Source organism: Garra rufa, chromosome 5, assembly GCF_049309525.1.
Source record: "Garra rufa chromosome 5, GarRuf1.0, whole genome shotgun sequence".
Lineage (NCBI taxonomy): Eukaryota > Metazoa > Chordata > Actinopteri > Cypriniformes > Cyprinidae > Garra > Garra rufa.
Genome location: NC_133365.1, coordinates 21,695,567 through 21,767,655, shown reverse-complemented (window position 1 = coordinate 21,767,655; position 72,089 = coordinate 21,695,567). Strand labels below are relative to the sequence as shown.

Here is a 72,089-nt window from a genome sequence, read left to right as displayed (position 1 = left end):
TGTATTTTGATCAAATAAATGCAGAGTTGGTGAGCATAAGGGATTACTTTCAAATATATATATATATATATAAAAAATAATCTAGAATACCTCAAATGTGAAGACAGCTGTCCTGCAGGTCTCCTGTTTGACACAGTCACATCTCACAAATTCACTTGTCAACAAAACTGCCAGTAGTTGTCTGAACAACAAAGGCCCTTTTGTTTTTTCGACTCAGCTGATTGGCAAACTGGGATTTGCCTCAAGTACTAGAGTTAATCCATATTCGTGTGAACAGCTTTTTGAACTTTGTTTTAGTTATTCAGAAACAGAAAAGTATCAGCTAAATTAGTGACAGAAACCTGCTCAAGCAACTCCGAAAGGACCAAGCTGTATGTCAAAGGAATGCAGAGGGAATGAGAGGAAGCTTTATCACTCTTTTGCATCAGCGCTGCATGAATAGAGGTGGAGCAACCTATGCAGCCCAACACTATAAAACCATCAGAGCTGCGACTTTATGGATCTCTTTGCTTCTATAACTGGCCTCATATATGCCTGGAACACAACACACTAAGGTACATCTGCTCTTTTCTCTCTCAAAGTCTTAGTATCAGTCAAATTTATGGTGGTATCTAAACATGCCTAATTAAATGTAATATATAGTATTTAACTCTTTATTTGAAGGGTGTCCCACTGAATGTCATACATCTCTGCAGAACTTCGACTTCACAGTATCCCAGCGCTCAGAACACAAAGGTGAGATGTTTCCTGTTTTTGTCTTTGAAAAAAAAAAAAGGAAAATCCGGTCCTGATTTCTCCAGAGGGATGTAAACACCCCCTGCAAAGAACATCAATCCTAAGCCTGTTTTTGCTCACTACTGTTATTATACCAATGAAGCCTGTGAACATTTACAGGAGCTGCAACCACTCATGGCAAATCCAGTCGGTGAAACTACAGAGCAGAAGAAACAGCAGCCGCAGGGACCCGAGAGGCCAAATTCACATCAGAAGTTTAAAGAAAAGCTCCTGAAATGGGTCTCATACATCGCTGGAGACATGGCTGCTTTCGGAGAATGGATGAAAGGTACAGAAGTAAGCTAGATTAGACTGTAAAGAAGAGAATTTAGAAAAGTTAAAACAAGAGCATTGATTTAGCAGTGAATAGTTAGTAGGAGAGTATAAAATAAAAAATGAGGTAATCAAGTAGGGAAAAGCCTTGTTCTATAACCCAGCTGAACATTACTGTTTCTTTCACTACAAAAAAACAACAACAGACATCGACACTTGTGTCTTTCTAAAACTGTTCTTGTACTTGTAAACCAGTGGAAATCTGTTAGTTGCTCAGTTAGTTGATTTACTCACCACTTCTTTTAGTCTACATACTGATACTTAGTCTTTAGGAAGCTGGATAATGAGTGATCCACACCCAACTGAAAAAAACAATCTCTCTTACTAAAATTAATATATGCAGTCTGTTGAAATATACAGTTGAAGTCAAACTTTTACATGCACCTTGCAGAATCTGCAAAATGTTAATTATATTACCAAAATAAGAGGGCTCATACAAAATGCATGTTATTTTTTATTTAGTACTGACCTGAATAAGATATTTCACATAAAAGACATATTTTATAGATATAGTTGAATTTGTAAAAATGACCCTGTTCAAAAGTTTACATACAATTCTTAATACTGTGTTGTTACCTGAATGATCCACAGCTGTGTGTTTTTTTTAGGGCTGGGACTCGATTAAAAAAATTAATCTAATTAATTAGAGGCTTTGTAATTAATTAATCGAAATTAATCGCACTTTAATCGCATATAAATATTTGACCTGAGAACAATGAGAAGTAAGTTTTTTCATATGGATTTTTAGTATACCACTGAATAATGACTGAACACATAAACTTAAGCAACAAAATAATGTTTATTTTTGTTCAACCAAGTCCAACAGACCAGTGCAATATTGCCATTAAGTGTAGCAATAGGATACAGCGTTTCCCATAACGAAAACATTTATTTCAGTGAAAAAATAAATCCAAAACTCTCTATTTTAACATTTTGAACAATAGAGCTTTACAATCTTTTGCTATTTTTTTTTTTTTTTTTATATATAAATTCTTGTGTTTTAATTTTTCTCATAATCAAATGAAAGCATAAACATTTATTTTTAATCAAATGAAAAATAAACCTTTTTAATTTTTGGCAAACAAACAGAGGTTTGCTGTTAAAATCAATAAATAATAATAATCATAGTATTTTTTTCTACAATTAAGTGGTTAATCTTGTTGTTATATTTATTTTTTATCATATATATTGTTTTTTGTCAATTATTTAAATAGGAATATTGTTCTGTTTCATGTTAAACCGTACTTTTATTTTGACAGGTTGCCGTGAAGTTTCTGTGTGTAAAGTATGATATGATGCTAGTTTTCTCAAATGAAACGGTAAAGTGACACTGACAGTAGCTTTGGAGATTGAGTCTATCTGTTCATGTGAGATGCAAATGCCAAAAATTAACGGGAGCATCACGCGTGCAGTGTAAAAAAACGCGTCTCTGCCAGAGGCAAACGTACATGCAGGATTCATATTAAAACGGTCTTTTTGCATTTCAGTTTTCACAGACACTAGTCCATATTGCGATTTGAATTAAGTGACAGACCAACTTTTGATCTATTAATCCAAAAATCGACGAATTTACGTGGCATTCCGCGCTATAGTAAATTCGTTTTTTATGAATGGAGTCCGCGGTCCGTGTTTTCTTGGAGGAGACATTGTAAACGCGCCCCCCTAAGATAATGGTAGGGGAAACACTGGGATATTTAGAAATATACTAGCCTACATTTCAGAAATTCAGGTACCCTATAGGTAGGTAGACCTTCTGTAAAAGCATTGAGGTGATACATGAGGCTCGATGTGCTGCGGTGATATGCGCATTCCTTTGTCTAAACCCTAGTTGGTGCTTCAGTATAATCGGTCCGCCGCTGAAACTCATCTCGTGCGACTAAAATGCGTTAAAAAAAAATTAACGCGTTATTTTTGTGTAATTAATTAATCTAAATTAACGCGTTAAAGTCCCGGCCCTAGTTTTTTTGTATAGTGATAGTTGTTCATGAGTCCCTTGTTTGTCCTGAACAATTAAACTGCCTGCTGTTCTTCAGAAAAATCCTTTAGGTCCCACCAATTATTTGGTGTTTCTGCATTTTAGTGTATTTGAACCCTTTCCAACAATGGCTGTATGATTTTGAGATCCATCTTTTCACACTGAGGACAACCGAGGGACTCTTATACAACTATTACAGAAGGTTCAAATGCTCACTAATGCTTCAAAAGGAAACATAATGCATTAAGAGCCGGGGGTTCAGGGTAAGATCAGGGTAATTTAATTTTAACTCATTTTGTCTTCTGGGAAACATGTAAGCATCTTCTGTAGCTTCTGAAGGCCACTACTAAATGAAACAAAAATATGACATTTAAGCAAAATAAGAAAAATGTACACATCTTTATTCTGTTCAAAAGTTTTCACCCCCCAGTTCTTAATGCATTGTGCTGCCTTATGAAGCATCAGTGACCATTTGAACCTTCTGTAATGTGAGTCCCTCAGTTGTCCTCAGTGTGAAAAGATGGATCTCAAAATCATACTGTCATTGTTGGAAAGGGTTCAAATACACAAAAATGCTGAAAAACCAAAGACTCTGTGGGACCTGAAGTTTAGTTGTTCAGAACAAGCAAGGGACTCATGAACAACTATCACTAAACCAAAAAAAAAAACACAGCTGTGGATCATTCAGGTAACAACACAGTATTAAGAATCAAGTGTATGTAAACTTTTGAACAGGGTCATTTTTATAAATTCAACTTATTTTCTCTTGTGGACAATATGTAAAAATCTTTTATATGAAATATCTTATTCGGGTCAGTGTTGTTTTGCAGATTATTATGCAAACTTTTGACTTGTAGTGTGATCTTTTTTAATGACCTGTGATAATTACAAAACACACCAATAGATATTCAGATTAGCAGCAGTAGTGTAGTAGCAGCACCATTATTTCGTAATGTAAATACAGTTTTGTTTTCGAACGTCTGTGCAAACCTCTATGGAGATTTTCTTTGTACCGATCATGTTCTTTCACTTGTTTACCCGGTTCAGGGCAATTTATCCTGCTTCAGATTTTGGACTGGGTGCTGCGGGGAGCTGCTCAGGTGATGTTTGTGAACAATCCTCTCAGTGGCCTGATCATCTTTGCTGGGCTGATTCTGCAGAACCAATGGTGGGCACTCAATGGTTTTGTTGGGACTTTGTTTGCTACGATTTCGGCCCTCATCCTTGGTCAGAACAGGTATTTAGGTGGTGATCTATAGTGCATTTTCATTTGATGCTCTAAATGTTTGAGCAAAGTCTCAGTGTTGTACTGTATTTTTTCTCTCAGAGGTGCAATCACAAACGGCCTGTATGGATATAACGGCATCTTGGTTGGTCTCCTGATGGCGGTTTTCTCGAATGCAGGGGATTGGTATTGGTGGCTGCTTCTTCCCAACATTTTCATGTCAATGGCATGGTGAGTTCATCTCTTGGTTCTTCAGTTCATTTTCTTGGTTCATACTAATTTGGATTTGTTTCAATAAAGGAATTAACTAAAGGCTGAATCACACAATAAGATTTTTTCTCCCCAGTTTACACTAACTCCACCCACTAATGTGTGATAGGGCTAGAAAACACTACAAAAGAAGCCTGCTGAATAACAGCTCCAGTGGCGTAGATGGTAAATCATGTAGCAATGACTTCTAGCATCCACAAGAGAAAATAATAGTTGAATTTATAAAAAATTACCCCGTTCCAAAGTTTACATACATATGATTCTTAACACAGTGTTGTTACCTACAGCTGTTTTTTTGTTTTGTTTAGTGATAGTTGTTCATGAGTCCCTTGTTTGTCCTTAAACTGCCTGCTGTTCTTCAAAAAATCCTTAAGGTCCCACAAATTCTTAGGTTTTTCAGCATTTTTGTGTATTTGAACCCTTTCCAGCAATGACTGTATGATTTTGAGATAAATCTTTTCACACTGAGGACAACTGAGGGACTCAGTGTAACTATTATTATAGGTTCAAACACTCACACAATGCATCAAAACCAAAAAGGTGCCTGTAATCAGTAATTTCTGTAGTTTTAAGCTTTAACTTTAGAATTTAGTGTTTGATAACTTTATTAAATTAGGCTATATTTTCTTGCTGAAGGGCACGGGTAGCTGTATGACATTGATTATAATGGGTGTATGTTATGATTGTTTTAAGTTCACTTAAATTTAAGTAGTTATTTTTGAAAGTCTAATAAATGTTAAAATTGATAGCTCCTCTCAATTATTCTGTAATGTTGAATGGCTATAGTCAATGGTTAAATATTAGGGGGGAAAATCATAGAGACATCAGCTGGTATCAGTGATACTTGCCTTCAATCATAAAACAGATGGAATTAAACAAATATTAAAAATATACTTTCTTTATGTTGTTTCTACATTCATTTGAAGATTTGTGAAATTATTGCAATATAAAATTATAATTAAAAACTTTAATATTAGGTGGGATTAAGCACACAAAAAGTGTGATTCATTAGTTATTAATCAATTGACAGCACTAGTAAATGGCGTCACTCCCTGGTTGCACTTATGCAAATAGCTGCTGCCATTACAACATAGGAATTTTGATTCTTTAAAACTGCGACATGCTCGCATGGAATGTTCCATCAGTCAAAGACTGTCATATGATTGATTCACTTAAGTTCTGTCACATGAAAAGGAATGTGCAGCTTTTTTTCCTCGTGGGGTTATGTATGGACAAAATGATTTGAAGATCTGATTGTGTTTACAGAAATATTAGTTAGTCATGCTGGTTGGCATTTTACAGTAGGCATATTTCACAGTTCAGTGATGATTTTTTTTTTTGCTAGTCTAGGCCCGTTGTTCTCAATCGGTTTTGCTTTTTACTTTAGACTAACTTAAGTCTTTTGCATTCGATCTACTGGTGATCCAACACAGTATACCAAAATGGTTCATCATATGAAAGTAAACCAAAATGTCATTCAAAATTTTTTGCAATATATCTTTTACTTTGCATAGTTTGGTGTTATGCAAATGAGTCATCTGCCTAGCAGGCATGAATCTGATTGGACACACACCCTTTCACACCTCCAAAAAAAGCATTTGAAGCATTACATCCTCATTCCTCTACTCATATTTCCTATTAATTTAGCAATTTATTATTTAAATTATTTTTCCCTTTATGCACCACTAATTTACGCTCACTGCTGAATTATATAATCCTAATAGTGTTGTTTTCTCCAGTCCCATAGTGTCCAGTGCCTTGGCTTCCATCAACAGTCGGTGGGACCTGCCTGTTTTCACCCTGCCGTTTAACATATTAGTGTGTCTCCATATGGTGGCTACAGGCCACTACAATCACCACTTCCCTCAGGTTCTCTTCCAGCCAAGCAGATCCATGCATAACTTGACATGGTCTGACCTGGATTATTCTAAGGTAAGGGCTAGCAAGCTAAAATGTGACCCTTGACCACAAAACCAGTCATAAGTAGCAAAATGATCAATTTTTCTTTTATGCCAAAAATCATTGGGATATTAAATAAAGATCATGTTCCATGAAGATATTTTGTAAGTTTCATAACATAAATATATAAAAAACAAATTTTTGATAGTAATATGCATTGCTAAGAACTTCATTTGGACTACTTTAAAGGCAATTTTCTCAGTATTTAGATTTTTTTGCACCCTCAGATTCCAGAATTTCAAATAGTTGCATATCGGCAAATATTGCCCTTTCCTAACAACATACCATACATCAATTGAAAGCTTATTTAGCCAACTTTCAGATGATGCATACATCTCAATTTCAAAAAATTGACCCATATGACTGCTTTTGTGGCCCAGGGTTACAAATAAGGCCAAACTGAAACATTTTAGAAGGGAAAGCTGTTTGAAAATTTGCATCTTGATAAGCAGCCACTTCCCCTAAACAAGAAAATGCATTATGCAACAGTTCCGTTTAGGAATCTTCTAGATTGGCGTCAGGAGATACTGTAACTGACACTATGAAAATCAATCTAACAGGAAATTCAAAATGTTCTGCTCAAATTGAATGTCACCGAGTTTAAAGTCATATAAGGGGAGTTAAATCTCATAAAAGTTTATTATATTAAAGTTATTAAAAAAAGTCACTTATGCTTACCAAGTCTGCATTTATTTAATAAAAAAACAGTAAAAACAGTAACATTGTGAAATATTATTACAATTGTGTCTATTGAAATATAGATATTAATGTGATTTATTCCAAAGCTGAATTTTCAGCATCATTACTCCAGTTGTCAGCGTCACATGATCCTTCAGAAAACATTCTAATTTAGGGCTGTAATCATTATTATTTCAAACATTTGACCATTTTCTTTTTCTTTACAGCTCTTCTGCTCAATCCCTGTGGGTATTGGGCAGGTTTATGGGTGTGACAATCCTTGGACAGGAGGAATATTCATGATAGCATTGTTCATCTCCTCACCCATAACATTTGCACATGCAACTATTGGATCAGCAGTTGGTATGGTGTCAGGTAAGAGATCGCAAGTGTATTTAAATATGTAATTTTAAATATCTTCAGCCAAGAAGATCATCCAAGATGTTCATGTCTTTCTTTCTTTAGTCAAAAAGAAATACAATTTTTTGAGGAAAACATTCCAGGATTTTCTTTAATATAGTGGACTTCAATGGGGATCAATGGGTTGAAGGTTACAATTGCAGTTTCAATGTAGCTTCAAAGGGCTCTACACGATTCCATATGAGTAATAATGGTCTTATCCAGTAAAACAATCAACCATTTTCTAAAAATAAATAAATAAATAATCCACACAAAAAAAAAATTCTGTAGAGAAACTGCAATTTGGACCTCCAACTCGTTGTCTCCCATTGAAGTCCACTATATGGAGAAAAATCCTAGAATGTTTTCCTCAAAAAAAATTTATTTTCGACTGAAGACAGAAAGACATGAACATCTTGGATGACATGGGGGTGAGACTTTTCATTCTGGAAGTGAGCTAATCCTTTAAGTCACCTTTACTTTGATTTCTAGGTCTTGCTCTTGCTGCGCCTTTCCAGAACATCTACTTCGGTCTGTGGGGTTATAACTGTGTTTTGGCCTGCATTGCCATTGGTGGGATGTTCTACGCTCTCACATGGCAGACACATCTTCTGGCTGTGGCCTGTGGTAAGTGGAAACTATTCTGCATTTCCTGATTATGTAATAACAATTTCCTATATCATTACACTGTTATAATCAAATCACTTGTTTTCCCGTAGCATTCTTCTGTGCCTATCTCGGCTCGGCAATCGCAAATGTGATGTCCACTGTAGGTATCATAAACTCAGAACATGAAATACACAAAAATGTATGTGATTTTAAATGGTTTTTACATGGTATTTCAACAGTTTGGACTCCCATCATGCACCTGGCCCTTTTGTCTCTCTGCCCTCACTTTTCTTTTGATCACTACGGAGATAAAAAACATTCATAAACTGCCCCTCGCTAAAGTCACCTATCCTGAGAAAAACCTGATATACTTCTGGAAGATGAAGAAAGAGGAGAGGATCGACAGACAAAGGAAAAATCAAGAGAAAGATGTTGAAACGCAGCGGAAGAAAGAGGGAACAATGGCTGTGAGTGAAACAAAAGATCACGAGCATCTTGATGTTTGTGCTGTGGACGTTCCGCAAGAGGAAACCACACAAAATGGTCAAGATAGGAATGCAGAGGCAATTGAACTTAATTTAACTTAATTATAAATTTCCCTTAAATGGTTCACATGATGTTTATTTGCTGAAGGAAAACGCCACACAAAAATAGCTAAGCAAAATTGTTCTGTTTTTTAAACACCGCCCTCAGTGTACTAAGCATCATTTTGCAAATCCTTATTTATTTAAAAAATAATATATAACTTTTACATCAGACATGATGTCTGTAGAAATATCAAAATAACAAAAAGAACGCACGCAATAGGAATGCAAAAGGATTTTGTTTTAATATACAGCTGTCACCATTGCTTATTAACGTGTCACGTTTCAAGTATGTGAGTCGTTGTCACTTTTAGCTTCCAGGCAGGGATGCAGATACAAGTTATGATGTCCATTTAAAATGTCAAATACTTTTTGCTGTTGTTTTCCATCATGACATTGTTGTTTGATGGTGCAGTTTACGTTTCATTTTCTAGATGTAACTCATTTTCAGACAAATGAGATTATATTGTGTTGAACAGGTAGCCTGCACTATTTCAATGTTTTTTATGAACAAAGCTGTCTGTGTGTTTTATTTTTAGCTTTTATATATTCCAATAAATGTGTATTTTTTAACATAAACGTTGTATGTGTATCTCTTTAGAATATAAGCATTATACCAATCTTTATTAGGCTATAGATTCACTGAAATAGAAATGTAGTAACATTTTATAACAGGGTCAGAAGTTTCATTCTATTTTAATCGCGACAGCTGTAATACATTGTTTAATTGTACTTTAAACAATGTATTGTACTCTTGTACTTATGTGGCATTTTGTTCATTTGTGAACTTGGACCACAAAACCTTCTTAATTGCACAGGTATACTTGTAGCGATAGCCAAAATACATTGTATGAGTCAAATTATCGACTTTTCATCTATGCCAAACATCATTAGAATATTAAGTAAAGATCATATTCCATTAAGATATTTTGTATGTTTCCTATCATAATAATATCAAAACTAATTTTTGATTAGTAATATACATTGCTAAGAACTTCATTTGGACAACTTTAAAGGCTATTTTCTCAGTATTTAGATTTTTCAGATTTTCAAATAGCTGTATCTCAGCCATATATTGTCCTAACAAACCATACATCAATGGAATTATTATTCAAATAAATACTTATTTATTGACACTTATTACTGGTTTTGCAATCCTAGGTCACATTTTAGTGGCATTTTTGTAACAAACCTTTATTAATTTCCAGCCCTGCTTCATAATAACTTTATTACATAATGTGCAACAGATATTTAAGTAATGAATATTAAGAGTTAGAAATGTCAGGAAACCTTGATTGCTAGGCTATATTTGTATATTTAAATGAGTATGAATAAGTGACCAGGGTTTTTAAACATTTTTCATTTCAAAATTCCATACTTCTCTGTAGATTTTTCAGACCGCATTCCATAGTAAAAAATTATTTAGCATGTAATGATTAAACAGAACCAAAATTTCAGTAGTCTGTACCAATACCAGTAAAATTTCACGGTTCTCGGTATCATAGTAAAAACTACTGGAACTATTTGAAAATGTAACAAATAATAAATACATTAGTTATCAATTATCTAATTATTAGTCTGCATTTACACTCCAAGCTCAATTTTGCGTCACATTTTTTTGTCACATCTACAGTGGTGTGAAAAAGTGTTGGCCCCTTCCTGATTTTTTATTTTTTTTGCATGTTTGTCACACTTTAATGTTTCAGTCAGATCATTCAAACAAATTTAAATATTAATAAACAAGTAAACACAACATGCAGTTTTTGAATTAAGTTTTTTATTATGAAGAGAAACAAAATCCAAACCCACATGGCCCTGTGTGAACAAGTGTTTGCCCCCTAAACTTAATATCTGGTTGGGCCACCCTTAGCAGCAAGAACTGCAATCAAGTGTTTGCGATAACTTGCAATGAGTCTGCTACAGCGCTGTGCAGGAATTTTGGCCCATCTTGGCAGAATTGTTGTAATTCAGCCACACTAGAGGGTTTTTGAGCATGAACCGCCTTTTTAAGGTCACGCCACAGCATCTCAATAGGATTCAGGTCAAGACTTTGACTAGGCCACTCCAAAGTCTTCATTTTGTTTTTCTTCTGCCATTCAGAGATGGATTTGCTGGTGTGTTTTGGATCATTGTCCTGCTGCAGAACCCAAGTTCGCTTCAGTTTGAGGTCACGAACAGATGGCCGGACATTGTCCTTCAGGATTTTTTGGTAGACAGCAGAATTCATGGTTCCATTTATCACAGCAAGTCTTCCAGGTCCAGAAGCAGCAAAACAGCCCCAGACCATCACACTACTACAGTCCACAGAGTATTTTCCCAAAAGTTTTGGGGATCTTCAAGATGTGTTCTGGCAAAAAAACTGAGACGAGCCTTTATGTTCTTTTTGCTCAGCAGCGGTTTTCGTCTTGGAACTCATCTCTTTCTTATGGTGGAGTCATGAACACTGACCTTAACTGAGGCAAGAGAGGCCTGCAGTTCTTTGGATGTTGTTGTGGGGTCTTTTGTGACCTCTTGGATGAGTCATCGCTGCACTCTTGGGGTAATTTTGGTCGGCCGGCCACATGGGAAGGTTCACCACTGTTCCATGTTTTTGCCATTTGCCATTTGTTCTCTGGAGTCCCAAAGCTTTAGAAATGGATTTATAACCTTTTCCTTTTCCAGACTGATAGATTTCAATTACTTTCTTTCTCATTTGTTCCTGAATTTCTTTGGATCTCAACATGATGTGTAGCTATTGAGGATCTTTTGGTCTACTTCACTTTGTCAGGCAGGTCCTATTTAAGTGATTCCTTGATTGTGAACATGTGTGGCAGTAATCAGGCCTGGGTGTGGCTAGAGAAATTGATTAATATTTAAATTTGTTTGCAAACATACAAAAAAATAAAAAATCATTAAGGGGGCCAACACTTTTTCACACCACTGTATTGTTATGGTTACCACCGACAATGGACACAATTTTAAATTCAGTTACACATTTGGCAGCCTGGCAAAAACTCTCGTTATAATCAGTTCAGATGTCTACATTGCACGAATATCTTATTTAGATCATGTTTACCTTGAGCATGCAGAACTGGATAAAAGCGGCTGCAATTCGAATTGTATTTAGTGGATTCTCACTTAAACACATCTCGTCACCTTAGAATTATAAGGTTCTATCTGACATTTTTGTCCAAATTGAGTTATTCACATATTCTTATTATTTGACAACTTATTTACTTTATTTGATGTTTATTGCTGTGTACATTTTGGGCCTTTGTTTTAGAAAACAAAAATGGTTCTATCTACAGAAGTCTATGGAATGCAAAAACTTTGAAGCTCAATATCTTGAAAGTGCTCAGAATGCATATAGAACCTTATAATTCTAAGGTGACGATCTAACTGACTTGGTACTGTTACAATTTGACTTTTGACAACACTACACACTAAAAAAAAGATGCTTCACAATGCCATAGAAGAACCTTTTTTGTCTAAATTGGTCCATAAAGAACCTTTAACATCTAAAGAACCTTTCTGTTTTACAAAAGGGCTTGTGTGGCGAAAGAAGGTTCTTCAGATTAAAAAAAGGTAAGAAGGAGATGGTTCTTTGTGGAACCAAAAATGGTTCTTCTATATGGCATCACTGTGATGAACCTTTTAAAGCAACTTTTATTTTTAAGCGTGTATTAAAAAACAACCCTGAGTGAAGAAAAGTTTAATCTGAATGTTTGTTTTAATTATAAAACATCAAATTGTGTTGCTTTAATTATAAAAAGTACATTTCATAGCAGTGAAACTAAAATTTCGCCAAGCACAAAGCAATTGTGACACCTGGGGCCTCATTTATAAAACTTTCTTACGCACTGATTTGATCTTAGAGTGTTCGTACGATCAAATCCACGTCAAAGTACAGATTTATAAAAACCGTCTTTGACGTGGAAAAGTACTTATCTCCACGTCAGATTCCAGCTTGGCGTACGACCGTTTCCTTGTGGTAATGCCAGGGGCCTCATTTATAAAGACTTGCGTAGAAACCATCCTTGATTTTATCTAAGAACTTTTCTGATTTGATCGTAAGAGCGATTCAGAGAAACGAACGTACCACCAAATCCATGCGTCCGCCAGTCATTCGGTTATAAATCACAAATGATCGTGGAATTGTGTGCAGCTGAATGTTCCGCCGTCGAAACGCCCCTGCTTAATTAATTAACATATAAAATGAGCTCATTCCTAAAGCAAAAACTCTGTGACAATGGCAAGTAAAAAGAAGCGCAAGAAATCAAATTATAGTGAGGCTGAACTATCTGCAATACCAGGCATTACCACAAGGAAACGGTCGTACGCCAAGCTGGAATCTGACGTGGAGATAAGTACTTTTCCACGTCAAAGACGGTTTTTATAAATCTGTACTTTGACGTGGATTTGATCGTACGAACACTCTAAGATCAAATCAGTGCGTAAGAAAGTTTTATAAATGAGGCCCCTGGTATTGCAGATAGTTCAGCCTCACTATAATTTGATTTCTTGCGCTCCTTTTTTCTTGCCATTGTCACAGAGTTTTTGCTTTAGGAATGAGCTCATTTTATATGTTAATTAATTAAGCAGGGGCGTTTCGACGGCGGAACATTCAGCTGCACACAATTCCACGATCATTTGTGATTTATAACCGAATGACTGGCGTACGCATGGATTTCGTGGTACGTTCGTTTTCTCTGAATCGCTCTTACGATCAAATCAGAAAAGTTCTTAGATAAAATCAAGGATGGTTTCTACGCAAGTCTTTATAAATGAGGCCCCTGGAAAATACCAAATCAAATTCCATACGGTGTGGAAACCCTGAGTGACCTCTTAAAAAAACTAAAGTTGTCAGTGTTAACAAAGTTGTTTATATTAAAGTTGTGTGTATACTGTGCACAAAATATAGTAGAAACAAAATGTTTTCATGTACAGTACTTTTACATAACACACCATTACATTGTGTATAATTAATTCACGATCATTTTCTACAGATCATTATGATTTCTTTCATACATTACTTTAACCAGCATGCCTGGTTGTGTAATAAAATAGACCTCTAGCTGATCACATTACTGCAGATAATAAAAAGGATATTTGATTTAATTAGCCTTTCTAGGCTTTTTATTTCTATGTAAATGAGTCTTTCTAGTGTCCTTCAAAGTCCTCACCATAATCACAGTCGCCTGGAGCTCATGTCCTGATGCTGAACTCCCAGCCTGCATACCGCACAGTCCATCATGTGATGCTGATTGTGTGGCGTCAACAGCAGCACCAGGATCACATATTAAAAGAGCTTTACTTCATCAGATAACAGTACCCATCTGAAGATCGATATCTCTTGCATGAGCTACCAGATACGCTGCTCTTACGTAACAAGCACACCAATTAGATCCTAAATAAGGTTGTTGCATGGAACAGTGGTCCAAAACCTGTCATTTTCAAGATATATTAAAAATGAAAATGATCATGTGCATTGGTATTTTTCATATGTAATGCATACCTAATTTTTAAAAGTTAACTCCTGTACTCGAGGAAACGTGGCCATTGATTGTCATCAAGGTAATCTTGGCATTATCTTCGCTTGCCAGTTCTCACTTTTGACATGTGATGAACAATGAGACAATGTGTTCTGCATTCCAGATTCATAACTCAGATTAATGTACAACCTAGAAATTTCCATTATCAAGTTGGCTTTTTTCTAAACTGTAATGTAATACAGTAATACTATAGTACTGGAAATGCATGGCTTTGCAAATATTTTTGCAAAATGCAAAAACATTGCAGTTTCCAGATCGCAGTACTTAAACACCAATATTTTTTTTTTAATTACAGGTGGATATTATCGATTAACAAAGACTTTTTCACACAGTTCCTTGCAGAATACTTTATGCACAATACTTTTAGTACTTACCTGAATAAGATATTTTACATAAAAGATGTTTACATATAGTCCACGAGGAAATAATAGTTGAATTTATAAAAATAAGATATTTCACATAAAAGACATGAGTCTCTTGTTTGTCCTGAACAGTTAAACTGCTCGCTGTTCTTTAGAAAGGTCCCACAAATTCTTTGGTTTTCAGCATTTTTGTGTATTTGAACCCTTTCCAACAATGACTGTATAATTTTGAGATCCATCTCTTCACACTGAGGACAACTGAGGGACAACTGTTACAGAAGTTTCAAACACTCACTGACGCTTCAGAAGGAAAAACGATGCATTAAGAGCCGGGGGCGTAAACTTTTGAACAGAACGAAGATGTGTACATTTTTTCTCTTTTTTTTTGGGCCTAAATATAATACTTTTTTCATTTAGTACTGACTTTCAGAACCTACAGAAGATACTAACATGTTCCCCAGAAGAAATAAGTACAATTTAACCCCGGCTTTTAATGCAACATTTTTCCAGTTATTTTTTTCAACCTTCTGTAATAATTGCATATTAGTCCCTCAGTTGACCTGTGAAAAGATGGATCTCAAAATCACACAGTCATTGTCGGAAAGGGTTTAAATACACAAAAATGCTGAAAAACAAAATAATTGGTGGGATCTGAAGGACAGTTTAACTGTTCAGGACAAACAAGGGACTCGTGAACAATTATTACTAAACAACAACAACAACTAAATCAACACAGTATTAAGAATCAAGTGTATGTAAACCTTTAAACAGGGTCAACTATTATTTTTCTTGTGGACTATATGTTAAAGTCTTTCATGTGAAATATCTTTTTCAGGTCAGTACTAATTAAAAAATAACATGCATTTTCTATGATCCCTCTTATTTTGGTGAAATAATTAACATTTTGCAGATTCTGCAAGGTGTATGTAAACTTTTAATTTCAACTGTAAATGACTGGATTTCGCCTGTGAAAACTTGATGATGAACAGAAATGTGACCATACCTTAAGTGCCAATTTTAAATGTTTAAATGTGGGTGTGATCAGATTAGACATTGAGGTAGATGCAGGATGAGATGTAGGACAGTTAAAAGATCCAGTTGATGAGATCAAGTTGGTTGTCTGCATTGCATGCAGTTGTTAAAGGTCAACTGAGGCCAGGAGAGTAAGTCACTTGTGGTTTGCTAGTGGTTTCTAAAATCACTGAAAACCACAAACGGAGTGTCATCTTCAGGGGAAAGTGTACGCCTGGCTCGTTAATGAAGTTGCCTAGCTGAACTTGTGGCCAGTATATAAATATAAAGCGAAATTTAGCAGGATCCGTAACAGTAATTACGGCCCTGTTAGGCAAGCAGTGTAGAAAAAGGTGAAATTACAGAGATTTGACTGGCACTGCAAAAATGAATAGTAATTTTATATGGTTTCCAGCACAAATAAACATCTTACATCAAGATACATTTATTTCAGGAGCAAAATGAATCTACAATTTAATTTAGTAATTCAAAACAAGATTATTTTGTATTGACGACACACTCAAGCGTGTGGACTGTGTCAGAAAGCAAACGTGCATCTGTATACTGTATCCAGTGTAGACAAAATAGCGGCAGTCATTGTAATTAGTTAGGGGCCTATGCACCTATTGTATCTGTTGTCATTCTTCTTCTTCCATTTCTTCCACTCAAGGACAGTCTGAACATTAACCATAGTGAATCTGGAGTCTCTAACTCAAACTCTGTAGCGCCACCACTTGTTCAGAGTTTCACTCATGTTTATGCTAATACATTTTGAACAGTAAGGCACAGAATCAAAATTCTTTTTTCTCTGAATCCTTGGGTCATGCTGAGTTAAATGAAGCTCAAAATTCAAAAATCGTAAGGTTTAGTTTTTTCCTACTTTTAATAGTTCATAAAACCTACTTTTTCGAACTCGTCCTAGACAGTTTGTCTGATTTTCACCAAATTTGGCTCAGATCATCTTCAGACCATGCTGACAAAAAGTTATGGAATTTAAGTTGATTAGTCAAACTATTTTTGAATAACGTGCCAACGAATTCTACAAAAAGCACACAGAAATGGATGTGAGGCTACATCTCTGCAACTGTTTGTCGTATTGAGACCAAACATGGTGTGTTATAATAAGCATGACCTGAGTCTACCTGCATTGTTTTGGCGCAGTGCCAACTAGTGGTCAGCGGACACAAAAATGGTATATTTTATGAACACATCGGGATATTGCTACGAAACTTGGTATGTGTCTCAAAAAGTTTTGGGGCAGCACCACCTTTTGGTCAAAAGTTATACAGAATTTTCTAAAAATGCTAATAGCTTTTGTTTAAATTCGTCTATTGTAAGGAAACTAAGGTCTATTTCTTGGGTCATGCCACAAATATCAATATTATTTATGCCAAACTTGGCCAAACTTTCTGTTATTTTGATTCGATTAGAAAAAAAACTACTTTTTCGAACTCCTTCTAGACCATTGGTCCGATTTACACTAAATTTTACTGGGATCATCTTCAGACCATGCTGGCAAAAAGTTGGAAGTTCATGTCAATATACGAAATGGAGCGCATCAACGAATTTGTTGGAAAGATGCCAAAGTGCATCTGAGGCTGTATCTCTGCAAAGCTTTGACATATTTGCACCAAATTTTGCATGTGCCATTGTGACCTCACACTGATCACACCACATCAATTTGGTAACAGCGCCACCTATTGGTCAAGAGTAATAAACCATTCATCAACCATTAAATATGAAATTTTCAAAAATGCTAATAACTGTTGACTGCATTAGCCTATTGTAATGAAAGTGGTTTTCCTTGGGTCATGCTGACAACAAGTTGGCCAAACCTCCTGTCCGCCATTTTGATTTATGTGAAAAACTTATTTTTTGGAATTCGTCCGAGACCATTGGTCCGATTTTCACCAAAATTGAGTCAGATCATCTTCAGATTGTGCTGACAAAAAGTTATGGATTTCATGATAGATGAAACCGTTTTCGTGCAGCGCCAAAATGATTCTGACGCTTTATCTCTGCAAAGCTTTGACATAATGACACCAAACTTTGTGTGTACCTTTGTCACCTCACACTAAACACACCACATTGAAAAGTGCTAAGCCATTAAATCATATTACTAGCAGTTCGACATTATTTTTCTGTCATTTTGACTAAAATCATCTTAAAACGGCTTCCTTTTACTCATTGTTGCAGCTGGTCTGGTGCTCCATGCCACGCTTACCTCCTCATTTTCCCTTTAGTGTGCTTGGCCCCTTAATTGCTGCTTGCAGCTATATTTTATATATGCTTTTGACGCAATGTGACACTTGCATTAAGCATAATCAAATGTCAGCCGCTAAGCAACTGAATGACAGTGGGCAGGACCTGTGTTGAGTTGACGACTATTTGTCGATGCCTTGCTCTGGAGGCAGTGTTTATGCAAATGCTTGTGCCCGGCTGACGTCACCTTGCACCTCAGATCCAAACAAAATATCTTTGGAGGCAGGAGCTTGATTAAATAAATGCTTTGTTTATAATGAGGAGGATGTTTTAATGGTACAAAGACCTCTTATGTGCCAAAAGATCAAGGCAAATTTGATTTCTTATGTCACAACCCCTTTAAAAAGAAACTTGGAGACTCAGTTTTCCTGCTGTATTTAGTGAATGATTTATTACCAGGCAACCAAGTCTCACACAACAAGACTAAGCCAACAGCCTCACCAAAAATAGCTCTAATAAGCACAAATACACAACTGGATTCTGCAAGTAAGGCCCCTAAAATAGCATATTTATATGCAACCTGAAAAACAAACCCAAAGACTAATAATTAGCAACCCTGCCTTGAGTGATAAATTGCATCATATGAGCTCAGATGATTATTTATTTCCCATAAATACCATCTGAAACGCTTGATTTTGGCATGCCAAACTTTTAAGATACTCATCTGACTTTATTTATGATAATTTAGCTATTTGTGCTCTACTTCAAGACTTCAAGTCTTCAAAATAACACTTGCAAAGCATCCTGCAAGCACAAAAATAAAATCTGCATCCCGAAAGCTTTGACTGACCCAGTTGTTGTGTCACTATACAAACAAACACACTACCAGTCAAAAGCTTTTGAACTCTAAGATTTGTAATGTTTTAAAGAAGAAGAAATTAATACTTTTATTTAGCAAGGATGCTTTAAATTGATCAAACGTGATGATAAAGACATTTATAATGTTACAAAAGATTTCTATTTCAGATAAATGCTGTTCTGTTGAACTTTCTATTCATCAAAGAAACCTAAAAAAGACTAAAGACTGGAGTAATGATGCTAAAAATTTAGCTTTGAAATCACAATAATAAATTACATTTTAAAACACATTTAAATAGAAAACAGTTGTTTTAAATAGTAAAAATAATTCAAGATTTTTTGATTTTACATTTTTTGATCAAATAAATACAGGTTTGGTGAGCAATAGAGACTTCCTTTTTTAAAACATTAAAAATATTACTGTTCAATAATTTCTGAGTGGTAGTGTATATTTTATGGTGTATATGCATCCATATTTTTCTTTTTTCTATTAACAGTCCCAGTTGACTTTTTTCACATGATGTTGTTCTTAATGTTCTTTGCACCTAAAAATGTTCTTTAGGAAAAGACAGAACAAGTTAGAGAACAGTGCCATCTACTGAATGTCTAGAAGGGAAACTAGTGGAATTTGTGCACAAAGCGGTTTTATTTATTTTTTTCTTAAATAAAGATGGGTCAGTGGGTTTCCCATTGTTAAGCAACATCTTAAAACCCTAGAATCCAAACCCATAAGACAATTTCCCAACAACCTCTTCAAACAAATATATATCACTTTTTTCTTCAGGTGTGAATCGTTCTTCACAGAGCCATTTAAAATACCGCAAATTTTTCATAAGCAAGCAAATTTTTCCTTTAAACTTTCCTGTCAAGTTTAATTTACTGACTGGAGTTTGTGCCAAAAATAACTAGCATTTCTTAAATGCGTCCTCTTATAGGCACAAGGAACATTTCATAACATAACTAATAAATCATTACATAACTTTTGTGAATAGCAGCCAAAAACACAAAACATCAGGGACATGACAGAAATCAACAGGTTCAGCTGAAACAATGATATCTAAATAATTCCAGAAAACAGATTTAACAGATAGATACACTGTATTTTTAACTCCTCATTGTGTTTAATTAACCATATCCAGATGAATTCAGATACAAGGGAATTACAATCATAATGCTTGTGTCCAAACAGATCCATGGTAACAAACATGATTACATTCATCAATAACTGTAACGTTTCAACCTGACATTAGAAGAAGTGTCCTTTACAGTGTAACAATGCTGCCGTCATCCTTTTTCATTTCTATCACAAATAGATGAATAAAGCTTATGATCAAGCAAAACTACAACTGCTACATACAAAATAATTACAATGTACCAGTCATATTTGACATTTAAGAGGTCAAATCACTGAGTTATAATCGAAACCCTGGATTAACATTTGAGCTAAAGACAGTGAGCACAGATTCTCACAGGCCATTAACTTGGAGATAAAATAATAATAAAAAAAATCACTCTCATGATGATTTCTCAGTTTTTGTGCATTAAAGCAAATGCATGCCTTGTGGACTGTATTATGAGTTTACGTCTGTGCAAGGTTGTGACTCCATATTTTTGATCAACTAAAAGCATTTCAAATCTTCAAAAACAATTCCTGAAAATCTGTGATGAAAATATATGAGGAAAACATATACACACAATAACCTAAGAGTACAAATCAGTAGCAACCAGAGAAAAATGTAACAACTCTCAATCAGTGATGTGACTTTAGAGCCCCCTTTTTGTCTTGTGGCAATTTGACAATAGTGAATTACCTTAACTAAAGCTAACAAATATACAGAAGTCAAAAGTTTACATACACCTTGAAGAATCTGCAAAATGTTAATTATTTTACCAAAACAAGAGGGTTCATACAAAACGCATGTTATTTTTTATTTAGTACTGACCTAAATAAGACATTTCACATGAAAGACATTTACATATAGTCCACAAGAGAAAATAACAGTTAAATTGATAAAAAAATGACCCCCTTCAAAAGTTTACATACACTTGATTCTTAGTACCTAGTACAGCTTGAGGTTTTTTTTGTGACAGCTGTTCATGAGTCCCTTGTTTGTCCTGAACAGTTAAACTTCAGGTTCCACAAATTCTTTGGTTTTAGCATTTTTGTGTATTTGAACCCTTTTCAACAATGACTATGGTTTTGAGATACATCTTTTCATTCTGAGGACAACTGAGGGACTCATATGCAACTATTACAGCAGGTTCAAACGCTCACTGATGCTTCAGAAGAAAACAAGATGCATTAAGAGCTAGGGGGCGAAAACCTTTGAAGTTTCAAGATCAGCGTAAATGTAGCTTATTTTGTCTTTTGGAAAACATGTAAGCATTTTCTGTAGCTTCTGAAGGACAGTACTAAATAAAAAAAGAAGATATTTAGGAAAAATGGGAAAAATGTACACATCTTCATTCTTTTCAAAAGTTTTCACCCCCGGCTCTTAATGTATAATTTTTTCCTTCTGAAGAATCAGTGAGCATTTGAACCTTCTGCATTTGAACATTTGAACCTTGCATATGAGTCCCTCAGTTATCCTCAATGTGAAAAGATGGATCTCAATATCATAGAGTCATTGTTTGAAAGGGTTCAAATACACAAAAATGCTGAAAATCCAAAGAATTTGTGGGACTTTTTCAGTTCAGAACAAACAAGGGACAAAAACAAAAAAGCAGCTGTGGATCATTCAGGTAACAACACAGTATTGAGAATCAAGTGTATGCAAACTTTTGAACGGGGTTGTTTTTATAAATTCAACTATTATTTTCTCTTGTGGACTATATGTAAAACTTACGTGAAATATCTTATTCAGGTCAGTACTAAATAAAAAAAATACCATGCATTTTGTATGATCCCTTTTATTCTGGTAACATAATTAACATTTTGCAGATTCTGCAAGGCGTATGTAAACTTTTGACTTTAACTGTATTTCTATGTCAAATCAAATAGTTTTTTTCTCATTGCCTTTTATACATATATAACAACATAACTGTAAAATAGCTTAGCTTCATCAGAATGTGCATAGCAAAACCCAAAATAAAATCCACACCTAAATTCTAAAAAAAATGCTAACATAATATTTCCTATGACCAACTTTTACCTATATGCAATCCTGCACAAGAAACACATAATATACACACTCAACTCTAAATTGAACTGCAAAATACATCTTGTGCAAAGGCTGAAAGTTATGGAAAATTTCTAAGGCAAGAACATTTTACACAGTGCTGGATTCAAGCATTGCGGACTATGCAAATGATTAAAAATGCACCTCCACATACATAAATAAAACTTTAATATTTAGAAAAAACAGGGATTGTGAGAACACTAATGTAGCATAATTTCAGTACTTCAATTTTTGTTTTGGCAAATCATGATAAGGGTATATTTAAGAGATACTGATGGGAGGTTTTGGTCTGTAGCCACTGACATTAAGTAAAAGGGTTTAAACGCATCATGATTTTCAACAACAACCAGATTTGCCCTGAGCAAGCTGAATCTTTGAATAGTGCAAACAGTGCTTGAGGCCAGAGCCATACACATACTGAGTTGGGCCCCAAGTGAACCACAAAAAGACAACGCATCAGCCTTCCCCAAGCAGCTAACACTAAAGTTGTGACACAGGAAATCATATGCTGACTGTTTGTTTTCATTTCACTCAGAACTTAGAGAAACGATAACACATATGCTTTACAAAATAATATTCAGACTTGTTCATTTAGCTAGTATTAAAGGCTAAATGCTTTTAGGGCAAGCTTCTGACTAGTTCACAGCTCACTGGAGTGCTCAGGAAAATTCCCTATTAGATGCCCTGAAAAGAAATGTTTTTAGGCGGCCCTTTGCATCCATGTAAATCTGCCCTTCTGTCTTGAGTTTGACCTAACGTTGTACATTTATGGCTCTGGCTGTTGTGACGGTAATGTTGCTCAAACCTGCATGTGCCCAGTGACGTCACCTGAGGGACCGAGAGGCACAAGAGAGGAGCCGTCCCCTCCTTCTCACACTACAACCATCTCTGGAGTGTGTTCAAGTTATTGTCCATCCATCGCATGTTCAGCTTAATGGTCTCAATGGCCTCCTGGACTATCCTCATTTGAGAACCTTTTGTCCCCAGAGAAGAAAAGAAGTTCTGGGCCTGAATGAGAAAAAATAATGATGTAGTACAAATTCACAAAGGAAAACTTGACTGTTTTATACGTATTCAAATCTATGCTTTTTTAGGGATGAACAGACCTCTATTAGATGTGTTTTTGTGGAAAACTGACTGGTTGCGGACATGATGATGCTCTGAATGGCAAAGGATCCAACAGGAAACCTTGCAAGAAGAAATTGGAAAAGAAACAACATTACATTTTTTTAAATTATTTTCTCATTATGTCATTACTTTGTTATTCTGCACAGTATATACATTAAAGGGAACCTTGGGTATTAAGACTTGTATGGCTTAAAGTACCAAATGATGTCTCTTACTGAAATATGTAGTAGAAAACCTATGAAAGATTTACGTTATTTAAAAAAATCCACATTGTTTTATACGTATTTTGAACTACAGGGGCGCCATTATTTTGATGACGTGAAATGGTTTCTCTCATGAGCTTCTGGCACCACAACTTGGAAAATAAAATTCTGATACAATGCCACATTGTGCGGCTTTTGGTTGTAATTTTCAGTCAAAGGGCAACGAGAGAAGTGATGCAAGTCTTCCCTGCTTTTGTACTGATAAGAAGAGGAGAAAATAATGGGAAAATGCCTGTGGACAAATAAAACTTCTTAAAGACCTGTGTCTTTGTTCTCTCCATTTTAGCTCTGATGTCTTTGAGGCTTTTAGTAGACCACAGCTACTTAAAGAGCTTACAAATGGCAGAGACAAGAAACGCTAGATGCCATCCTGACAGCATGTAAACATGCCACCGTTTAAGACACTAGAGCCACTGAAGGAAAATTAATGGTAGGGCATTTGGTTTAAGCCTATGCTTATATCTATCACCACCTGTAAACTCTTTCAGTAGCTGTGGTCATCGTATCAGTATTTTATTTTCCGAGTTCACTGTGATAAAAATAGCAACAGGTAGCGCCAGTAGCTCACTAAGTACAACCATTTATCGTCATCAAAATAATATTTCCCCCGTAGTCCATAAAAACAAATATCTAAGTAACCCTCTTTCTACAGTTTTTTTCTTCCTTTTAATTTAAATTCATTGCTCACTTTTGAATGATTTTATCCCAGTTCTCCTTAACAAAATCCCAAGCGTAGAGGTAGCCAGCAAAGTTCTTGCAAATTGTGTTGATCACCAAAGGAAATTCTTGAGTTTGAATCACGCTCCCGTCAAGACTGTTCTGTAGAATCCTAAAAGGGAAAACCAAAATAAATAGTAAAAAGTATGGCTTGTGGCTTGTGTTGACAGCTTGAAAGAATTTTCCCTCCAGCAGAACGTGTCGTCCAGCCTTACCAAATGATTTTCCGTACATCCTGAGTGCTGGCCAAAGCTTGCAGTGTCTTGCGTTTTTCTGGGTCATTGATGGAGTGTTTATACGTTTCTAGAAGCTTACCCCATCCTTCATCTGTCTGAGCAGCAACTTTGAAGACAGTTCTCATGAGATCACTGGGAATCCTAAAACAACAAAGAAGATGATCCTCTGCTCTCAAGGAGTACAAAAGTCTAGCGCTTTAGACAACAGCTCTTTCCTTCTTATTTTTGCAAATCACAAGATTAGAAAACAAGTTGCTAGTTAATTAAAGGATTAGTTCACTTTCAGAGCAAAAAATTACAGATAATGTACTCATTCCCTTGTCATCCAAGATGTTCATGTCTTTTTTTCTTCAGTCGTAAAGAAATTATGTTTTTTGAGGATTTCTCTCCATATAGTGGACTTCAATGGTGCCCCAGAGTTTGAACTTCCAAAATGCAGTTTAAATGCAGCTTCAAAGGGCTCTAAACAATCTCAGCCGAGGAAGAAGGGTCTTATCTAGCAAAACGATCAGTTATTTTCTAAAAAAAAAAATGACAATTTATATTCTTTATAAGAAGGTCAAACACCCTTTACAAAAAGGGAAAAACAGCTATGTAGGACGATTTTAAAGTTGGAGAAGAAAATAAGATTTTTTCGACATACCCTAACTTTCTTGAACAGAGCTAGACCAGAGTAAAAAGTGTACAAGCTGTAATTTTTTTTAGAAAACAACCATTCATTTCAGAAGATAAGACCCTTATTTCTTGGCTGGGATCGTTTAGAGCCCTTGAAGCTGCATTTAAACTGCATTTTGAAAGTTCAAACTCGCAGGCACCGCTGAAGTCCACTATATGGAGAGAAATCCTGAAATGTTTTTCTCAAAAAACTATTTTTTACAACTGAAGAAAGAAAGATATGAGCATCTTGGATGACAAGGGGAGTAAATTATCTGTAAATTTTTGATCTGGAAGTGAACAAATTCCAAAGAAATGTAAAAAAATTCAGGCAAGGGCCAATCACCGCACAAACTTACTGAGTAGTCATGTTGGAAATCCACTGATCAAACAGACTTTTGGCCTGTGTTCGGCAGTCACCTATGTCAAGGGAACATGCCATCTCCAGCAGGGCAGACCGAAGCGTCATCTTTGACACAGAACTTTCCAGATTCCATGACTGATTCTTCATTAAACTTCCAAAATGTTCATCAATGTAACTCTGCAAAGATTTAATTCCAAGAAAATATTCAAACAGGCTTTGATACTAAATATATTTTCCTAAGATGAAACAAAGACAGACATTTGACTTCAACAAATAATTGCTGTACCTACCGTCATTCTAGAGGCCAAGTTCAACTCTGATCTTTTGTCCAGCAACCTGTAGATCTGACCAAGCTGGAAGAGAGCTTCAGTCAGCGGAGCTGTCGCTGTCTCATTCCTGATGTAGTCCGTTAGATTTAAAACTTGCCTGAAAGTCACCTTGTCTGATCTGGAGGAAAGGCGAAGCATGTATTATTTATTTTCACTTATTTACTGAATCTGAATTACTCTCTGATTTCATCAAAAATATCTTAATTTGTTTTCCGAAGATGAATGAAGGTCTTAAGGTTTGGAACGACATAAGGGTGAGTAATTAACAACAAAGTTTTCATTTTTGACTAATCTATCTCTTTAAAGTCATGTCTAATCATTTTAAACCTTCCTTTAAATGCAGATCTACCTGGAGAGAGCAAAGATGTTATTGATGAGAGCTGCTTTGTCTTTAGAGGAGAGGACATTCACATCTTCCTTCAAAGCACTAATCAAATCGCTCCATCCCTCCTCATCATACTGCACTATGTAGAAGCCATCACTCCTGAAGTTGAACTTCAACCACTTCACCTGACTTGAAAGCTTTAACGTGGCTGGAAAAGATTTAAAGCAACAAACAATATAGTAGTGAATATGTCCAGTAGCTGTAAACATCTGTCTATCCTAGTACACTCCAACCTGAGGACAATACTCACCTGTTTTGTTCTTGAGATGGAACACTTGCTTGCAGGAGCTGAGATGATTACAGCTGTCGTTTACGTACGTCAGGGGAATATGCCACAAGCTGCTATGGGTAACACAAAAGTGGGTCGATTAACATTCAACATCAAGCGACGATTGCTTTTTCAGTAAGTCAGTATTAGACTTTGACTCTGATCAATATAAGATTCCTTGTTTAAACCGTTTACACCTTAAAAACAAACAAGACTATTCTTTCCCATGACATACATTACAATTTAAAAGCCCAAACTTTTAAATGCAATTTTTTAAAACAACTTTCAAAGCCCACAGCCCTCAAATTCATTATAATACATTGATCAATGTTCATAGTTGCAGTAAAGCCTTCTACCTGCTGTCTGTGCTGTTTTCAGCATTCAGAAGGAAATGTTCTTGTGTCAATGTCACTCGAGTGCCATTTCTCTTCACTGTGACCAGAGGAAAGCCCTTCTGAACAGTCCAGGTGTTCATCATCTCAGATACACTTAAGTTTTGCTTGCTCACCTGTGGACAACATCAGAGCACACTACTAAAAACATAGCTCAGTTGCTTCATCATTATGTAAAAGTGCACATTGTTTTTTTTTTTTGTAATTACACATTTCACACTCAGAACAACTATTGATTATGTTTTAGCAAATAATGAAAAGCAATCACTATGCAGGAATCTTCATTAGAAAAGGTCTGACCTGGGAAAGACTGTTCCATAAGTCTTCACTTTCTGTGTTTGATAGGTTATACTTTTGCAGGTATTCAATCACTCCTTTTCGAAACTGCCCGTCTTTGAGTGTTGTATTGAGCATCAGCAGTATTGAAGCCCCCTTGTGTAAAAAAACAAGAACCGAAAAAGACAAGACCAAGACACATGTTCATCCTCTAAGAATATCTATGCAATCAATAACTCTGAATGGCAAATGATTATATTGCACCAATTTTCAAAAAGAGGGTTAATTAAAGCCACTTTACAAGCAACAGATAATTTATGACATACCTTCTCATAAGACACAGAGTCAAACATCTCTTCCACCTGCTCAGGGGTGCTCACCACAGTAGACACTGGGTGGGAAGAGTTCAATGCATCTTTACCCAGTGCTTTAAAGCGAACATTTAAGAATTCAGTGTCCTGGAAATGAAAGACACATGATCAGATACAGACATTTTGAATGACACACATTCAAATAGGGTGTTCGATTCCATGTTTTGAATTTACATTTACACTCTCTACATTTTTCCCCGACATGAAGCCTTAATTTCACTTTTACATGGCATTTGCATATAAATGTGTCTTAGCAGTGTGTGGACACAACCACCCTATAATGATAAAAATCCATTCACTCCTTTCTTTTAAATCCCCAAAAAACCTAAACAGTCTCAATTATCAAGCCGTTTCGATTATCATGTTATGCAGTTGGATTTAAAAGTAAACATAAGAGTCTTTATTTTCCCCTGACATCAATGCACCACTGAATTGGGTCGCTGTGAACAGAGCTGTTTTTGACGAGGTAAGAAGTGTGATGCTTTACATAATCATTGAGGAATTTTAACCAAAGTATGTTTGTTGTGGAAAATGGGCATCTGATGTCCCCTTTAATATAGACTAATACTTACTATATCAAGGTCTGGGAACACAGTTTCAATCGACATGTACTGCATGTAGGTTGCAAATCCTTCATTCAGCCAAAGATCATTCCACCATCTCATAGTGACCAGATTTCCAAACCACTGAACAGAAAAACAAAAGCACATGAAATAATGAACACAGCATGTCTGACTAGCCTTTTCAATTGAATTGAAAGACATATTTATTTTAGACATATAATTTACGTAAACTTAAGCTATATTGCATGGTATGTTAAATGTGCCATGGAATGCATTGATACAAATTTTTTAATTGTTCTCTGATATCTACATAGAAGGTATATGGCATAGGAAAGGGCAAAAATTCTTCAGAAACGGTTTTACACGTCCATTTACAACCTTAGGATTTGTCCCTAGAATGAAACAGTCTGTTATTCCTTTATTTGAAAGGTTCATAAATAATGATGATGAGCTCTACTCTGATTGGCTGTTTCACAGAGCGGCTCATTTTAGTAGCTCACACATGGAGGAAAATAAATATTTAATCCGATCTAATCACGGAGCCTGAGCCGCTATTAATATGCGGGTCACTGAAACTGCCGTTTTGAATGCACGATTATTTTACCTTCACTTTTGAGATTTGCAATTGCATGTGCTCCGTGTAACTTTATACTACAACAGCAGAACTTACCACATATTTTACAAGTTTAGATGCTTGTTAGTGATGCTCAGGATCTGTAAATCATTCGCCATCATTCGCGCAGTCATCTCTCCTTACTCTGTTTATGTGGTAAGTGAAATCTTATGTACTGCAATGTAACAGGCTACCGCTAGCAAGAAGCTAACCGTGTCCCTTTAGAGGCTTGTCTTATTTTATTAGAACGCCTTATTTGTTTTCATTGCCTTTCTGATTACAGACACCAACCCATCCCTGCACTTAACATCCCGTGCACAACCTGGAACATAACATTTATTCCAGTGTTCTGCCATTTTCACTACGGTCCTCGCTTTTCTTTTTTTTCCACAATAGCCTAGCTGCAGAACTTATGATGATTCAGCTAGGCAAATATTGGGTGCGTAGCTATTAACGATCGCAGCTATTATATCATTGTCTGTTTTATGTTAGGATTAGCCTGTATTTTAGTCGTCTTTTGCAAACACCAGATTTATATAAGCAGGAGGAAACTATGGTGTTTGAGACTCACGGTATGTCCTGTCCATGTACTGAACTGTTATTATTCAACTATGCCAAGGTAAATACATTTTTCCATTCTATGGCACCTTTAAAATATCACTATTGCCATTTACTTCACCCAAGAATTTGAAGTGAAATCTTAGGAAAATACTTAAAAATGAAAATTCTGTCATCATTTATTCACCCTCAAGTTGTTTCAAACCTGTATGATTTGAAAGAGGACATTTTGAAAAATGTTGGTAACCAAACATATGGTGGTAGTTATTAGCCCCTTTCACACAGTAATACAACTAAATTTTCATAAAATTACCTGTAAATACAAAAATGCACTGTTGACACAGGCAACAACGTTCCGTATTTTTACCAGTAAAGCACCATTCATACATCAGTTTCAAAATACCAGTAAATTTTGTGATATTCTGACGGAAATGACCTCTAAACAGCTGCACATCCCGGTGTTGTGTTTACAGTCAGTGTTTTGGTTGATGTTTTCATTTTTGTGACAAACATTCACATTCATGCAGCTGCTTTTGGCCTAGAGACATTAGATGATTTTAATTTCAATATCATTCCAGTTTGATGACATTTCTTTGACTTCCTTAAAAAAAGAGTAAGAGTAAATGTGTCATCTGCGTCAGAATATTATGATTGGCCCAGAGCAGACATCTTACGTCAGTGCGTTCTAAACGCGAACATTCTCATACCGGTAATCTTGTTACAACTTCTCATACCAGTAAATTGCCATTACGAATTTACAAGTATTTTGGAAATGGTCCTGTTCACACATGATCTACTAACGGTAATTTACTGGAAAAGTATGAAATATTGACTTTTTTCCCCTGTACTATGAAAATCAATGTTCAACAGAAGAAAGAAAGACATACTGGTTTGGAACAACTTCGGGGTGAGTAAATAATGATAGAACATTAATTATTTTGGTGAACTATGCCTTTAAGAAAACATCTTGAAGTAGGTCAACATTGTAATCAAAGCTGAATGTAAACGATACTTAAATACACACACCCTGGAAAAGCAGCCAACATCTAGACATTTCTATCACGTGTTGTTAATAATTTAAACATGACTATTATTTCCTTGTCATGCAAATGTTGCTTTATTTCTAAAACGAATTACCTGGTGGGCAAGTTCGTGAGCAATAACAGAGGTCACCAGTTGCTTGTCTATAGAGGAGGAATTACTCCCTACTAGCAAAGTCGTCTCACGGAATGTGATTAGTCCCCAGTTCTCCATGGCTCCGGCGAGGAAGTCAGGAATAGCCACTAGATCTATTGATTTTGAAAGGGCATTTGGTCACGTCATTTCACAGAAATAAACACTTTTAAGTTTAACAAAATTAGCGTGTATGTCCAGCTATTCTGGGAATCTAATAACCCTTGTTTGAAGAGTTTCTTCAAGGAAAGGCGTCTCACCCAGCTTGCTTAATGGGTAGTCGTTTTCAAAGAACGTATTGTAGAAATCCAACAGTTTGCCAGCTGTCTCCAGAGCATACTGCACTTGATCCTTTTTGTCTGGAACAGCATACACAGACACCTGCAAAACATTTGAGAAAAAAAAAAAAAACTATACCATAATGCTTCCATAATATTTTCAACACAAGATATTGATTTGAGAAGAATACATACCGTTGTTTTAGAGACATTTTTACTGACACTGATGAATTCAGCCACAATAAACGCAACTAGGTAAGTGCTCATTTTAACACTTTTCTCAAACTCATCTTCTTGAAGCCCATTTTTTAAATCTGTGGTTTTGACCTAGAAAAGAAAAGAAAAAAATCAGATAACATTACAAAGCATATTATAATCTGAGGAAAAAACGCAAAAAATGTCAAATTAATACAAAAAGTAAATAATAATAAAACTAATACAACATATAAATAATAAATAATCTCTTCAATTAGATAAAATAAAAAATAAAAGGTATGTTTATAAAAGGTGTATTTTACATATGATTAGATCACATAACTTTTATTTATTTACTTTTTCTTTTCTTTTTTATTTTATCTAATTGAAGAGACTACAAAATGTTTAATTGCTTTAAAAAAAAAAATTCTATATAATAAAATTTTATATATATATATATATATATATATATACACACACACATACAATAAATAAAAGGTATGTGCTCTACCAATATTTATAACCAATTGAATAAGAAAAAAAACAATTAAAAATTTTGCAGTCTCTTCAATTAAACAAAAAAATTAATAAATATATAATTTAAAAATAAATAAATAAATAAATAAAAAAGGTACGTGATCTAACCAAAAGCAGTGAAATTGTTTTATGTATTATGAAAAGGAAGAAAAATACATAAATGAAACAAGCAAACATAACTACCTTGGGCATGTTTGAAAGGCTGATGTACTTGCGTTCTCTAGTCATCTTAATTGTAAACGTTGATTTAAAAGCTGGCTCGTCGAAACAAGGGAAAGCCTTGCGGGCTGCCAAGGGCTCAAATTGAGTAGCGGCCAAAACTCTAGAAGAAAGATTGAGTGAATTGAAGGATGTGTCTGAGAGGCATAAAGACTTAACTAAGTCAAACTAACCGTCATTCAACACACTGAAGCCGAATAGCTAAATCAAATTTATCCTAACTGTTCAGAAGGTTACAAAAAGGTTAACTGGGCTGCAAATACCTTTTTGTACCATTGGTGTCGACATACGAGCTGTTGTAGAAACCATCGTAGCTGTTGGACAGGTTTGCTGTGTAGTTAATGTTCAAAACATATTGTCCCTTCTTAAGCTCTTCTGGAAATTTGATGGCGATTTGCTGCCAAGGTTTGTACTCCAGAACGTGGACCTCTTTATTTTCAAAAGTGGCCTTGGTTATGTTCATATCAGAACTGTGAAGGACAATATTCTTCGTTTCATGCAAGACTTCTACTAAGATGGATACACTGCCTTGGAAGGTCATGTTTGTCAGGTTGGGATGAAGTGAAATATTGTAATGGACAGGATGCACGCTGGGCGGTAACCTCAACTCAGTCCACGGGAAAAGTTCCCCGCTTGTGGAAATGGGATAGATGCTGTCCATGCTCGAATTGGTCTTCAGGCAGCCATTTCTGGTGAAAGTGCAGCCTGGCACGAAGTAGATGACCATAACCAGGGAGGCCAACAGCACCAGGATGAGAACACCTGCCACCATAGTCTTAGTCGAAGGCTTCGTGCACGATCCAGAATGCTGCTGTCGGGTGTAGGACGAGGCAGCGCTGCGCTGGTTGGAACTGCGATTCATGAAGGACATTCCAAGAAGACGGGCGGATGACTCGTAATCTTCTTCGTCTTCATCCAGGTCATTTTCTCCAAGGCCTCGGACTAATAGTCGCGAGCTGCGGGGCTCGTAGACCACGTCGTCTGAGTCGATGGGGTAGGATGGGGACTCCTTCGCCAAATCCACCACATCTGGCTCTTCCTCAAACATGCTGTTCTCAATCATGTTCCTGGGCAGTGGAGCTCTTTCTGTAGGTTAACAGAAAACGTTATGTGAATACAAGCACAGTTATTGGAAAAGGCTTCCTGTTGACAAGAATGCTGCTGTTTAAAATAACTGAGTGATTTTGCAGTCAGCCTACACAAGTGAAGTCAGAAAGTAAAAAGAAGAAAGCAAATGAAAGTGAAACTAAAGATAAAAGAAAAGCATCTGTGCAGACAACCATTAAGACAGTTCCAGTAAATACTTACACCCAAGACCACAGGCTGTCACCAATGTGCAGCATAACCCATTTCACACTATTGTCTGCATTAGATTTGTCAATACCCTGGCAGAAAATAAAGTGTTTGCATTGTTCCTCTTTCACTTCCTTCTTCAACAGAGAATTAGACTATATAAATTTAATAACAAATCAAGGGACTGGCTGAGTTAACAGTGATCAAATTACCATTTAACACACTGCTTGAAACCAAAGATATCCTACCAACTCTGCCCTCCAAAGGCAAAATGCAGTAACTACGCCATCACTGAAACTGAGAAAAATGTCTTTAAAGTTTTTACGCCAGCTAGTCAAGCATGTTGACACTCTTGTTTCTCTGAAACGGGACAAAATTTAACCAGGAGCCACAAGACAAAACCGTCACAAAGTCCATTTTAAGCCTTAACTCAATTTTGACCAAATGTGTAGTTACTGTGCTTTGCCTTTGGAGGGCAGAACTGACCTGAGGTCAAACTCGGGTCTGCTGCACAAATACTCCTGAAATTCAACTCCTTTTTTACTGTTAGTGCAACTCTTATTTAGTATAATGGAGAGTTTCTTCAGCAAAAAGGACGATTCTGTCATCAATCACTCATCCTCATGTTGTTCCAAACCCGTATGACCTTTGTTCATCTTTAGAACACAAATTAAGATATTTTTGATGAAATCCCGCTTTTTGTGACCCTGCATACACAACAGTAGGGCTGTAACGATTCCTTGATTCTATTCGAGTATTCGATTTAAAAAAATCCTTGATTGTATTTTGCCCGTGTCGACTAATCAGCAAAATACCGGAAGTAGCGCATTCCACATATTAAACCCATTTAAAATGATAATAAAGCATAATGCTATTAAAAATCCGCAAACGATACGATTCAATTACGTATATATGCGATGCAGGTTTAATATATGCGCTTTATTTAATTACATGCGTGCATGCCGTTCACAGTAAATGTTGCTAAACAAGAACTGTTATAATTTACATGTGTGGAGCATCTCAAACTCCATCTCTGCAAGTGATTGTGAGTTTTGGTTTATAATAACGTTTATCTGGGAACCCAACGCGTGCTATTTCATCAGATTTGTAAGGAATATAATTTATAACCTTACGCAAACACAGGAGAATACATCTCTCGATTTTTAAAATATAAGTTTAAACCCTCACTTTGAGTTTACACGTTTTTATGTCCACATATTCAACAAATTACAGTGCCTGCAGCATTTCTGCCGTAAAGAAATGGCTAAATTAAAAAAATTAAGTGGACATTTGAATTACATGTTTGTTGAGTCAATATTAAACAAATATTAAAGTTTAAAAAACAATTGCCCTCTGCAGGCATTTGTTATAATGCATAATGTACATTAGCTTCACTGTTTATAATACATTATGTATTTGAACAGTTTTGTTCAGTAAAACCATATGACTACTTGCTTTTACACTTTATTTGAACTCAAGCTATTGTTAACTTAGGTCTATTTTATTATTACAAAAAAAGTTATAATTGTCAGATTACTCGATTAATCGTCAGACTAATTGACAGATTACTCGATTACCAAAATAATCGATAGTGACAGCCCTAGACAGCAGCACAACTACCACGTTCAAGGCCCAGAAAAGTAGTAAGGACATCGATAAAATAGTCCATTTGACATCAATGGTTCAACTGAAATTTTATAAAGCTACGAGATCATTTTTTTGTTCGGAAAGAAAACAAAAATAACGACTTTATTCAGCAATTTCTTCTCGTCTTCCTTGCCATGACAAATGTGCGTAATAAAATTAAGGTTTAACCACTCATGTCACATGGACTATTTAAACAATGTCCTTACTACATTTCTGGGCCTTGAACATAGTAGTTGTGTTGCTGTCTATGCAGGGTCAGAAAGCTCTGGGATTTCATCAAAATATCTTAACTGTGATGCGATCTGGGAAAACCGGGTAGGATGTCCGCTCAGGACATTTTCAGGAAATTCGAAAAACAGGTCGAATCTTTTTTTTTTTTTTTTGTCAAAATTAGGTTTTCATTAATTATTCTATAACATCTTGTCAATCATCTCTGAAAATACCTTGGCAAAATTCACTTGTTTATTGAAGAAAAATTGCAATTTATTGCAGCAAGCAGAAATGAGTGTCTTTCTCTTAAGAACGTGCTGCAGAGGTGCTATCCCTTAACACTACAAAAACAGTCATCCTATCAAAATAAACCACGTAACATTTAATAAAGGTATATCAATGAACATTCCCCGCCAGCCCTGTGTAAACTACGGCACGCAAAGTGTTATTTATTTATTCATATTGTGAGATGGCGGAGTGCAACAATGCAGTCTGAAGTACTGTAGCTGCTCACTTAAATGAATTTAATGAATCCTGAAAAAAAAAAGTACTCAACTGTTTTAAAATATTGATGACAATAATAATAATAAAAAATGTTTTGTGAACAGCAAATTACCATATAAAGATTTCTGAAGGATCATGTGACACTAAAGACTGGAGTAATGATGCTGAAATTTTTGGTTTGATCACACAAATAAATTACATTTTAAAATATATTCAAATAAAAAAGCGGTTATATCAAATAGTAAAAATATTTCACAATATTACTGCTTTTGCTGTATTTTGGATCAAATAAATTCAGGCTTGGTGAGCAGAAGATACTTCTTTAAAAAAAAACTTACTGTTCAAAAACGTTTGACTAGTAGTGTAAATGCACTATAGCTTAATCACAAAAAATACTGTTAATATTCTATTACTCCTTTAATACTTACAAACATTAAATACTTTGTAATTTAAATATTTTTTGCATGACAGCTTTGAGAATGTGACACACACACACACACACACACACACACACACATTATATATATATATATATATATATATATATATATATATATATATATATATATATATATATATATATATATATATATATGACCCAGATATGTTGTGACATGTTTTAGCAATCAAACTTAGCAGTCAAACTTTCATTCAGGAAGTCAACAAGAACAAGTAACGGAAGCTTTTTTTTTTGTTTTGTTCTGCCACTGAAAGACAACTGAATTTCGTGACAGTTAAATGGCTGAACCTCTTATCTAAATTAGGAGACAAGTAAAAGCAGCACTAAAATGTGACAACCAGCTGGCCAGCCTGTCAAACTTATGCAAGACCATAAAAACACAAAGCAGCAAATGTCACCTTGCCAAAACTGGGACGAGATTTTGAGCAAAACATGAACCCTGGCACTCTTTGGAGATTTGAGTCTGATCCACACAGACTGACAGATCAGATGTGATGACTTAAATGCAATATAAGGCAAATGCAGATGCTGACAGCAGAGACATCACGTGAATGACAGTCACCAAAACAAATAAACCACTGATCTGATTTACTGACATTTCCATCCCCTCATAAACCCTGGTACATTTTAATTCAATCAGAGGTTCTATTTTTACCTATTGAAGCACAACTTTGTGAAGCAGATGCACTGATGGCTATGTAAATGTTATTCATATGTGTCTGTTAGCCTGCTTCAACTTTGCATACATGTTATCTTTGCTTACTTAACCAATCCAGCTCCATAACTCTAAAATCATTGACACATAACCAGTAACATGATCAAAGCAAGTTATAACACTAGAAGAGAAGTACTTGAAGAGATACACATAAAAAAGCGACGCGGCTAGCGGTAGCATGTTAGCTGATAACTTTTTGCAGTTCACGACCTCGCGTACAAATAAAGAGTCCATGTTAGCTGCATCCTTACCGCTTTCAAACGACTCCATGCTTAAATGTTTAAGCGCAGGTCTGAAGTATAAAACAAATCCTGTTTCAGTTGAAAGTGCGGGTATTTAATCCTGGGAAGGGTGAAGACTCACACATTTAATCAACGCAGGAACACATCAGATCAACTGGTGCTAGCTTAGCATTGTTAGCCTAATCTACAGCTCTCTCACTTCACCGCATTAAAATCATCGATCAGCGGTTTATTGAGCCATCGCTGCACACTGTGTATCGATATAACAGCGAACACAAGCTGAACGTGACAATCACTGCTGTCAAACAAGCAACATGAGTTTTACTTCCCCCTTTCAGCTGCCCAGTTTATTTAAAGGGACATTTTGATATACTGTTCTAAACCCGCATGACTTTGTTTCCATGTCACACGTAATGTTTGTTTATGTGTGGAAAAATAATTTAATAGTCTAAATCTATCTTCTTTTGTATTTCACAGAAGACAGATAGTCATAGGGGTTTGAAACGAGTAAATGCTGTCAGAATGTTTATTTTAGGTGAACTGTCCCTTTAAGACGCCGCTGCTTCTGCACTCCTAGAGAAATACAGCAACAGCAGCTGAACTTGCTGCATGGCTGATTATTTTATCACTGAAGACAACATCGTATATACAATCACACAGACACATGTAGATGAACAAGATCTTTGAATTAAAATGTACACAGGTTTGATTAAAAAACAGATCAAAATAATACTATATCTAAACCTATATATGAAAAATAATCAAGAGGTCATTAAAAGATCAATTCATACCAATAGCTCCATACTCCTGCTGATTTATATGGTTTGCCGGTTCCATGCGCTAAGACAGACTGCCATGCTCAACAAGAAAAACTGTAATAGCGTCACTGTTCAGCAATTTGGACAATCACATGCAAACAATTTGAGTCTGTGAAAACACACTACAATAGGCTGGTGTATTACCAAGAGCCTGCAGTGTGCAGCACATTTGGGCACCAGTTGAACCGTTATAAATAGTAAGGCCATTGTACTCTGAAAACAGCGGTTTAGTGTTTATTGTAAAGGACTATACAGTGGAAAATGTTCCAGTAAGCAGATACAATACCTGACTGATAAACCACCATATCACCAGATTAATAAATAGATAAATAAACACGTTTATTTTATTATTAGGCTTTTCCCCTCACAGTTTACCATTGTGCATACTGGTATTTTTCTTATAATTCGATGAAAAATATCGAAAATATTTTTAAAATGATCATTTTAATGACTTTATGTGTTTATATACATTGTTAGCAGTTATATTGCGGTTGGTATGGGTGAATTGTGAACTAAAGTAAAGCAATACTGACTCCTAGCGACAGTAAAACTCTCTCACACACGTTTAGGTCTACTTAGCTATCTAAATGGAGACACTAGACTTAGACAGTTGAAGTCAAAAGTTTACATACACCTTGCAGAATCTGCTAAATGTTAATTATTTTACGAAAATATAAGGGATCATACAAATGCATGTTATATTTTATTTGGTACTGACCTGAATAAGATATTTCACATGTTTACATATATAGTCCACGAGAAAATAATAGTTGTATTTATAAAAAAAATTTTTTACATACACTTGATTCGTTGTGTTGTTTTGTTTGTTTTTGTTTAGTCATAGTTGTTCATGAGTCCCTTGTTTGTCCTGAACAGTTAAGCTGCCCGCTGTTCTTCAGAAAAAATCTTTCAGGTCCCAATTTTTTTTTTTTTTTCAGCATTTTTGTGTATTTGAACCCTTTCCAACAATGACTGTATGATTTTGAGATCTATTTTTTCACACTGAGGACAACTGAGGGATTACAGAAGGCTCAAACGCTCACCGATACTTCAGAACAAAACACAAGATTAAGAGCCGGGGGGTGAAAACTTTTGAGGCTATATGGCTTATGAGGCTATCAGGCTATATGTAACTTATTTTGTCTTCTGGGGAACATGCAAGTCTCTTATGTAGCTTCTAAAGGGCAGTGCTAAATGAAAAAAAAAAATATATGATCAGGCAAAATAATAAAAATTTACACATTTTCATTCTGTTCAAAAGTTTACAGTTTATTTAAGTTTCTTTTTTATGATCCCTCTTATTTTGGTAAAATAATTAACATTTTACTGATTCTGCAAGGTGTATGTAAACTTTTGACTTCAACGATATACTGTTTTTATATACAGCTAGTTATAAATACTGTAAGTATTTCCAATGAGGACATCCGCAAAATGAGGTTTTGTGAGATTTAGCTCACTTCTGGGCACAAATCTGTCCCCATATGGTTAATCAAGCATACACATCATCATTACCTCAATTCAAATTACAGTCAGTTGTTATTAGTTTAAAAAAATAAGGACAGTGTTTTGAGCATGAGAGGTAACAAAGCCAGTCTGAAGCAAACCTAATAAAGCTCGTGTTCTTCAGGTAGGTGAATGATTAAATTGTTTTCAATCAATTACTGGCTCAAATATATTATCTAATAATTATCTAAAAGCACTGTCTTTTTACTAAAAATTTAAATGTATGTTTATACCTCATTTTAATCAATTTTCTGTCATTGTCAGGTTTCATAAAAACACATTTTTGTTTTTAGACTAAACTCAGTTGCAACATCTCTTATATAAAACATTTTATTTATTTTTATTCCAAACATTATTCAACGCATCAATGTTCACCAACTTCAAGTATGATTTTGTGCCACTAATTAATAGTCAGAGTCCTATTAACATTAGTTAGAAAATGTGGCACAGCTGTCAAGAGACCAAACAGAGGCAAAGAAAAACACCAAGATAAAACCATTAGAGGTTTAAAACGTCATAGCTGTTTCTAAACCCCTTTATCTAAATAAACCAAAAAAGCAAACACATCATGCATTATATGCACTGATACCCAAAATAATTAAAACACAATCTAAAAATGCCAACAGTAGAAAAGTGAAGTTTTTGAGCTGATCCTGATACTGATTAATAAACCAAAAACAATTATACTAGTAATAACTAATATAATGCTTGGCTGAAATGTTGGTCTTCTTTTTATATTTTAGTTGAGCCTTTGCTGCAACCAAGTCCTCATGGTCTCTAGATTCCTTGAGAGCCACATAATGTTCTTCTCCACGTTTTCTGTGGCCACCTGTATGATACGCAGCTGAGATACCTGCTCTGTGATGGACTTGAAGAAATCCTCAACCTTAACACAAAAAGAACAAAAAACAACACTGTAAATGAACCATCAAAACATTCCCTCTAAACAACAAATAAACAACCCACCTCTTTTAGCTCCTCAGTGGATGAGAACTGAGTTACAGTGCCAGCAATTATATTTCTGATTCCAAAAGATCCCAGTGGAAACCTGATAATGAGACATAAGTATCTTATATTCACAGCTAATGTTATATTGCACTTTTCTAACCTAAATTAAGAAGCTGTGGATTGCACCTACTTTTCTACTAGTTCATTCCAATGTTTTTTCACAAAATCCCATGCTAGAAAATGACCCGCTGGATTTCTGGCCACCATGTATATGAGACTGGGTAAATTCTGTGTTTTTATTACAGTTCCTTCCATTCCAAGCTGTAATAATCTACAGGAAAGATAGAGACATACAAGACATTGCATAATGTTAATCTCACTAAGATTTAAAATCGCAAAACTGTTTCAACCACTAGTAAAGAAAGCCTAAAATCTAGAATTCCGTTTCATTTTCTATCTTTGTATTTCATATATTTTACAGAATTGGTGCAAACTGTGTGTGTATTTTATTCCATTGTTGTTTTTAAAAACAACTTTTTGATTTAAAAAAAAAGTGAAAAAAAAAAAAAGATTTTATATTTTCTTTGTAAATCATAAAACTTATATATATATATATAGTATTAGGGGTGGGCATAGATTAATTTTTTTAATCTAGATTAATCTAGATTAAATCTTGGAATTAATCTAGAGTAATCTAGATTAAAATGGCTAATTTGAATTCTGATGAAGGCATTCAGAATATGTGTGCTACCCAAATAATGACTAAACATGTTACACCGTACTTTTATTTTGACAGGTTGCCGTGAAGTTTCTGTGTATACAGTATGACATGATGCGAGTTTTCTCAAATGAAACGGTATAAGTGACACTCACAGCAGTTTTGGAGATTGAGTTTATCTGTTCATGTGAGATGCAAATGCCAAAAATTACCGGGAGCGTCACGTGTGTTTCAGTATGCGTGTAGTAAAAGCGCGTCTCCACCATTCATAGTATGAATTTCATACATACAGCTAGGCAAACGGAACACACCGGATTCATATTAAAACGGTCTTTTTGCATTTCAGTTTTCACAGACACTAGTCCATATCGCGATTTGAATTAAGTGACAGACTATATTTGATTTATGAATCCAAAAAACGACGAATTTACGTGGCATTTCGCGCTATAGTAGATTCGGTTTTTATGAATGGAGGACGACGTGATCCCGTCTGTGTTTTGGCGGAGGGGACGTAAACGCGCGACCATAGTCTTTGGTATACATCCGCGTTAAACTATCAAGGTGAAAGTCATCATAGCTTGCGTAGTTTAGACCCAGCTCCCAACCCAATTTTGAGAATAGATTAACGGCGATATTTTTTTTATCGCCCGATAAAAGTCTCACTTTAACGCAGCACGTTAACGCCGATAACGGCCCACCACACTAATATATATATAAAAATGTGTCCCGCATTTTTCATGTCACTACCGAAACAGTGTATGTTTTAGTCAATTTTAACTACTCATTAGACTATTTTTAACTACATCCCTACATTTATGATCAGGAAATATTCATGTGTGTCTTTCTCTCATAGCTACAAAGTGTGAGTAGATAGGTCCCATCATTGTGAGCTAAATTGTTTTCAAAATTTTGAAAATCTTTAAGGAACCACACTACTGAACGACTTTTTTTCTACAAATAAGCACACTTTTTTGAAAGTTATTCCATAAAAATTTGTTTTTTTATATGTGTACAACTTTTCAGAACCGTGCTAGTTAACCAGGTGCTGATTAGCATCTTTCAGCTAGGTTCAAAAATATCTAAAATTGGCACTACCGAAACAGTCACTACTGATACATTTAATGAAGTTTCAGTAGTTATACATCATTGTATTTTAGGTGTTATTCCATAAAATTGTCACTACTGTAAACGGTCACAACCAAGACACGTCATCATTGTTTCGGTAGTGACAAAAAGGGAACACATAATCTTTTATTTGTTGAAAATAAACTAAATTTTAGTACAGTCATGCAATCTTTTTGTATTTTAGTATGTTTTAGTACCGTGATGTGAGTTAAAATTTTGTAATGTGATGTGGTTGCTACCAAAACATTACTGTCACTACCGAAACATGGGATGTTTTGTCGAAAATAAAGTATGCTGAACTATCAACTAAGATGTTATGATAGTGTTTGGTTCAATGAATATTCAAACTAATGAATCCTTAAGTTTGAAATTAGTATGATCAATTTTTTGCCTTTTACAAAGAAAAATTGGATTCAACATACAACAAATCTCATTAATCACACTTAAAATATTGTTAACATTGTAATTACTATAGATTTACCTCTGAAAACTTTTTAATAAAATATAAAAAAATATATTTACAATGTAGACGTAAGCAAAATCTTAATAGGTCAATATAACCCTTCTTATTAAATAATATATTACTGTGTTTCGGTAGTGACAAATTTTAGGAGAGGATGAATATTCCAAAACTTTCTAAACTGCACAGTTACTAGAACCTTGGATATTACACAGTTTGCGTACATACAAAATTTGTGGAAAAATACTTTTTTTCTAGACGTTTCCAACTCTTGACTTCAAACCAATTCTGTAGAATGGCCTATATATCAATAAGATATTGTAATGTTCTCTTATGCTCAGAGAGGCAGCATATATTTGATCAAAAACAGTAATATTGTGTAAAATATATCACAATGTATTCCTGTGATTGCAAAGCTGAATTTTTAGCAGTCATTTGTTACTCCTGATCCTTCAAAAATCATTCTTCCAAATAAAAACTTTTAACAAAGTTCAAAAGAATAGCATTTATTTAAAATAAAAGCTAATGTTGTAACAATATAAATGTCTCTTTAATGTCACTTTTGATAAATTGAATGCAATGTCGCTAAATAAACAAACATTTTTAACAAACGGTAGTATAATTATACATACTTAAGACTTTCAGTGTGTTGACAATGTACCTTGATAGTTTTTCAGAGTCCTTGCTGCTTGCTAAAGCTGAGAGAAATTTGCTTTTCTCTGTCTCACACATGGACGAACCATACTTTTCCAGAAGGTAGGCCCAACCGCTGTCATCCTGAGCTCCAACCATGTAAACCGTCTCAGACACATCAGTGGGTAAGCTGTATAGTTTATAAAGCACTAGTCAGCTGTTAAGAAATCTACTGCAATAATCATTTAAAATGACATAAATGTATATCAGATTGTGTTATTGCAGAAACAAATACTGTGTTGCTAAGTCACCTGATTGTACCACTGGATTCCACCCAGCTATTATAGAGCTGCTTAGCTTTTTCCAAACAAGGTGGATAATCGAAATCACATGCAAGGGAAAGAACCTCTTCACGCAATCTCCGGTCTGAGACCGTCCCGTCATCGCTCCATGTCTGCTTGTCAATCACATCTCTGAAATATTGCAAGATGTAGGTCTGCAGGACAAAACCAGACAAAAAGTGGTTATATGCACATGCAAGATGAAATAAACTCAGAGAAGAAGTCTCAGGGGATCTCATGTGAACTCAACTGGTGTGTCTGCAAATAGACTTACTGAAATGAAAGACCCTTTGATGGATATACGGAGGAATGAGGACAGTAAATTTGATTAGACTCCAGGAAATGTTTGTGTCATACCTTCAGATTATGAGTAACATCAGCTATGTTTCTCTTCTCTATCAGCTTGTAGAATGATTGTAGATAGCCAAGCCCTTGCAGGAGAGGAACATTGTGTGTCTCAGACTTCAGGTAACCGATCAAATCTAAAGCTCTGTCTAGTGACAGCCGTCCTGCGCTGCATAATACAAAACAAAAAAGAATGAGCTCATGGAATAATACAGTTATGATCATTTTTCTACTTAATATAGGATTTCCTGCTTTCCCTGTGAGCTGAGATATGCTTTACAGTATCAGTTGTGTTGATGAAAGCAATGGACTGCACATGAACTCACGTGACCAGCTGAAAGGCGTTATGAATGAGGCTGGCTCTGTCCTTAAAGCTCAGAGCAGTGTGGTTTACTCTCAGCAGCTCCGTCAGGGCATTCCAGCCCTCTTCATCATAATGGACAATGTAATATCCATTCATGTCACTGTTTAGCTTCACCCAGTCAACTTCCTCATCCAGCATCAACACATCTGAGTTTGAGAGATTGGTATATAAAGTAATATACAGCACATGTGTTAAGGGGGGTTGGGGCTAGTTGTCACACTTCCCACATCAGAGAACATTAACAGGAAGAAAGCTAAAATTTATTTTTATACTATATGGGGGTTGTTCTTATTAAAGGAGAAGTTCACTTCCAGAACTATTTTTTTTAATAAGTTACTTACCCCCCTGTAATCTAAGATGATCATGTCTTTCTTTCTTTCTGTCATAAAGCAATGATCTTTCTTGAGGAACACATTTCAGGAATGTTCTCCACATAGTGGACTTCTAAGGTGTCCGCGAGTTTGAACTTTCAAAATGCAGTTTAAATGCAGCTTCAAAGGGCTCTAAACAATCCCAGGCAAGGAAGAGCGGTCTTATCTAGCAAAATAATTGGTTATTTTCTTTTATAAACATTTTAATCTCATTTATATATTTTTTTAAACCTCAAATGCTTGTTTTGTCTAGCTCTGCGATGTGCATGCATACTCTGTGTACTCCAGTTTAATACAGTTAAGGTAGGTCAAAAAACTACCATCTCATTTTCTCCTCTAAATGAAAAATCGCCCGACATCGCCGTTTTGCCTTTTTTTGTAAAGGGTGTAGGACCTTCTTTGCACATTCATTTTGTAAACAATGGGTCGGTACTTCTGCGGCGATGTAGGATTACTTTGAAGTTGGAGGAGAAAATGAGATGAGAGTTTTTCGACATACCAAGACAACTGTCTTGAACCGGAGTACACAGAGTACGCATGCGCATTGCAGAGCTAGACAAGATGAGCATTTGAGGTTAAAAAGTATATAACTGTAATTCTTTTAAAGAAAATAAGCAATCGTTTCAGTAGATAAGGCTATTCTTTCTCAGCTGGGGTCATTTAGAGCCCTTTGAAGCTGCATTTAAACTGCATTTTGGAAGTTCAAACTCGCAGGCACCATAGAAGTCCACTATACAGAGAGAAATCCTGAAATGTTTTCCTCCAAAAACATAACTTCTTTACGACTGAACAAAGAAAGACACGAACATCTTGGATGACAAGGGGGTAATTCAAAATATTACTAAAATAACATATAAAACCATTGTTTTGGGGCATTTATAAAAACTGTTGCCCTAAAAACATTTAACTCTGCATTTAAAACCAACATATTAAAACACAATTTTTTCTAATAAGACTTTAGACTTACTTTTTTGACTTTTGACATAAAACGTAACTGAAATATAGACCTTGTGACAACTAGCCCCGGTTACCTCTACAGACAATATATAAATGTGTAAATGGTTTTCCCCATAAAATCTTACCTGATTTTGTGGTCAATATGTGCTTGATCTCAAGGTCAGAGTGGCTTGTTTTATACGTCAAAGGGATGTGCCACAGGTAGCTATGGAAAATAATTTTTTATTTCTGTCATGAAAGGTCTTTTTAGACATTTATTTACTGCTCTTAAAGGGATAGTTCACCTAAAAATGAAAATTCTATCATTAATTACTCACCTTCATGTTGTTCCAAACCTGTAAGACCTTCGTTCATCTTCGGAAAAAAAAAAAAAGATATTTTTGATGAAATCTGAGAGCTTTCTGACCCATAGACAGCAACACAACTATCACGTTCAAGACCTAGAAAGGTAGTAAGGACATCGATAAAATAGTCCATGTGACATCAGTGGTTTAACTATAATTTTATGAAGCTATGAGTACTTTTTGTGAACAAAGAAAACAAAAATAACTTGATTCAACAATTTCTTCTCCTCCATGTCAATCTTCAACGTGCATTTATAAGACTGCTGATGCAGGAGCCGGTGTTCTGACGTAGAGCATTCATCTCTCTTAGTTTATCATCTGTATATTCTGGTTCAAATAAATAAGACTGGGCAAAAGCAAAAATTGTGCACAAAAAGTATTTTAATGATCTCCTTACTACCTTTCTTGGCCTTGAACGTGTCAGTTGCGTTGCTGTCTATTCAGGGTCAGAAAGCTCTCGGATTTCGTTAAAAATATCTTAATTTGTGTTCCGAAGATGAACTAAGGTCTTACAGGTTTATAACGACATGAGGGTGAGTAATTAATGACAGAATTTTAGTTTTTGGATGAACTAACCCTTTAAAATTGTGGTTTAACTGTAAAATATATAACTATATAACTATAAAATACAAATATCTACAGAAATTAAATGAACCCATGTGATTTAGTAGTGTTTTACCCTTCCTGAAGTGAATGCCATGAGGGATCATTAGGCAGGACTATCTTTAGGAAGCGCTCTTGCCCAATATAAAGTTTCCTTCCTTGGCGCTTCACTGTGACCAGCGGTATGCCCTTTTGTAGCGTCCACGTATACATCATTTTCTTCAGGTCTATATGCTCCCCAGCGAAACGATACTGCAATGCGAAGAGTTACACAAGGAGATATTCAGAATGTTAAGTATCACCTTCAAGGTGCAAGAATAGATGTTGAAGAATGTCATCCATGTTCCGCATTCTGTGTTGATGGAGTGGTGTGAATTATAAATAGCAAAAATCTAATATTTTATTCATGATGTGACATCTTTACCGCATTTTTAGTGCCTTGTGTACTGCTGTAACAGTATTCTCCTGTTGTAAAATCCTCCTCTGAACACGTCTGTACAGAGAGTGAAGAGAAAGTGTAAGAATTTGCTTTGATGCGGAGTTATAAATGTATGACAGAAAAAAATGCAGTGGATGAAGATGTGGCATACTTTAATAAGGCTGTCCCAAAGGTCTTCATTTCTGGCATTGCTGTACCTGAACCTCCGAAGGTACCGAATTATGCCGGTCTGAAAACCTTCGTTTGTCAAGAAATTCCTCAGCATGTGGAGAATACATGCTCCCTAAAGTATTCAGTAATACAGTACACTGTAAACAAAATCTGTAGAAATTACAGTATTACTGGCAGCTGGTTGCCAGTAACTTACTGTAGATTTAAATTTATGCTATTTACTGGCAACAGTTTGTTCAAAGTTAATTGAACATTAAACATTAACAAGTCTTTATCTTTACAGAATACAACTAAAATAACAGCCTCATGCAAAGCATTCTGGGAACCAAAATCTGAAGGAAAAAAAAACAGAAAAAGGTTGATGAAGGTTTCTGGTTCCCAGAATGCTTTGCAGTAGGTTGTTATTTTATAGTTTTATTCTGTAAAGACAAAGACTTGTTAATGTTTAATGTTCATTTAACTTTGAACAAACTGTTGCCAGTAAATAACATAAATTAAAAATCTACAGTAAGTTACTGGCAACCAGCTGCAGAACTACAGCAAATTTTTTACAGTGTAGATAAATACGGATGAACAAAATGATTCAGAATGGTGGAAATGTTTTAACATTGCTTAAGTGTTCTCCCACCTTGTCATATGACACAGTATCAAACATTTCCTTTATCTGAGTAGGGTTCTCAGCTAAACTGGATATTGGCCTGGAAGAATTTAGAGAATCTCGTCCTATTGCTCCGAAACAGGTGTCCAGGAAGTGGTCCTCCTAACATGCAAAAGAAAGCATGGGAGAGACTATTCAAAACCAGTTTGTTTATGGTGCAAGTAAATTAGTAAGTAATTATTTATTTATATTTACATTTTAATTTTAGTATTTTGTGTGTGAGTTATATTTTTACTAGTTTTTTTATGTCCGTATAGTTTTCATATGTATTTTACAAGTATTTGTTTATAGATGTATTGGTGTAAGTAAGTAAGTTTTTTAATGTCTACATAGTTTTTTAAAATTATTTTTTAATATAAGTATTTGTTTATAGAAGTATTGGTGTAATTAAAAAATAAGTAAGTATTTATTTATTTATATTTTATTTTTATTTCAGTTAAAGTTTTAGTATTTTATTAATGTCTATATAGCTTTTTTTAATAGAAGTATTGGTGTAAGTAAAAACATAAGTAAGCATTTACACTTTCATTTTTACTTTAATACTTTAGTATTTTTGTATGATTTATTGTCTACAGTTTTTATTAACTTTTTAGAAGTGTTTGTTCATAGAAATATTGATGTGGGTATTTTTTTTATAATGTAATCAGTGTTATTTCAGTATTACTACAGTTTCTATTCATATTTAAAATTAGTTTTTATTTTTATATTTTCATTTTAATTTTAGTTGAAGTTTTAGTATTTTAAGTGTGATTTATAAATTTTATTATTATTTTTTTAAAATGTCAACATAGTTTTTATAAATTTTTTAGTATTTTTGTTTATAGAATTATTGGTGTAAGTAAAAATGTAAGTACGTATTTATTTATTTATATTTTCGTTTTAATTTTAGTTCAAGTAGTTTTTTTTAAATGTCTATACAGTTTTTATAATTTTTTTTAGAAGTATTTGTTTACAGAAGTATTAGAGTGAGTGAAGTAAGTAAGTATTTTTTAAAAATGTTTATATAGTTTTTTTAAATTATTTTTAATAGGAACATTTGTATTGTTGTAAGTAAAAAATAAGTAAGTGTTAATTAATTTATTTATAATCTATTTTTATTTTAGTTAAAGTTTTAGTCTTTTTGTATTAGTAAAAATGTAAGTATTTACTTATTTATTTATTTATACTTTCATTTTAATTTTAGTTGAAGTTTTAGTACTTTTTGTGTGATTTATTGTCTACAGTTTATGTTTATGAAGTGTTTGTTCATACAAATATTGATGTTGGTATTTATTTTTTATTTATTTACATTTTCATCAGTGTTCTTTTAGTATTACTGAAATACTACTACAGTTTCTATTCATATTTAAAATGAGTTTCTTTAAGTATTTTTTTTAAATATCATTTTATTTTTATCATTTTTATTTATTTTTTAAATCTCTATATAATTTTTGTTAATTTTTATTTCAGTTTTAGTTATTTTAGTACAAATAGTTAAACTAAATGAAAATGAGAAATGTTGTCTAAGCAACTAGCTGATATAAAATATATTTTTTATATCTTATTTTAATTCAAGTAAAGATTTTTTAAACTTATCCATAATACCTCTGCATATAATAAGTGTTAATGTACAGATGATAATGACTACCTAACTGTACATTATACAACTTCTATTAAAGAGAGAGAGAGATATCTGAAGCTTGAACATACAACTTTAAGCTCTGGATATACTGCCTCAAGTGAGACAAATTCCATGTATCGGGCAAAGCCTTCGTTCAGCCATATGTCATTCCACCACTCCATCGTCACCAGGTTGCCAAACCACTGGGGGAAAAAAAAAACAGAAAAAGGAGTTACATTCAGTTGCACTATACACTGCTGTAATGCAGATGAGGTTAAGAATGTGTTTTATATAAAACCTGATGGGCCAGCTCGTGTCCTATTACTAAGGTAACCCAGAGCTTATCGGAGGCTGACGAAATGTCAGGGTCGTACAGAAGAGATGTCTCCCTATACGTAGTCAAACCCCAGTTCTCCATAGCGCCTGACTGAAAATCTGGAATCGCTATTAGATCTGAAACACATCATGAAATAAACAACAGTGTAAACATCCAAAGTCACATCATATGATGCATTGAAACACTGTAAGGAAAGGTAAGGAACATACAAAATGCACTCACCCATTTTTGGCAGAGGATAAAGTATGTTGAAATATTGTTCATAAAACTCCAAAAGCCTCAAAGCAGCCTCCAGAGCATAGTGCGTCTGATGCCATTTCTCTGGAACTGCATAAATAGAAATCTTTGGGAGAAGAGGAAAACAGCTCATTCAAGATGCATTTCTCACCCGAGAGCCTGATGAAAACTTCATACAAGCAGAAAAAAAGGTGTTGTGTTTACATGTTACTGCTTCATGTTGTTTAACCCTTTCTGAGCTCTAGTTTACTTACATTAATTCCAGTTGCAGTCATCCCACTAACAGATCTGAAGTCACAGACAATGAAGGCCAACAGGTATGAACTCATCTTCACACTCACTTCAAAATGGTCTTCAAATAGGCCATTGCCAATTTCCACAGTTTGTTCCTATAAAATAAAGATAAATATTCTACGATTTTAAAATGTTTTATGTAATTGATAAATATTTTTATTACATTGTTTCATATAAAAATCATATACCGTAATAACTATTATTATTATTATTAAAACTTTTCATATTATAAGAAGGTCAAAAATGGCTCAAATTATCAAATTTTTTATTTATTTGTTTTATATATATATTGTCTGATTGTTTACATGTGTTATTTTTTATTTCAAATGGTTTAGAAAGTATTATTATTATTATAATTTTAAAGTAATTTTGAATCTACAAATAGAGCTATAATTGATGACAGCATTTTGTGTGTATTTGTTCAATATATTTTTTCCAGATTGTTTACAGGTATATTTTTCATTTTAAATGGTTTAAAAATTATTATTATTATTAACCGTAGGATAACAAGATTGTTTTTATTTATATTTGTAATTCATTTTTCTAAATTGTTTCATATATATATATTAAAAAACATATACCATAATAACTAATATTATTAAGACTTTTCATATTATTAAAATGTTTAAATTAACCAATTTTTATGTATGTGTTCAATATATTTTTCCAAATAGTTTACAGATTATATATTTTTAATTTCAAATGGTTTACAAATTATTATTATGATTATTATTATTAATTTTGAAGTCATTTTGATTCTACAAATCAAGCTATACATCAATTCAGTAGTTAAAAATAAGATAAAGCTTCCAAATTATCAAAATTTTAATTTATTTGTTAATATATTTTTCCAGATCGTTTACAGGTGATATATTTTTCATTTCAAATGGTATACAAATTATTATTATTTTTATACATTTTTAAGTAATCTTGATTTTACAAATGGAGCTATACATTGATACACTAGATGAAAATAACATAAACAGTTCAACATTTTAAATTGTTATCCTATTTTCCTATTTGTAAATAATTTTTCTAAACGGTTTTATATAAAAATCATGCACAATAATAACTATTATTATTATTATAAATAAGACTTTTCATATTATTAAAATGTTTAAAATGTCAAATTATACCATTTTTAAGTAAGTGTTCAATATATTTTTCCAAATTGTTAACAGATGATTTTTATTTTCATTTCAAATAGTTCACAAATTATTATTATTATTATTATTATTAATTTGAAAGATTTTTTTTATTGATTCTACAAATGGAGTTATATATTGTTACAGTAGATAAAAAAAGTAAGATAAAATTTTATCCCGTTATCCATTTTTGTATATATATTTGTAAATAATGTTTCTAAATTGTTTCATATAAAAATCATATACCATAATAACTATTATTATTATTATTACTATTATTATAAGACTTTTCACATTAAAAAATTTAAATGACCCCATTTTTGTGTTTTTTTTCCCCCAAAATGTTTACAGGTGATTTTTTTTCATTTCAAATGGTTTAAAAATTATTATTATTATTATTATTATTGACATAATTTTTATTTAAAAAACTGAGCTATATACTGATACAGTAGATAAAAAAAGATACAAAATGTTCAAAATTTCAAATTGTTATCTCATTGTTTTATATATGTGTAAATAAAATTTTCTAAATAGTTTTTTATAAAAAATCATATACCATAATGACTATTTTTATTATTTTTATTAACACATTCATATTATTAATGTCAAATTATCCAATTTTTATGTGTGTATTATATATATTTTACCAAACCGTTTACAGGTTATATATATATATATATATATATATATATATATATATATATATATATATATATATATTTTTTTTTTTTTTTTTTTTTTTCAAATAGTTGATTATTATTGTTTTTATTATTTTTAATTTTTAAGTAATTTTGATTCTACAAATGGGTCTATACATGAATAAAGTACATAAAAAATAAGACATTTATTTTCAGAATTTCAAAATGTCATTCTATCTTTTATGTATCTGTATTGTATTTTTTTCCAGTCAAAGTAAAGTTGATTTTCATTGTCTGTACATCGATAAAGTAAAGCTTACCAATGGCATGTTGGACAAAGCTATGTGTGACGGGCCCCTCCTTATTCTGACGCTGTAATTAGCTTTGAAAATGGGCTCATCGAAACACGGCAATGCCATTCGGGCAGATGTGGGCTCAAAGTGGGTGGATGCCAGGACCCTTCAGGGGAGAAAATTCAGTTTGATTATTTAGAAATGATTTGCAATATATTCTATGTTATGTTTTTGCATGTACGATTTATGTTATGTTAATTTCAGCTATTATTACTATACCTTGTCTCTCCTGCTTTCGTCTTATATGTACTCTTATAAAATCCATAAAAACCATCACTCAATGGTGCACCGAATTCTAAATACAGGAAGTATTTTTCCCCAGAGGTCAGAATCTTTGGGGAGAAGATGGCGATCTGTTCATGTGCAGGATATTCCAGTACAGAGAGCACTTTGTCTGACAGATGGGCCTCATGCTCATCCAGAACAGTGGCGGTGTAGATCTTAAGGTTCTTGCTGTGTAGCACCACCCAGTTGGTGTTATTTTTGACATCGATTTCAATCTTCACAGAGCCATTGAACCTCAGGGTGGTGAGATTGGGATGAATAAACAGATGATAATGAACAGGCACTATGTAGTTTGGCAAACGCACTTTACTCCATGGAAAAGGAAGGCCGTTTGTGGCCAGGTTATCCCCAGCAGGACTATTGCTGTCAGAAGACTGAACACCAAACTGTGACTCCAGAAAGAGCAGGATTACAAGCCAGAGATGCATAATGAATGATTTTGGTATTGCTGATTTTGATGGTGATCACTTTCGCATTTCTGAATGGTTGGAAATTGTCACTGCATCCTGTGGAGAGAAAAAGCAAAGTTGATGCTTATGGGATGTGTAAATAATTGACATATTATTTGTTTTTACTGTACTTAATACCAATAAATCACTGTATATTAGTGTGAAACAAATTTGTGAATTTTTTAAAATACATATTTAATTGAGTTTTAGGGATTAAATGTTTAATAAAATTTGAATATTCCCACCATACATTAAAGAGGTATCCTGAGATATATAACAAAATTATTATATAACAAATATGCAAGTTTTAACACAAATGAAGTGGTTATATTGTGAATATAGATTTTCCTTAAATTAATTCATTTTAAAAAAGTGCAGATTTTACTACTTTTCTTTTTTAAGTTGTGTCCCAAAACTTTATGTCTGTGGCGTTACAAATATGGATATCAGCGTGCACAAAGGCGGAGGGTAAACAAACTTCAGGGTACGTTAAGGCTAAAAGCAACCAGATCTATTAAGACACTGGGGTGTAAAAGTACTGTTATTTCTTTTTTTTTACTTTGCAATTTATTATTGTTTACATGGTCAGGATACGCGGAACGTATGTAGGCAGCCACCCCATCGTTTTTATATGTTTTAGTCCTTCTATATTGAAACGCAACCTTCAAACAACTTTTCAAACTAAATCGTCTGCAGCATTTTTGAAAGTCTGTTTTTGTCATCCTTTCCTATCAAAATGCTTGCTACGGATGTGAAAACGCAGAAAATCTAACTTGATCAGAATTTTGAACAAAGTTTTGGAGTCAGTGTGTAAACGTGAATTTTGGTAACATGCGAAAACTCAGTGTGGAATGACCTTGAGTCCCAATTATTTGTATTTTTTTTTTTTGCATCTGTGTCATTCTTTCCTATCAAAATGCTTGCAAAATGCAAAAACCTTGAACCTGGGGTCTGCCCCAGATAGCACATGTATGTCTGCAAGATGTCTATTAAAGATCTGGAAAGCATCTACTGTGTACACTGCCCTCCAAAGGCAAAGTGCAGTAACTACACATTTAGTCAAAATTGAGTTAAGGCTTAAAATGGACTTTGCCACAAGCCAAAACAGTCGTCACAAAGTCTCCTGGTTCAATTGTGTCCTGTTTCAGATAAACAAAAGTTTCAACATGTTTGTCTAGCTGGTGTTTAATTTTAAAGGCATTTTTCTCAGTTTCAGTGTTGGCGTAGTTACTGCACTTTGCCTTTGGAGGGCAGTACAAACGTCTGGCAGACGTCTGTAAGATGTCAGTTTTACATACATTCTAATTTATAAACATCTTAAAGACATCTAATAGACGTCTATTTGACATATTTGCTCATCTGCAATACGTCTGAATTACGTATCAGATGTCAAATAGACATCTATTAGATGTCTTTAAGGTGTTTATGATTTAGAATGTACATAAAACTGACATCTTACAGACGCACACAACAGACGCTTTCCAGATCAAGAGATCTTTAACTGACATCTTGCAGACATACGTGTGCTATCTGGGAAAGCTATGCCTTTTAAAATGAAAAAGCACTAGTGTAAACGTAGTCTGAGTTTCAGCGATGACTCATCTGAATGCCTCTGATTGGCCTAAGCTCAATGGAATAGTGTGTGGTTTTAATGCACAACACTGTAAAAACAAGTAAAGAGACATATGGTGCAATGTAAGCAGACCTTAGGCCCTGTTTACACTAGTGCATTTTTACTTTAAAACAGTGTTTTAAAATGAAAATGATTCTCATCTACACGCATAACTTTTAGTACGTTTACACCTGTCGCCTGGTGTTTTTGACCATTAAAAACAGAGACAGGATAGCCAGAGCAAATGTGGAAAGCGTCGCCATCGTTTTCAAAAGCCTTCCATTTACACTGAAACGCAACCCAAGAGTTTTCAAAGTAACAAAGGTCTAAATTTTCTAAAAGTCATTTTCGAGGGTCTAAAACGCCAAAATAGTTTAAATGACAAGCATAAACATGACAAAATGCATGCATTTTAAAAGCAAAAACGCAGTACTGTAAACGCCTTAATTAAATGCTGCAATCAACATTTTCCATTATTTTTTTTTACTTTGTTAGCAACAGACGTAATAGACTTAATTTTGGACATTTTTGCCCAATTTGGTGCCATTTTTGCCCCAAGTCCCCATGGACAGTAGTAGGCCACATGCTCCGCCTATGATATAAACTTTTTATGTCAAAAATTTAACTTTTTGTCTGAAGTCACTTTTTCATCTTTTCATCCTGTGACAGAACCAAGATTCAGTGGGGTGCATAAATTCCTGACTAACTTATTAGACTAACATTTTATTAGAATATGTATGTTAATATGTTAATTATGTTAATAAATATAGTCTAATATAGTATAATATTTACTAAATGTCCTGTGATCTTGAAACTACCACAGCCTTCATTTTGGAAAAGTCTGCATTTGTGCTAGCAGTTTGCACCATTGCTAATAGGCATTAACACCAGTATTTGACTCAAATTAAGAATAAGCTCTCTTTTTACTAAATATATAAGTTATTAAACTCAGTTGAAATGCAATATTATTTGAGAAGAAATGTACAAATTCTGCCTCTCATTTCCCGCTCTAACTGAAGAATGACCTACATTTCATCTTTACTTTCTATTTCACACTGAGCATGTGTCATTGACAAAGCACTGTATACATTGTAGCCCATGTTAGAATGATGAAAATACTAATTAAAACAAAGGACAACAATCTTAAAATAACACATGGCAACACAGAACAGTGCTGTACGTTCTCTGTTTATCTCACTCTGTAATGTGAGCCTGTTCATGTTAATACACTGACATCTGCTGTGATACAGTATGAGCTCTTTAGCTCTATTCTGGCATGCGTTTGTGTCACTACGATGTGGTCTCTGTAAAGTAGGACAAGCATCTACTAACAACATTACTGAAGAACACACTCATTTTAATCGTTCGGTGTTGTGTCTTTACCTGAATTTCAGCTGGATCATTGTGACGGCTGGTTTCATTTTCTCTTTTATTTGTCCTGCCCACAGTTTCCTGGTTTGCAGCAGTAGCTGCTGAGCATGTGCTGTCTGGCTGTGTCTCTGTGTTCAAATGACAACACAGTGGGGCTCGAGCCACCGGACAAAGAGGAATGACCTACAGCCATCAACACGTACAAACAGCCAGGTCATGTCCGAGTAGTAAACATGCACACGGTATGCCATGTACTATGACAGAACAAAAACAATGAATGTTGTTATTTTGACTGTTATATGACAGAATATAATGACAAAAACAACCACTGGCCAACAAATACTTTAACAATTTTGACTTTTCACTACAAGTACATTATACAGTGTTGTTGTTTTTCTATATTTTGAAAATAATAATAACAATAATAACAATAATAACAATAATAAAATAATAATAATTAAACCAGCTAAATATTATATAATAACAACAACAACAACAATAACTTATTATTATAATATTATATAAAACTATATTATTATAATAATAATATCACAGTTGTTATTGAACTTATAAACAATAACAAAATATTTCAGTTAGTATAACCAGTAGTTGATGACCTGGACATTGCTGTTCTTTTTGGACTTTCATGATGTTCAGTATATCTTAGCAAGCCTAGCTATAATTGAAATCAAACTAAAACGTATTAAAAGAGGAACTATATAAACATATTACATTCAATACAATAACAAGTGAATAATCTTAAAACAAACAAACACAAGTTTAATACTGCATAATTATATTGGTATACTCACTAAAATAAAAGAGTAATGTCAGCTGAAAATTCATTATTTTAAATTGTAATAATTTTTTACTATAGTATTATTAACTAGTTTCTTATGAACATGCATATGATAGTTTTTTAGTACTTGTAAAGCACCTGTTAATGCCTTATTCTGCAAGACCATATTTAAGATGGTCTTAAACATAACAACTTACTATTAATAAGCAGCAACTTAGGAGTTTACTGAGGCAAAAGTCGTAGTTAATTATGAGAATTGTTCCCCAAACTGGTGTGACTGTTTTAACTTTATTTTTAATCAAATATATTCAGCCTCATGACACTTCTTTTAAAAACATAAAAAAATTACCAACCCTAAACTTCTGAACTGTACAGAGTAGATTTTTTGCACATAGACTTTTCTAGTAAATTTTACGATTTATTACAAAGAAACAGTAAAGTAACACATGTTAAACATGACATTTTTTAAGTAGAAAGACTGAAGCAGTATTTTCCTGTAAAATATGCTCCAGTAATCATTGTTTCAGATATACAGTCAAACCAAAAATTATTCAGACACCAGATACAGTATTTTTGGTATTCTTTTACTAGTGGGTGCAGGACGCTATTGTTCATTTATGTGAGGAAAGCAAAATAAAGTAATCTGTGACATATTATACCCAAAAATTCTTCATACAGTGGACTACCAGAAAATTGATACAAATTTGGGACCAAAAATTTGATTTGACCATGTTTTGTTGCCTTTTTGTCAAAGTTATCTAAGTAAGTTTCTGAATAATTGACGTCACTTCCACTATGCTCGCCGCCATATTTGTGACCCTGGACCACAAAACCAGTCTTAAGTCGCTGGGGTATATTTGTAGCAATAGCCAAAAATACATTGTATGGGTCAAAATTATTGATTTTTCTTTTATGTCAAAAATCTTTAGGAAATTAAGTAAAGATCATGTTACATTAAGATTTTTTGTAAAATTCCTACTGTAAACCTATCAAAATGTAATTTTTGATTAGTAATATGCATTGTTAAGAACTTAATTTGGACAACTTTAAAGGTGATTTTCTCAGTATTTTGATTTTTTTGCACCCTTAGATTCCAGATTTTCAAATAGATGTATCTCGGCCAAATATTGTCCTATCATAACAAACTATACATCAATAGAAAGCTTATTTATTGAGCTTCCATATGATGTATATATCTCAGTTTTGTAAAATTTAACCTTATGACTGGTTTTGTGGTCCAGGGTCACATTTGTGTCCGATATGACAACAGACACAGCGCATCTAAATGAGATTTAATAATAAAGTGAAATAAGAAATTACTTTTTACTACTACTTTTCACACTGTGTATTTGACTTGATTGTATGTTTAGGACAAAAAGTGTAAATTATTGTGAACGTAGTCGCTCGATTGAGTCTGCCATCATTGAGTCCGTCCTCTGCACTTCAATTACTGTACCATCTGGTTCAGCTCAGCTACCAACTCTAATCTCAGAAGACTACGTCGGGTAGTCTGGACAGCTGAACGAATCATTGGTACATCCCTCCCTACCCTTCAGGATCTGTACTTATCCAGAGTACGCAAAAGGGCTGGCAAAATCATTTTGGACCCCTCACATCCAGCACACTCACTTTTTGAACTTTTACCATCTGGTCGGCGCTACAGAGCACTGAGCACCAAAACGACACAGAAACAGTTTCTTTCCTCAGGCAATCCATCTCATGAACACTTGATCATGGAACATACAACACTATTACACACTCTTTACTCATTACTCAGTTATTTTATTTAATGCACATACTTACTTACATTCAAATATTGCACCTAATATACCTGTACATAGTAAATTGAATATTTTTGTATATTGTGTCTGCTATTTTTGCACATTGTCTGTCTTGTATACTTGTATATTGTTCTTTTTATAATCTGTGTTGTCATGTCACTGTCATTCTGTAGCACTGTGGAGCTTCTGTCACTAAAACAAATTCCTAGTATGTGTAAACATACCTGGCAATAAAGCTCATTCTGATTCTGATTCTGATGAAGGCTTTAAGACCTTGAAGAATCCTCTGATGGCTGGTCACTCTACTTCACAGTGAACGGTACAGTCCATGTTTAGATTTCGGCAAATGCAAAAAAAATGTGATTATTAAGCATAAGCCCAACATCCAGCAAGCCAAGAAAACATAAAATATACCTGAGGGAAGACATCTTTCACGTCTTGTGTATTTCTCAACCTGGATCTCATTATTGAAGCACAAATTCAAGCACCAAAAGCATTAGATTTCTTTATTTAAAATACACATTTTTATTCATTCAAGCTATATGGCTGCAATAACATTTTAGTTTAATTTAGTTTAGTTTATTACATCACTTGTGCAGCCAGTCACAATGGTACCATTTACTCGGGACGATGGTTTGTGTGCCATTTTTGTATGACAAATCATTTTTAGAGTAATTGTACATAAATATGATTATTTTTGAGAACCTTTTTACATGTATATACTTTACTGCAGGCGTTGCAATGACGAACGCTATGTAGTACAATAGTTTAGCGTTAATTTTCATAATTCACTAAACACCGCGCATATTCTAAAACACCTTCAACTATAAAACATTCTTGCTCTTAAGCCAAATACACACTGAAACAAATAATTTACGGCATCTGGATGTACTGTAAGTCACTATTCTCTGCATTAGCACTGTTTTGAACTTGCTGTTCGAATGCTTTCTTGTTTACTAAATCCTTGGACGTAGGAGTTGATCGGTTCAAAATGATGTAATCGCAAAAAAAAAAAAAAAATGCTTCTTTTCATTTTAAGGCATTATTTTCGTTATGATGTACTGATTCAATAATTAATTATTATTCTACTACTCTTATTGTGCCGAAAAAGCACCCTTGCTGTGAAAAGCACCTGCGTGAATGACAGAGGTACGCTAAAGGCTATGTGCATACCGACCCACTTCAAGCACTGCTGAGATCTAATAAAACTGTAGTTAGTTTTTTTTTCTGATGACTGTTGTTACAGCTAACAGAACAACATATCCTGGGCATATTGTATACTTGTTGTGAACATTCTGGCAGTTTTGTTGATCTTCCTCTGGTAGTTGTGGCTGCTGTGACCATAGATTGAAACAGGTAGCGCGGACACAAAAATGGCGGCGATAAAGCACAGTGACGTCACATGGTCCCTATGGATAGTTTTAAATGGAGAAAAATGCAACGTTCATTATGGCCGCGAAGCCCGGCCTTCTCACGGTGCGTTCACACTGGCACGTAGCGAGCGGGGCGAAGCGAGTGTTTTCAATTCATTCATGTGGAAGTTGAGCGTAAACGGTCGCGTGGTGCATTTTGGGATTGGAAGCGGCGCGGAGAAAGCGTTGAGAGCGGCTGAGAGCGTGGATTTGACGCTGTAGTGTGAACGCACCGTTAGTGAAAGAGCTAATCGTTGATTAGTAAAGTCAGCGCGTCACAGCAGGTGCCGTTATGCTGCGTTCACACCGCCCAAACCGTCATGCGTCAGTTGCGGCAAGATTACATGTAAAGTCAATGGTTGAGTCCGTCAGAGGTCCGTCAGAGGCTCTGCGTTGCGTTGTGTCCGTTGGATCCGTCAACTTTTCAAGCGTTACCTGCGTTTCAAGCGTCAACGCAGCCAACGCAAGCAACGCAGAAGTTCAGCTAGTTGAACTTTTGACGGACTTAACGCACTTGACGCAGTGCGTCAACCAATCAGAGCGTCTCACTGTAGCGACGTCACCACACGTATTTTGAATGAAGCGGGAGCAGAAAAAACAACAACATACAATTCTCTGCGATTGAAGACGGCTACAAACTTATTCTAGCCGTCTGCAATCGCAGAGAATTGTATGATCCGTCCTCGTTGTTGTATAAAGACAGGAATGTAAAGGAACTTGCTTGGATGAATCGCTGAAGAGATCGGGTTGTCAAATCTTTTCTCAACGTAATTATTTCCCATTTCGTTAGCTAGCGAAACATGTTCATGAGAGGATTCCAAAATGTTCAGTCCCAATAGTTTGCCATGGTTTATTCAGGGGAAGTGTGCAGAAAACTAGATGCGTTGGGAGCGTTGCCTGACGTGTGCGGTGTGAACGCACCAAAAAGCAAGCGTTGCCAGCTTCAACGTACATGCGTCAAACTAGATGCGTTAGGTGCGTTGCCTGACGCAGACAAAGTGTGCGGTGTGAACGCACCATTAGAAGTCCCAGTTGCTATAGAAACAATCGGCGCTCTAAGACGTGCGCTCAGTACTGCGCATGCTCATTTAGCCGGAAAAATAAGCATTTTTTAACGCTATTGGAGCACAAGGAACCATATTTATGAGCCAGTCCTTGTTGGTTTTCTTTGGAGATTTAAAATATGACATTTAATCGTAAGCTTGGTGAACAGTTTTGGAGAATTTGATGTTTCCCCATTCAAAGAGACAGGAGCTGCACTTGCCTGCCCGAGTAGCGTTTCAAAGATGGCCGCCGAGTGACATGACTTGCCTTACGGTGCGTTCACACTACAGCGCCAAATCCGCGCTCAGTGCCGCTGGCAATGCTACAACGCCACTGCTTTGGGGTGTGTCAAATTTAGAGCAGAACACGCCTCTGAAAAAAACAATGTTTACACCCTGTTTGCGCTTCATTTGTCTTTTTTAATGGCGGTTCACAAAATAAACTGTAGCATATAATGAAAACATGCAAAGTACATTTACTTTTCAATACTATGTGATTTCAGCTCAGTAATCCACCAGTTTCAGAAACACGCGTCATAATCTTGCCTTGCCTACTCTTCACAGCGATTGGTTGTCGCCGGCGTTTTGCGCTCGAAATTTGCATAAAGTTGAGGAATGCCCAACCTTTTGACGCTCTCAGCCGCTCTCAACGCTTTCTCCGCAACGCTTCCAATCCCAAAATGCACCACGCGACCGTTTACGCTCAACTTCCACATGAATGAATTGAAAACGCTCGCTTCGCCCCGCTCGCTACGTGCCAGTGTGAACGCACCGTTAAGGGGCCGTTCACATGTAGCATCTTTTGCGCGCTCAAGTTCCTTATTTCAAATGTAGATGCGCGGCTTACGCGCGCATAATGGAAGCGACGCGGTCGCGAAACGGCAGACGCTTCCGGAGCGCAAGCGTCCGAGCGCTTTGTTGATAAGGAAGAAAGTGGCGCGCCTAGCGTTTTTTCCACGTGTTTTTAGGCGGCATGTGAACGGCCCCTTAAAGGGACTTTGACACTTAGCATGATGAACAAATGAAGGTTTACAAATGATTTACCTTACAAATCTGATGAAATGGCACACGTTGCATTCCCAGATGAATGTTATAATAAACCAAAACTCACAATAACATGCAGAGATGGAGTTTGAGACGCTCCACACGTAAATAATAACAGCTCCTGTGGAACAGCATACTGAACGGAGCTGCTGTGAGACGCATGTACTACGTTAAATAATTGACGCACATATATTAACCCTGCTTCCCATATATTTATTTATCTAAATCGAAACATTTGTAAATTCATAATTATGCTTAGTTGCGATTTTTAAACGGGTTTCATATATAATGCAGTCTGCCTTGGATAACAGCCTTTCATGGATTCTCGTCCGTGAACTCCGCCACTTCCGATATTTTGCCGATTACTCGACACTGGCAAAATGAAATCGAAGATTTTTAAAAATCTAATAGTCGATTAGAAACGACGAATAGCGACAGGCCTATTAATTACTTACCCTCATGTCGTTCAAAACCTGTAAGACCTTTGTTCATCTTCAGAACACAAATTAAGATTTTTTTTATGAAATCCGAAAGCTTTGTGACCCTGCATAGACAACAACGCAACTGACACGTTCAAGGCCCAGAAAGGTAGTAAGGACATCATTAAAATAGTCCTTTCCCTTTTCTGGGCTTAAACATGGTAGTTGTGTTGCTGTCTGTGCAGGGTCAGAAAGCTCTTGGATTTCAACAAAATATCTTAATTTGTGTTCTAAAGATGAACAAAGGTCTTATGGGTTTGGAACGACATGAGGGTGAGTAATTATGACAGAATTTGTATTTTTGGATGAACTATCCCTGAAAGACTTCAATCTGACTTGCAAAAAATGGCTAAATGTCCAGTTACTGCTACTTTTGTTTCATGTCAAAGACTTTAAGTAGAGATCAAGAACCTTGTCATATACCTGATCAAAACATTCTTTGAAAGTGCAGTTTTATTTCATCCAGATGTACAAAGCTGCAGGTACAGCCGTTGGTGTTGATATTATCAGTCTCTCACCACAGAAGAAACCAACAAAAAACAGGTGTGAATCTTTGGAAACACACTTCACTTCACATTCTCACAAACATTTACAATGTATGACACTAAAAAAGAATATTTTTCATGTCTATCATTATACAAATGCATTCTTTGTCCAAATAATATTCTGAAATGATGATAGAACTGCGACACTGGGGTGACGGAGCAGATTGTATACGCTATTTTTTAAATGTTGAATTGCAAGTGAGTTATTTTATCCCATGAATGAAACCCGATGCCAAAATAAGTGTATCAGCGTGTTCAGCAGCACAGGTCTTTGTGTTCTCAATTTAGCCCTGCCATACCGTATTTTGGCACAGCTCCCCTGAGACCAACACAAACCATGGAAAGATTCCATGGCGGGTGTGAAATCACATGACTGAAACTTGATAATCCTTTTCACTGGCTGGCTGAACTCACACAGCTAGACAACATCAACATGCTTCCTACCCTCCTCATCACCATGCTTTTTACAAGTAAGTTGCAGAGTTTATAGGGAAGCTAGCACAATTACTAACATTCGTAGCAATTACAAAGCTCAAGGCACTTCATTAAATCATAGAATTTCAAACACTGTATTTCTGCAATAACTGGGCTGTTCTTGTTTGCTTTGAAATATATACTACACTGTGTTTTTGATGTTGTAAATAAAGAAAATACTATTTTAGTCTTTCTGCTTTCTAAATTTCACATTAATTCAATGTGTTACTTAGCATTTATTTGTAATTAATTGTGAAATGTAGCAATTTCTAAATATGTTTTTGAATGAAGTCTCATAAGGTTGTGTATATTTGATTAAAATAGAGTAAAAACAGTACTATTTTGAAATATGATTACAATTTCAAACCATTTTTTTTTTCTATTTTAATATGTTTTCAAATTCGAGCAGACATTAGGCCTACTCCGAAATCATTCTAATATGCTCTAATATGATTAATGCTCAAGAAACATTTTGTATGTTCAAAACAGAGTAATATTTTTGTGGAAACTGTGATACTGACCTCAAACTAACTTAAACTAACTTTTCTGAATTTTGTTCTCATCTCTGAAGTGGGATCAGATGCTGTCCCTTTTGCCATCTTATCTCCATTTCATTTGAAGACTGATTTCAGCGGCTTGACCATCCTGATGTGTGTAGTCCATGACATTCATCAAGGAGAGCTGGAGGTCGCCTGGATTTCTAGTGGCACCAGAAGAATTAATCCAGCAATCTCTAACTTACTCCAAGGACACAGTGGCATTCAGAATACAATGTCTGTTATATCTGTGCCCTCAAGTGAATGGATGGCCTACACATGCTTTGTGAGTCACAAAGGGTCTGATCAACTCGTGCACAGACATTATGCTGGATTTCCAATGGAAACAACCGGTAAACTCTGTAATTATTGCATCATTATATACAGCTTGAGTCAAAAGTTTACAGACACCTTGGAGAATCTGCTAAATGTTAATTATTTGACCAAAATAGGGGTCATACAAATGTTATTTTTTATTAAGTACTGACCTGAATAAAATATATCACATAAAAGACATTTACATACAGTCCACAAGAAAGAATAATAGTTCAATTTATAAAAAATGACCCTATTCAAAAGTTTACATACACTTGATTCTTAATACTGTTTTGTTATCTGAATGATCCACAGCTCTGTGTTTTTTTGTTTGTTTGTTTGGTGATAGTTGTTCATGAGTCCCTTGTTTGTCCTTGACAGTTAAACTGCCCACTGTTCTTCAGAAAAATCCTTCAGGTCCCACAGATTATGTGGTTTTTCAGCATTTTTGTGTATTTGAACCCTTTCCAACAATGCCTAAATGATTTTGAGATTCATCTTTTCACACTGAGGACAACTGAGGGACAGCAACTATTACAGAAGGTTCGAACACTCACTGATGCTCCAGAAGGCAAAATTATGCATTAAGAGCCAGGGGAAAACTTTTTGAATTTGAAGATCAGGGTAAATTCAACTTGTTTTGTTTCTTAGGTTACTTTTGTAGCTTTTGAAGGGCAGTACTAAATGAAAGAAATATGATATTTAGGCAAAATAAGAAAAATGTATCCATCTTCATTCTGTTCAAAAGTTTACACCCTGGCTCTTAATGCATTGTGGTCTTTCCTTCTGAAGCATCTGTGAGCATTTGAACCTTCTGCAATAGTTGCATACGAGTCTCTCAGTTGTCCTCAGTGTGAAAAGATGGATCTCAAAATCATACAATCATTGTTGGAAAGACACAAATACAGAGGATTTTTCTGAAGAACAGCAGGCAGTTTAACTGTTCAGGACATACAGGGGACTCATGAACAACTATCACAAAAAAGGTAACAACACAGTATTAAGAAACAAGTGTATGTAAACTTTTGAACAGTGTCATTTTTATAAATTCAACTATTATTTTCTCTTTTATGTGAAATATCTTATTCAGGTCAGTACTAAATAAAAAATAACAGCATTTTTGTATGATCCCTCTTATTTTGTCAAAATAATTAACATTTTGCAGATTCTGTAAAATTTTGACCTCAACTGTATGTTATCATTCATTAACTACATTAGTTCACATAAACTAACAATGAAAAATACTACAAATAAGCATTTGTTAATTTGAACATTTACTAATATCCTCTTCATTAGCTGCTGTAGGAAAATAACGAGAAGAATAACAACGTGCAGTAAAAAGTTAAAGTAAAATAAAGTTACAGTAAAATAATTTGGCAAGACGCACCAATTTGCAATATCAAGCAGCAAAACGAGCTGTTTTGTACAGCTAAAAATGGCTGGATGTGGATGAGACTGGAAACCATACCCATAAAATGTACAAATATCCACTCCCATTCTTAAGGAAAAATAAGGTAGATTGAAAAGCTTATTGTTGGTTAATGTCAGGTAATGTATTAACTAAAGAAACCTTATTGTTAAGTGTTACTGTACTAATATGATGTTCATTTCAGAAATGGCTGATGATGAAGAAATGCTTGATACGTGTTTAGACCATCAAAGCAATTTTTTCGAAGGTACAGTACATTTGTTCAATCTAAAAATTAAATTCTGTTTGTTTTGTACTCATTTTTCTCTACTGTTGCAGACGTCCGAGCAAACAATGATCTATTATTGATTCAAGCTCTCAGAATCCTCCTCCTCAAAATCACCATTTTCGACGTCTTGATGACAGTGCAAGCTGTCATAAAGTGGTAAGTGCTCATATTACTGCCTATGCAGTGCCAGCAGTGAAATAATTTATACTAATTTTTCCACAATTAAACTGAAACCTGTCATATTTCTTGTCTGCGAAATTGCAGAGTTTCAAAAACAACTGTCACGGATGTCAGAGTTAATTGGACGTGCTGCTGGAGGAATTCCAGCTGATGTAAATGAGAAGCTGGAATGTTGATGAGCGTCTCGATGAGCGGCAGACCAACATCACGCCACGAGACGCAGGTGCTTCGATATATGGGCAGATGAGTGTGATAGCTGCTCAAAACCACATTATGCACACAATGCAACAAATGCACTGCACTACACGCTGCTTTTGTAGGTCATTGTTAAAAACAAAAGCTTTAAATGCATTGTCAAGTCAGCTTCCACTAATGTGACACCATCGAGCTGTCTGACAGTGTTGAACCTTTGATGAAACTCTCTCATTCTGAATAACACTCTGTTAAAGACTGAGACACTGTTTCATTTTATTTTGTGGGATTTTTTTTCTTTAAAGGTGATATCAGTGCTTCATTAGGATTTTATGCATTTATTTTTGGAGCATGAATGTTGAAATTTTTTTAATTACACTATCGTTCAAAAGTCTTTTTTGCTCACCAAGGCTGCATTTATTTGATCAAAATATAGATAAACAGTAATATTCTAAAACATTATTAATGTTTAAAATATCTGTTCCATTTGAATTTCTTTTTAAAAATATAATTTATTTCTGTGATGACAAAGCAGAATTTTCAGCAGCCATTACTCCAGTCTTCAGTGTTATTCTAAAATCATTCAAACATTATTGTAGCATGCTGATTTGCTGCAATTCTTATTATTTATTAATCTTGAAAACATTGCGCTGAATATTGTAGAAACAGCACTGCATTTTTCACATTTTTTGATGAATAGAAAGTTCAAAAGAACCGCCTTTATTCGACAGAAATATTTTGTAATGTCATAAGTGTCTTTACTGTCACTTTTGATCAATTTAATGTCCTTGCTTAATAAAAGAAAACATTAATGATCTCAAAAATGTTGAATGGTAGACGTATATTACAGAAAAATGCTATAACAAAAAAAAAAAACAGAAAAATGTTATTAAGAAGCACTTGACTTTGGAGAACTACGGAGAAGTTGATTGTTTGCATGTTACAACTCTGCTATAGTGTTGTTAGTGCTGCTTGTACTGTGTTACATTGCTTTGGATATACAGTTGAGGTCAAAAGTTTACATACAATAATGTTAATTATTTTACCAAAATAAGAGGGATCATACAAAATGCATGTTATTTTTTTTAGTACTGACCTGAATAAGATATTTAATGTAAAATACATTTACATATAGTCCACAAGAAAAAATAATAGCTGAATTTATAAAAATGACCCCATTCAAAAGTTTACATACACCTGATTCTTAATACTGTGTTGTGTTACCTGAATGATCCACAGCTTTTTTTTTTTTGGTTTAGTGATAGTTGTTCATGAGTCTTTTGTTTGTTTTGAACAGTTAAACTGTCCAATGTTTTTTTTTTTTTTTTTAATCCGTCAGGTCCCACAAATTCTTTGGTTTTTCAGCATGTTTGTGTATTTGTGTATTTGAACCCTTTCCACCAATGACTGTATGATTTTGAGATCCATCTTTTCACACTGAGGCACTCATATGCAACTATTACAGAAGGTTCAAATGCTCACTGGAAAAACAATGCATTAAGAGCCAGGGGTGAAAACTTTTGAACAGAATGAAGATGTGTTGTGAAGATTTTTTAAATTTTGCCAAAATATATATATATTTTTTATTACTGCCCTTCAGAAGCTAAAGAAGATACTTACATGTTTCCCAGAATACAAAATAAGTTGAATTCACCCTGATCTACAAATTCAAAAATATGATAATTTTCATTCTATTCAAAGGTTTACACAACAACAAAAACAACTGTGTTACATTCGGGTAACAACACAGTATTAAGAATCAAGTGTATGTAAACTTTTGAACAGGGTCATTTTTATAAATACAACTATTTTCTCTTGCGGACTATATTTAAGCGGCTTTTATGTGAAATATCTTACTCAGGTCAGTACTAAAAAAAACAAAAAAAAACATGCATTTTGTATGATCCCTCTTATTTTGCTAAAATAATTAACATTTTGCACATTCTGCAAGGTGTATGTAAACTTTTGACTTCAACTGTAAGTGTATTTACAGTCACGTTTAATCAATTTAACGTGTCTTGCTGAATAAAAGTATTAATGTATGTATTAAAAAATCTTAATGTACCCACAATTTTGAACGGTAGTGTATTTTACAGAAAATTTGAAAAATGTTCTTAAGGAGCACTTGACTTTGGAGAACTAAGGAGAACTTGATTGTGTGCATGTTTACAACTCTGTATGTTAGTGCTACTTGTACTGTGTTACACTGCTTTGGATATAAGCATATGTGACCCTGGACCACAAAACCAGTCATAAGGTAAAATTTTACAAAACTGAGATATATACATCATATGAAAGCTCAATAAATAAGCTTTCTATTGATATATGGTTTGTTAGGATAAGACAATATTTGGCCGAGATACATCTATTGGAAAATCTGGAATCTAAGGGTGCAAAAAAAATCAAAATACTGAGAAAATCACCTTTAAAGTTGTCCAAATTAAGTTCTTAACAATGCATATTACTAATCAAAAATTACATTTTGATATATTTATAGTAGGAATTTTACAAAAAATCTTCATGGAACATGATCTTTACTTAATTTCCTAATGATTTTTGACATAAAAGAAAAATCAATAATTTTGACCCATACAATGTATTTTTGGCTATTGCTACAAATATACCCCAGCGACTTAAGACTGGTTTTGTGGTCCAGGGTCACATATGGTAAATTAAAAAAATGTAAATGGCAATTAATTATTACACCACAAACTAAATGTGTAAGAAAATCCATAAAAACCAGTGCATTTAAGTATTTTTCATTTATTGTTTTAAATAACACATTTTTTTCCTTTTTTTCTCATTTTTTTTTAAACAGCATCCGTACAATACTAAAACACTGATGTAACAATGGTGACCCACTAGGTGGCAGTACAATCACATCTCAAACGTTTTTCAACAGCAAGAGTATGGAGCTTAACTTCTCTAACAAGACACTATATTTCATAAATAATTTAAGTATAAACATTGAGCAGTCACTCTTCACAAAAACAATGTTCACAACAAAAGTAAGAGATCACAAGATCAAATGCGAAATGCAAAAACACAGGATGAAGGCTTTCCATTGCAGTTAGTTAATTGCACTCTGATGCCTTGTTCTGGTTTTCAAGGGGGGACAAAAAAAATCCCACTGTACACTGATTTAGGCCATTCGGCCAATCAAACGATCCTCATTCGGATCCAGCCAATCACCGCCTGCGCAACTCCCAGTGTTCCAAATACAATCGATTACACTTGTCACAGTATTGTAGCAGCTCTTCAGCACTGGCAGTAGTTAAACAATGACGTCTCTACAGTAGCAAGTCTTGGTTTTGAAACGTGCGTATCAGGAGTGTCGGCATGGCTTCCGTAGCAAGGCCCAGAAGGTATACGATTCGATTTCGTCAAATGAATTGTGTGTCCATCAGGTCAAATGCCACACTCAAAGCAAATAGAGACATAAGTGTTTCTGAATATCCTTCATTTGCTTTGAAAGCTCTCTGAATGAAATCACTGCTGATGTGCATTCAGCAAAAGAACCACGGCTCAAGTTGCACTTTTGGGCTGACGGGATAACTGTTAAAATGCGTGCAGGGCCTTTTTTTTTGATTTTGTAAAACCAAGTCAGGTGAGTGGATTTATGGCACTGGCTTGCTGAACATGACAATACCACACCATTGTTTTTGGCAAAAGAAAACGTATAGGGTCAGGCAAAAGATCTGATATGCGTGCTGCGTCTGCGTCATATCTTTGGTCAAGGATAAAACAAGGACGTGAGGGAACTTAACACTTTGAACAGATAGTCAATATTTGTTTGGCAAAGGGACAAAGCTAATAAATGTAATCTTGCGAGAAGCCATTCTAGAAGTCCGCTTGCGCGACTAGGAATGAGACATGGCCCACTTTAGCACTTATGCAACGTCCATTTTCCAGTTCACTCAATGAGAGTCACTCACTATGAAATTAGATGAAACTTTTAGCATAAATATTTTGGTGTCTCTAAAACGCACTCTACAGGATTGATGTTTTCGTGTTCGTACATTAGGTAGACTTTGTACCAAACAAAAGAAATTCTGATTGTCATTTATAAAATGGACCGACCTTCCAATACAACACAATTTGAATTTCTGACTTAAGTGCACTTTAACCTACGTCTGCTGCGTTCGCCTGAATTCTTCACTTTGTTTTTGTGACTCCACAGCTGAGTACCAGAACTGAAAATCTGAAAATACAGATAAAGTGAAAGTCTAGTCAACATGATCCTTCTTTAAACCTCTATCACACAATCACTACGCCAGTCACATTGTGAAAAATGTTGGTTCTACAGAGCAAGATGGTGAGGTAAGTACCATTTGTACAGAGACCTACAGAAATGACAAAGCGCAGAGTGTAAGATTATTGAGCACTGGTTCCGCGGAACACTGTTTTCTATGGAAGACCATTTCCACCACTGAATAAAAAATAATAATAAAAAAGGTTATAGCAACTTTTTCTCTCACAATTCTGACTTTTTTTCTCAGAACTGCATGATACAAATGTACAATTGCAAGAAATATAGTAAGAATTGTGAAATAAAAACTTGCAATTCTGACTTTTTTTTTCTCAAAATTGATATAAACGGAATTATGACTTTTTTCCAGATTTGCATGATATAAACTCACAATTATAAGAAATAGTCAGAATTTGCAAAAATAGTCAGAATTGAGAGATATACACAAACAAATGACTTTTTTTTCTCAGAATTATGTGATATAAACTCACATTTGTACGTTATAAAGTCCAAATTCGCAAGAAATAGTCATAATTGCGAGATATACAGTCACAAATCTGACTTTTTTCTCAGAATTGTGTGATATTAACAATTATGAGAAACAGTAAGAATTGTGATATAAACAAATCTCAAACTATTTTTTTTCAGAATTGCGTTAAACTCACAAATCTGACTTTTTTCTCCAAATTTTAAGATATAAACTCGCAATTGCAAGTTATAAAGTCTTAATTTGCGATAAATAGAATTGCGATATAATCTCACAAATCAAACTTTTTTCTCAGAATTGCGTGAAATAAACTTGCAATTCTGACTTTTTTTTCAGAATTGTGATATAAACTTGTAATTCTTATTTTTTTCCCCTCAGAATTTTGTGCTATACACTCACAATTGTAAGTTATAAAGTCAGAAATTGCGACATAATCTCACAAATCTGACTTTTTTTTAGAATTGCGTAATAAAAACTCACAATTTTGACTTTTTTCTCAGAATTTTGTGATATAAACTCGCAATTGCAAGTTATAAAGTCAGAATTTGCAAGAAATAGTCGGAATTGCGAGATACAAACTCACAAATCTCACAAAACTTTTTTCTCAGAATTTTGATATAAACTCACAGTTCTGCCTTTTTTCTCAGAATTTTGTGATATAAACTCGCAATTGTGAGTTATAAAGTCAGAATTATGAGTTATAAAGTCCAATTTTGAAGAGGAAAAAAGCCTGGTTCTCAGAATATCTCTCCTGTCTTTTTTCAGTCTTATATCAGACTTAATAACTCGCAACTGAGTGTTATAAAGTCAGAATTGCGGGATATAAACTCGCAATTCTGACTTTATTTCTTATAATTGCGATGGTATATTTCAAATTGACAGTTTATATTTCACATTTCTGAGAAAAAGTCAGAATTGTGAGATAAAAAGTCTCCTTTTTTTATTTTTTTTTATTCAGCAGCTGAAACGGGCTTCTGTAGTTTTCTAGTTGCAAAAAACAAAAATAAAATAAAAAATAAAGTGCTTCCATTAAGATTTCCTCTCCTGAGGACAAAAAACATGAAATCTCGAAAAATTCACTCACAAAAATCTACAATATTCAGCTCTCTCGAAAAAATGATTTACACAAAATGTACAGTCTAATGAAGGTTCGTATTCTAACATTCACTCTCCGCACGGACAGTATATACAAAGTACT

General features: G+C 34.6%; 4 protein-coding genes across 5 annotated transcripts in view; 1 reads left to right on the top strand and 3 right to left on the bottom strand.

Moving 5' to 3' along the window:
* Positions 1–16: 16 nt before the first annotated feature.
* Positions 17–9,385, top strand: slc14a2 (solute carrier family 14 member 2). Its single transcript, XM_073841126.1, has 10 exons — positions 17–554; positions 664–735; positions 895–1,063; positions 4,130–4,319; positions 4,410–4,538; positions 6,317–6,509; positions 7,442–7,589; positions 8,106–8,240; positions 8,333–8,382; positions 8,462–9,385. The coding sequence occupies exons 1-10, from the start codon at positions 531–533 to the stop codon at positions 8,807–8,809; spliced, it is 1,458 nt and encodes a 485-aa protein (XP_073697227.1). The 5' UTR covers positions 17–530; the 3' UTR covers positions 8,810–9,385.
* A 10,012-nt stretch (positions 9,386–19,397) lies between these two features.
* On the bottom strand, positions 19,398–36,851 carry lnpep (leucyl/cystinyl aminopeptidase). Its single transcript, XM_073839959.1, has 18 exons — positions 36,549–36,851; positions 31,732–32,554; positions 31,433–31,571; positions 30,713–30,844; positions 30,500–30,620; positions 30,204–30,355; positions 27,905–28,018; positions 27,288–27,419; positions 26,986–27,117; positions 26,650–26,801; positions 26,276–26,367; positions 25,990–26,173; positions 25,602–25,758; positions 25,307–25,488; positions 24,273–24,434; positions 24,029–24,169; positions 23,056–23,137; positions 19,398–22,957 (listed from the first exon to the last, which is right to left on the bottom strand). The coding sequence occupies exons 1-18, from the start codon at positions 36,565–36,567 to the stop codon at positions 22,826–22,828; spliced, it is 3,048 nt and encodes a 1,015-aa protein (XP_073696060.1). The 5' UTR covers positions 36,568–36,851; the 3' UTR covers positions 19,398–22,825.
* Positions 36,852–39,176: 2,325 nt separating this feature from the next.
* erap2 (endoplasmic reticulum aminopeptidase 2) lies at positions 39,177–55,789 on the bottom strand. Of its 2 annotated transcripts, none has more exons than XM_073839871.1 (19): positions 55,671–55,789; positions 52,161–52,732; positions 51,909–52,047; positions 49,766–49,900; positions 49,497–49,617; positions 49,236–49,390; positions 49,027–49,140; positions 47,308–47,439; positions 46,660–46,791; positions 46,494–46,562; positions 46,146–46,321; positions 45,248–45,327; positions 43,757–43,940; positions 43,443–43,599; positions 43,056–43,240; positions 42,773–42,934; positions 39,999–40,139; positions 39,827–39,908; positions 39,177–39,746 (listed from the first exon to the last, which is right to left on the bottom strand). In XM_073839871.1, exons 2-19 carry the CDS (start codon positions 52,652–52,654, stop codon positions 39,600–39,602), a joined length of 2,805 nt encoding a protein of 934 aa, XP_073695972.1. In that variant the 5' UTR covers positions 52,655–52,732; positions 55,671–55,789; the 3' UTR covers positions 39,177–39,599. The 2 variants fall into 2 exon arrangements, with proteins under 2 accessions (XP_073695972.1, XP_073695973.1); XM_073839872.1 differs by having other exon boundaries at positions 49,272–49,390.
* Positions 55,790–68,902: 13,113 nt separating this feature from the next.
* Positions 68,903–72,089, bottom strand: part of rgmb (repulsive guidance molecule BMP co-receptor b) — a 15,450-nt gene continuing 12,263 nt past the window's right edge. The window contains exon 3 of the mRNA XM_073841004.1: positions 68,903–72,089. This exon is cut by the window's right edge and continues 755 nt beyond it. The gene's annotated coding sequence lies outside the window, so the exon portion shown is untranslated.

What these genes read in the sequence shown, in the direction of transcription:
- erap2 (XM_073839871.1), bottom strand. Translation starts at nt 52,654, where the DNA reads ATGCATCTCTGGCTTGTAATCCTGCTCTTTCTGGAGTCACAGTTTGGT. An exon ending in ACGAAAGCAGGAGAGACAAG is followed by an intron (nt 52,048 to 52,160) that starts GTATAGTAATAA and finishes TCTCCCCTGAAG; the next exon opens with GGTCCTGGCATCCACCCACT. An exon ending in GACACGAGCTGGCCCATCAG is followed by an intron (nt 49,141 to 49,235) that starts GTTTTATATAAA and finishes TTTTTCCCCCAG; the next exon opens with TGGTTTGGCAACCTGGTGAC.
- lnpep (XM_073839959.1), bottom strand. An exon ending in CTACCCATTAAGCAAGCTGG is followed by an intron (nt 30,356 to 30,499) that starts GTGAGACGCCTT and finishes CAAAATCAATAG; the next exon opens with ATCTAGTGGCTATTCCTGAC. An exon ending in ATTTCCAACATGACTACTCA is followed by an intron (nt 24,435 to 25,306) that starts GTAAGTTTGTGC and finishes TTGTTGTTTTAG; the next exon opens with GATTCCCAGTGATCTCATGA.
- slc14a2 (XM_073841126.1), top strand. Translation starts at nt 531, where the DNA reads ATGCCTGGAACACAACACACTAAG. An exon ending in CCAGCGCTCAGAACACAAAG is followed by an intron (nt 736 to 894) that starts GTGAGATGTTTC and finishes GAACATTTACAG; the next exon opens with GAGCTGCAACCACTCATGGC. An exon ending in AGCAGTTGGTATGGTGTCAG is followed by an intron (nt 7,590 to 8,105) that starts GTAAGAGATCGC and finishes TTTGATTTCTAG; the next exon opens with GTCTTGCTCTTGCTGCGCCT.